This window comes from Excalfactoria chinensis, chromosome 21 (genome assembly GCF_039878825.1).
Source record: "Excalfactoria chinensis isolate bCotChi1 chromosome 21, bCotChi1.hap2, whole genome shotgun sequence".
Lineage (NCBI taxonomy): Eukaryota > Metazoa > Chordata > Aves > Galliformes > Phasianidae > Excalfactoria > Excalfactoria chinensis.
Window position 1 is genome coordinate 269,738 of NC_092845.1, and position 59,289 is coordinate 329,026.

Genomic DNA, 59,289 nt, shown 5'->3' on the forward strand with positions numbered 1-59,289 from the left:
TGGAGAAACTTTTCTATTGCTTGTGGAACACCCAGAAATCCTCAGAAAACACTGAAAGGCTCATGCAGTTAGATGTTTGCAAAACATTAGAGTAAATGAAGTTACACCAGTAAAGTATTTTTGAACACTGAGACAAGCTCTCCTGGGCACACCTGCCACTCAAGCTGTGAGCAAGAATGATGCCAGGTATGTTTCCCTACACAGCAAACTTACATGGCTTTCTTGAGCCAACACTTCCCTTGTCTCAGGTGCTCCAAACCAAAAAATACAGAGTGCTTATTCATGTTTTATTTGTTAGTAAATTTACTCAGCATAAATAAACAAGAGTGGCCACTGAGTACAGCTGGCAACTGATGGGAAGTGCTCTTGAATGGCCTTGGCATGACGTTATATAGCAGCCTACTTCCTCTGGGATCCTGCAATGGCAGGCTTCTCTTCACGGGTGATAGGAATACTGCGCTCAGGGACGTCGCTTTGTTTCCTCGGTGCGCTCACTGTCAGGACTCCATCCAGAGAGAGTGATGAGGTTATGGTCAGGGGATCCACTTCAGCTGGGATCCTGTATTTCCTGCTGAACTCCCTGGCAATAAAGCCATGCTCATCCTTCAAAAAGAGAAGAGAAGGAACAGCCCTGATTAGAAGTGTTCCCTCAGTTCCACCTAAACCGTGGGCCTTCAGCTTCAGAGAAAGCTTCAGCTCTCAAAAGAAAACTTTTCAGTAAGTTAAAAGAGTTTTTATTATGAGATTGCCTTTGTAAAAGTCTGAGAAGAGCTGAAGTGAGGGATTACCCTGCCCCTGCAGGTGGTGCAGGCACCCTTTGCAGGATGAGGCTTTCTCCTCCAGCTCTTGTGTCTGCCAGCTTCGTTTCACAGTGCTGTGCTGTCATGGCTGAGATGCAGGAGTTACAGCTACCTGCAGAACCAGCAGCTCCTCCTCCTGAAGGTCTCCAAGGCCCACAGAATACGCAGCTCCCCAGTGAGCTCATCTCAGCTCTAGCACTGGATTCATTTCTTAGCCAAAAAAAAACCAGCAAAAGCTATTTCGGAATTATAGGCTTCCAGTGTCTCTGAGTAGTGCTGCATTTGACTGACAGGCCTGGGCAGCCAGAAGCTTTTGGAGCTGATGGGTACAATGATACAGGTACTTTAGGATTTGTTTCCTTCTTGCAAGGGTAGGGGGATGGGCAATCCCTGTTATGTACAGCTTTGGACGTGGCTTTTGGCCTCTCTTTGACCACTTGCCACAGAACCAGCAAGCAGTGGGACTGCTGACAGCAGAGTACAACCTTTAAGGACTGTAAGTTGGTAAATGGGTATTTTTTCAAGAAGAGATAGCCTCTTGCTAATGGAACATGGCAATGCATTCATTCATTATGCGGTTTAATTATTACAGCTCATTGTTAACTTATTGAATGCTTCTCTGCATTCCTGTCCTCTTCCAGAAAGAGGGAGGCCCAGAAATGCTTACTTCAAAGTTGATTTTCCAGTTCAGTTCACAGTTCATGCAACACCAGCACTAAATCTCCACTTTGCTGCTGCCCAGTCTGGGATCAGCTGGGGGTTTGCATAGAGCATCTTCCATTAGGACTGGTTGATCAAAGACACTGGAAGTGTTCCAGAAGAGCACAGAAGAGGATTGTTCTGCAGCTTCCTTGTTTAACCATAGGTGAGGAAGCACACATTGGTTAACAGTGACACAGAAGTACCTGGCGCTCCTCGTGTTTCCCATGAATTTCTATCATGTCCCCAACCACCTTCACTTTTAACTCCTCGGGGGAGAAATGCTTCACATCAAGATTTACAGAAAATTTGTCCTTCTCCAGTCGCATCTGTAAAACAAGGAGACGACTTCAGGCAAAGGTTTCAGCTTCATCAGACTCTCAACATGCAGCAGGTCACGCTCACGCTGGGCTCTCCACACACACTGTCTGACCTCCTGCATTCAGTCCTGGGATACTCATCTGGCTCTTGCTAGCCTGTTCCATTCATGCCCACCACTTCAGCACATAAAACATGATGCTTTCCCTCAGGATAAACAGAGGTTAGATATTTTCTGGGAAATAAGAAAGAGACTTTCTCCATCTGAATTTGTTAAAACTGACTCCTATTTATTTTTTTCTGAGGTGTCTGGAGATTTCCAGTCTCTGCAGCTGGATTTTGCTAAGTCTTTCTGGAAAAAGAAACGGAGTGTGCAGCTGACTGCAGCTCATCTGTGTCACTTGCAGGCTTCCCCCTGCGTCGTCACTCTTTAAAAACAAAAATAGCGTGTCTGAGCTGAGCAGCACTACCAGCTCACCCCTCTTATCTGAGCAGCAGGGCTACTGCTGAAACTCTGAGTCACCTGCTGCTCATCTTGCATCCTTACCTTCCATTCTGCACTTTGTCATCTCCAGCAAATGCTGCTTTTTGCTGGCTCCTGAGGTTGAATTTGCATTTTCTGCCTGTCTTGGATAAGCCAGTGGGACATGGCAATGCAGGCTGGCTGTCTCTGCCTTCCTGCTGCAGTCACGGTCAGGGAACATGCGAGCCTCCTGCAGCTCTGTTTTGGGACATGGAGGCAGCTTCCATGCCAGTTCTAGCTTTCTGGTTATTGGTTTCCTCAGTTTTACCTGGAGGGCTTCCTGCTCCTTCTGCTAGATTATTGTGAAGATTTCTCCACTGAGAAAGTCAGATGTTGATGTTGTTACCTGTGGTGCTTATTATGGCTGCTTCAGCAGACGACCAGACCCAGGTGACTAAACCAAGGGAAACATTAAGCAAAGATTAAGAAAATACTTCCCTCTCACTCCACTGGCTTTGAGTAACTCTACAAGTTATTTGCAAATAGGCAGCTGACCTGCACACTGAGCAAGGTCATTTGAGCTGCATGTCTTAGCCCCCAAAGCAAGCAAATGGACATTTAAAGGTCCTCCCATCCCATATCTCTCTGAAAACACTGCTCTGCCTGGCCGAGATGCTTCAGCTTGGGCCATTCTACTCAGTATATGGGGGCTCCCATGCTGCCTGGCACGGGGTCCCACTGCCCCTCTGCTTCTCAGGAGGAAGCAGAATGTAAAATTTTTCAGGGCAGACAGAGAAATCAGGCTTCCTCCTTTCTCCTGCCAGCTTCTGCAGTCATTCACAGCACACACACAGCTCAGCTTGTCTCTGTGCCCATGGCTGTGGCAGTACTTGCTCTCAGTCACAAGTGATTAGCGGAGAGTGCAGAGGTCCTTACTTAACACCAAGGAGCAGAGGCAAGAACTCAGCACTCTTTTCCTCAGCCTTTTCCTATTAACTACCTACAAGCAGTGTCCCGGCTCTCCCGGGTCCCCAGCTCCAGACCCGTCAGGATGTGCACCTAGTGGTAACAAAAAACAGTAAGCAGGGAAGATTACCTCTGAGAGTCCCGTCTCCAGCCAACTGGGCATCCGAAAGAAGGGGGATCTCATCAGGAAGGGGCTGAGGCTGGGGGACGTAGGGAGCAGCTCTGACTCCTGCAGGTGCTCTCCAAATAGCTGGTCAAAGATACGGCTCGGTGTCAACCAAGAAAACAGAGGTCTGCGGATCAGGGGGTTGTGAATGGTGATATCCATCGGAGTGCGACAGAGGAGCCAAGCAAACAACTGCTGCGGTGCTGTGCCCAGCACAGGAGGCAGCTTTATACCCGTGCGGCTGGCGGGGCCTCTCCCCCCGAGGCCTCTCAAATAGTGGTGTCAGGGATTTTATTGTCCCAGTCCGGGACTGGTCCCTTCAGCAGTGCCCAGGAGCGTCCGGGGGTTTGAACAGACTGCTAAGGAGGAGGGGGAAGGGGAGAAGAAGGACACTAATGGGACAGCAAGAAGCCAAGCTGCCCAGCCACCCGCCCCACACCCCACGTGCTGTTTATCTGCTGAGTCCCAGGCAGGCTTGGCGGATGTTCCCAGCTGCTTTGGATGCCAGCAGGATCAATGCAGCTCCTATCTTTGGTTCACATGGAAAAGGACAAGGGACTGTTGTTCCCAGTGATGGCACCGAGGTTTCAGTTGCCCACTGCACCCACACGCCTAGGAAGGGCTCTGCCTTCCCTTAAAGTGAAGGAAGCCCCAGGACTTAATGGGAGGGCAACGTGGACCCCAAAGGGTCTGTGCTGAGGTACCCTGGTGTGAAGCTCTGCAACTTGGTGAGCACCATACCTGAGCACCTGCTGGTGTGCGCACACTAAGGATGGTTTCCACAGGGCATCAGCTGATACCTCTTGCCCTTTGCCTACTCGAGAAATCACTTTGCTGGAGAGGGCAAAAGAGCCCAGCACCCTGTGAGCAGAGATAAAGCAGGCACACAGCAGCCCTGCAGAGCTGCACCACTGCTTGCCTTCTCTGGGATGCAAACTGCCTTGACCTGCCTGCGCCCAGCAGCAGTCAGTTCAGATCATGAGGCTGGGTTCAGCCCAGCAGCTGTCTTTTAAGGACAAGAGTTCTGATTATCTGCTACTTAAATACAGACTTCTGGCTTAAGGGCACATGATTCTCACTGCTAGCACCACCAGTCCCCTGCAAAAGGGCCTGACCCTCTTCCTGTTCACTTGCCTGCAAGATTAGGGTGTAGAATTCACTCTGCAGAAGCCCCAGCCATAAATTTGTCCAGTTCCATATTGCATCAGCACTAGTGCACCTGCTCTCTCACACTGCAGAGACATGGAAATCTCTGGTTTCAAAGTACAGGGAGCTTAAATGGGTACTAACACCCAGTTCAGTAAAAGTGGATCTAGGCCAGTTTCAGACTCCAGTGAATGCACCACCTCCAGCACAGGCATTTCTCTGGTCCCCCTGAGCAGCACTGAAGCCCTGGCCAAGGCACAGCCTGGACAGCTGGCTCACAGTGGCACTGTTCTGGAGTGTCAGCACCAGGGTCTGCACCCTGCTCAGTGCCACTTAGAGGTCTGCAGCACCTTACCACTCCTAGGAACAAAAGAGTCCGCTTCTGGGGAAAACAGATCCCTTTCTGTGGGGTTGATATGAGCACGAAGCTCACAGCGATGACTTTGCATGACTGCACACAACCTGACCAAGCATTAGCCACCATTAGGCATAGCCCTGTCCCCTGCTGGGTTGGCAGTGGCAGTGCTGGGTTCCCAAGGTAGTGAGCCAGGGGGTGCAGATTGCACCCCGCCAGCAGTCAGAGCCTGCAGCTCTACAGGAATGCAATGAGGAGCTGCCCTCGTCACCCTGGCGAGGCGGCCCAGGGCCTGTGTGCACAGCTATTTTGGTCCGTCTTTTTATCACACACTCCTCCCTGTGGAATTCACCCAACTAAAACCTTGCAATCTGCAGCCTTCGCTCTCAGAGACAGTGAGCGCTTGGACAGGCCCATTCCTCAGCTTGCCATGGCCGCGCGGACGGTGCCCCACGCCTACCCCATGAGCTCAGAGTACGAGTTCGCCAACCCCAGCAAGATCTACGACCAGAACTTTGGAGAAGGTAAGCAGGGAGATGGGACCCCCAGCAGCTCTCTGTCTTCAGGTGCAGGGGGCTGATAGAGTCCCTCTGGGGAGGAGCTTCAGTAGCCAAGGAAGCCCAAGCATGGGATCTCAGGCAAAACCTGGAGGAAATAGCCAAGGCACAGTCAGGGACTCTCTGAGGAAGGTCCACCTCCTCCTTCCATGCCCAGTGCTGGCTCCTGTGTCCCTCCCCTGTGCCGCCAGTGGCCTGTTATTCATGCACATGCTCTGCAGCATGGAGCAAAGCACTGCTCCCTCATGCCCCCTGCCTCACACACACCTCACAGAGGCTGAGGCTGTGCAGGACATGTTCCAGTGCTCATCTCCTTTGCCAGTGGAGGCTACACCCTGCTCGTGGGAGAGGTGAGCCAGCAGCAGTCCCACTTTGCCCACAGTGGGACAGAAGGAGTTTAGAAAACTATTGCTGGGGAGGTGTGTGGGGGGGAGATTTTGTAGCCAGGGACCGTGGAGAAAAGCTGAGCTGGGGTGTTAAGCACAAAGCCCAGCAACGGCTGGCAGAGAGGAAGGAATGTGGGCAGCAGCAGAACCATTCAGCATCGGCACAACAGCGTGAAAAGGCAAAAAGATCCAAAGAAAGCCCTCCGGACAATGGCAAACAAAAGGCCTTTAGTTCTTCAGGGCGGTGTCTTCACCATCAGCATTTTCCATGCCCAGCCCCAGCCATGGGTTTTGCGTTGCTGAGCACCCAATGCACCCACCAGTCTCTCCCAGTCCACCCAGCAGATGCCCTAGCTGGATGTCAACCCTCAGCTTGCGGCAGATGGGCATCTGGCACTGAGTGTGCAATTTGGAGGAGCAAGGGTAGGAAATGGCAGAGTTTCTGTCCCACTGCAGAACTGATGCAGCAGCAAAATCAAGGTGTTTGCAGGACCCAGCCTCCCCACTCATCATCCTTCTCCACCCCTTTCCCTGGGAAACCTCACACTTCCCGCTGGGTCTTATTCCTAGGTGTGTCCCCATGCGAGATTTTAGCCCCTGCCCTGTACCATGGCTACTACATCAGGCCTCGGATCAACAAGCAGCTGGATCGAGGCACCTCGGAGGTCAGTCTCAATGACCACAAGTACCAGGTGTTCCTGGATGTCTGCCACTTCCTGCCCGATGAGCTGACAGTGCGCACTGTGGACAACCTGCTGGAGGTGGTGGGGCAGCACCCCCAGAGGGCTGACCGCCACGGCTTCATCTCCCGAGAGTTCACCAGGACCTATATCCTCCCGCTGGACGTCGACCCCTTGCTGATGAGAGCCACCCTGTCCCACGATGGCATTCTGAGCATCGTGGCACCCCGAACGGGAAAGGAGGTGAAGGCCAGGATCATCAAAGTGAAAATAATCCAGGAGCAGACAACGGGGCAGGAAGAACTGGCTGAGGAAGGAAAAGGGAGGGAAGAGTCCTAAAGGCCCCAAAGCTGGGCTTGAGCAGGGAAGGGGGGGAGGGCAGGGAGGGGAGTTACTGTGCCAGGCCCCTGTTCCTCACCATCAGCGTTTAGAAGGGCTGGGATACAGCTGTACATGTGCCAGACTTCTGCTTCTCAAGGCTGATGGTTGGAAGAAGGGGCTTGGAAATGAAAAAAGAGGGGGACTAAAATGTTCACAGGAGGGACTCTAATGCAAGTTTTTCTCCTGGGTGCCCATCGAGCACCATGCTCTTCTCTTGCCCCACATTGCAAGGGATGTTCTCACCCAATGCTCTGAGGCTCTGCACCTGCCCATGCGATCCCAGCACCTTGCTGGTGGCTGGCCTTTGTGGAGTTGCAATGCTGTTAAGTACCCACAGCTCTAGAATGGAAAGAGGAATAAATCTGCCTCCAAGCTTCTCTCATTTCCTTGGATTCACACTGTTCCTGGTCACAGTACTCGCAGCAGGAAGGATGGATGATGTCTTGGTGGCTTGGGATGCAAGGAGCAGAGCAGTGGAGAGTTCATGCTGAGCTCGTCTGGAGAAAAGTCCCATAAATGAGAGTTTTGCCCCTTTTGCAGACATGGTGATGCTACCAGCTACATGAGAAACGTCTTCACAGCCCTGTGACGTGGGGCCGGGGATCGGGTGTATTGCTGTCAGCGGCAGCTGCTGTCTGGCCGGCCCCAGGGTTCAGCAGGCGTCAGGCACAATCCTTGTCGGTGCCAATTAAAGCAGCCAGAATGCTGTGTCACCGGCCAAATATGGGGGCACTGGCACAGATCAGTGCAGCCCTCCTATGGGAGAGAGAAAAGCCTCTTCCTGCCAGAATGTGGCTGCAGTTTCTGCACTCCTCTCTGTGAGGAAGGAGGGCCAGTGAATAATTCAGATAATGCCAAAATAAAAATCACCTTTACAGCAGGTTTTGTCTAGGTTATTAGTAATAATTCCAGAGATAATCCCGCATTAGTGACTTCCAGTCACCTGCCTGTAAAGGCAAAAACTGAATGCTCCTTCCGGAGCAGACTGCCCCACTGCGTGCAGCCCCTAGTGCACCCCTTCCCACTCACAGCAACCACGCGAGCCCCTGGAGCAGTCATATGGCCTCAGCTGGGTCTATGCAGGGCATGGGTCCTAAGAGAAAAGGGCCTGCAGCAGTTCACAGTTCTCTCTGTGGTGATGCCAGCTTGCCTTGCACCCGTACCTATCGCAGTGCACCCCCAGTCTGTGACACGGTGCAGTGCAAACGCACAGCAATACAACCATTACACAGTTCTCATCCCTCTCTTATGAGCCCCATCCACGCTCTTCAGAAAGTTCATTCCCTACCGCTGGGCACTCGTAGGCTCGCGCTGTGCCAGGCTCGCAGCCTGTCACCCAGACACGCCGAGGGCAGCTGCTGGGGGGGGACGACAGGCACTGCCTGGTGCCACCCGGAGCTGTGCCCGATGCTCGCTGCTTGGCGCTGGAACCAGGCGGCTCCTGTCGTGCTGACAGGCTGCAGGGGAATGCAGAGCGGCAGCCAAGGGCTCCCCGGCTCTGCCAATGTTTTCAATACCTTTCTGTTTTTCCAGTGGAGCTCAAAGCAGCAGCTCCAGCATTTGTGTTTGGGACTGATGGGAAAAGGCTCCCAGCCTCTTTGTTTTTCCTCTCCACAAAGCAACGTAGTTATCCCAGAAATCAAAACAGCGGCTCACTGAATCAACAGCGTCTGTGGACAAATCCCGAGACAGAGAGTCTGTGGTTTCCCAAGGGTGCTCAGACTCCTGAGACCACCCGGGCTGTGCAGCAGCCCAAGAACTGGTCCTGCTGGGAGCAGGGCTGAAGCCAACCCGCCCACATTGGTCAGGCCCAGGCTGCAGGGCTCTGCTGGAGCCCAGCCGTGTAGGGCAGCAGATTCAGCTCAAGACCCAGTGCAGCTCCCCCAGGAAAGCAGCTGTGCCCCTGGCTGACCCACAGTAGAACTCTCCTCCTGCTGCTGCTGCTGGGAAGCCCCGGGCTTTGCTCTGTGCTCAGGCAGACAAGTGATGCTGGGCTGGAAGCAGGGCTGCCGCCCCTCAACCCACCAGAAAAGAGAATGGGAGCTCCCCCAGCTGTCAGCACATGCCTTGAGGTGTTCAGACACACACAGAGCTGCCAAATTGAGGGTGTGTGGCAGTTTCTGTTCCAGGGCAACTTCGACCCTGAATCTTTTGATATTGACTATCAGCTCAACAACCAGTTGTGTTCAGTGAAGCTACTCCCACGTCTGCTGGGCCACTGCCTCCCTTGCAGGAGATCCACTCCCTTCCCCATATGTTGCCACACATTTTCCAGACATTCCACTTGATACTCATGAATAGAACTGACAGCTCCTGTTCCCCGCCGAGCTCCCGCTTTAGAGCACCTCTTGCGCAGGAACACCTGAACCCCTCCTGCACCCCTTCTCTGTCGGCAGGCCGGGTCAGCGGAAGGCAGAATTCCAGCCCCAGGCCTAGGCCCGAGGGCCTGCAGCCGCCCCTCCCAGCCCCGGGCAGCCGGCGGCAGCCCCCCGGTAGATGGCACGCACGGGCCCGGCGCGGCGGCGAGAAATCTGATCCTGCAGACACTCCCTTGGAATAGCCAGGGGCCGAGCGGGGAACCAGGAAATAGAAGCCGTGCCCGTGCAGAGAACGCTACGGCTTCATGGAGGAAGGAGCGACATGGGCAACTGCTGCAGCTGCGGGCGCCCGCGGTGAGTACGGCGGCGGGGCGGCGGCACGAGCCAAACTCGGGCAGCGCACAGCGGTGGTACAGCGGGGCTGCGCCTCGCACCTGCCCGGGGCGGGCCGGGGGGCTCGGCTCATCGCTGCTATAGCTGGGTTCTGCGAGGATCGAGTTGAAATCCCTCTAAGTGCCTCAACGGAGGTAAAACCTCCAGGCTGCGGCACTTCCCCGAAGGGCAGCCGCTCCTCCAGCCCCTCCGCCCGGGCCGCGCCGTGCCGTTCAGATGCTGTCAGGCTCCCGAGAGGGAGGGGAGGCTGAGCTCCGCGTCTCACGCTATGCCGGTCCAGCGTACGGCGTGGGGCGCGGGGAGCATCGCACGGTGCCGGGTGGGAACACGGAGTGCTGAGGGCAGGGCGCGGGGAGAGCTGTGGGTGTCAGGTGAAGCGCAGGGAAAGTTCTTTCCAACACCGGGTTTGCTCAAGTAATAGAAAATCATCGGAGCTTTTTAATAATTAAGAGGCACAGCATCACCTAGTGGCTAGAGCCGAAGGGAGGGTGTGCGCCCATAGTCTGGGATTCAGGAATAGGAATTGCAGATGAAAGGGGGGAAGGTGGTTCTTGGCATCTCCTTGTCTTCCACTTCCTCTTCCCTACGGCAGGGGTTAAACAAGGTGCTCAGGGCACTCTCTTCATGGCTGCAGTGAACAAAAGAATACACGAGCACCATCAGCACAACTCGTGTGACACCCCCTGGTCTGAGCAATGCCAATCCATACACAAACACTTCTGTCTCCTAAAGAAGGTCTGAACCCAGGCTGGATGGTTACCTGCCCGGTCAGGGCTGAGCAGGGGAGCAGCTCTGCTCTGTGTGAGGAGCAGTGTAGTGGCAGCCTGGCTGTGACTGCCTCCTCAAGGTCAGTGCCAAGTTCTGCTGTCCCGAGGCTGCAGGACCAGGACTGCTGTGTCCTTCTGGGTGTTCTTCCCAAATGGAGAGTTAGAAGCTGGGTGGTGCTTCTGCTGGTGGTCATCCTGCTCCCCTCTGGCAGCAGAGGACAAAGCTCAGGCTCAGGAGCCTTTTGCCCCAACACCCCTGTGGGACTCACATGCTACTGGTGCCCCATGTAGGGACTGAAGCAGAGCTCTCCCAGGAGCTTCTCACTGCATCCTGCACATGAAAGCACCTGGGTGAGGAAGGGTCTCAGGCTTGCAGGCTTCCCTACGCCGCAAAGGCAGTGAACAGACAAGTGAGGAGAGTGGAAGGTAAATGAGTATGTGCTGGAGGTTATGTGGCTTATGGGACACCCACAGAGCACCATCACCAAGAGCAGACTGTGGTGCACTGAAGCCCTACTGAAGAGGTCTGAATGATTCATGGCTTTGCCTTGGTGACAGGTAAAAAAGATGCTGCTTAATTTTAGTTCAGGTGTTTCCAGGCACAAGTAATGCTTTTATTTCTGGGTATTTGCACAGCATCAGCAAAGAGCTGGGCTTCCTAACTAAAGCTGAGACTCACAAAAGGGGAGGTAGGTGCCTGCCTTTTGCATGGAAGGGAGGAGGTTCCTGAAGTCTTAAGAAAATCCATTTCAGTAAACTCCTTCAACAGAAGCTGTCAGTGAAGGAAAGTGTGGCCTGGGGTCTGGGTGCCTTTGCAAGTTCAGCCCTGGGCAGGATTCTCACCTCAATGTGCATGGGCAGCAAAGGATGCCAGAATTTGGGACCCAGCATGAAGCAGAAATTAAGTTGGTAATGACATGGAGAAAGGAGAAACAGTGATGCAGGAGCTGGGACACATGCTGTCCTGCAGAATACAACATGCATCCAGCAGGCTGTGAGTTAGTTACAGCTCATCTGACCTGATTTTGAGAAGAGCAGAGAGGTTTGCCTTACTTATTTCCCTTACATCCATTCTAATTACTGCAGATCTGAGGCAGAGAGATGCTGTCTCCTGCTTGGCTGTGATTAGCCTGCAGACAGCCTCAGAACAGCTCCAGACTACACACTGGCTGCTAATGCTCACTCTGCAAAGAAAGGCAATCAAAACAAGCCAAGGCAGCTGGGAAAGCTGGGGTTGGAACGTGCCTCCCAGCAAAGAGACTTTGGACCCTGCTGATCTTACTTCACACGGTGCTGCTTTAATTACAGCGCACAACCTGCCTGCAAAGATGCAAAGTGCTTCAGCACAAAGCTGGGCAGGGAGGGCCCTGGAGACCCTGCGGGCTTATAGCAACAGTGGAAGGGGATCTGCAGGTGCGAACCTCACCAGGACAAAGCCATAAGAAGCAGAGCTGGATCCTTTTGTACAGCCCTTACATTCTCCAGAGCAACCCTTGATTTCCCAGCTCCTGGTTAATCATTACCAGCTGTTTTGAAGCTCTCCTGGTTCTTTGCCATTCCTTTTCTCCTCTTGCCATTAGAACACCAAAGCCATTACCACACACTCAGCCCTGCTCTGTTGCTCCCAGAATTGCCTCTAAAAGCTGTGCCTGATGCACCTCTTTGCTCCTAACTGTGGCAGATCTGTCCAGCAAATGCAGGACGTGCTATGCACCTTGGGTGATCTCTGGGAGCTCTCCAGCCCCCTTCAGAGCACTGGCTGTTCACATTCAGCTGTGCTCTGTTAGGTGCATGTGTGTGCACAGCAGCAGCTGCACCGGGGCTGGCACCTGCTCCCTTCCAGCCATATGAGCATTCTGCAAGGATAACATTTGCTTCATGCTGCAAAGATAACATTTGTCACATGCATCTGACCTGGAATGTGACACGTCTCTGCTCTGGCCATGCTGCCTGGCCAGCACCAGCCTGTGGGAGTTCGGCTCTGCTGTTGCATCCAGAATGAATTTGGCTGACATTTGCTCCATGGCTGGGACATGGTTGTGTTTGGCTTGTCTCTCTGGTCACACAGGTACAGACAAGATTTGTGTTTGGCTTGGCTTATATAAAGTGTGCAGCTTGTTTGGTTTGGTTGTGTCTAAGTGGAAAACTGCGATCAGGAAAAACACTGAAAGATTAAACTAGCACGTTGGCTGTGCACAGCTGCTCTGTGGGCAAGGAAGCCAAAGCATGGGCACAGGGCTGTTGGAGTGTCTTGTTCTAAGAGAAACGTTTCATGCTAATGAAGATAATGCTCAGTACTCAGTAACTTTGATTGTACAGCTGTGGACACATAGTTGCAGTGAAATCTGTTCTCCTTCACACTGATTACTGTGCTTAATAAGACTGCCATACAGGGCTGAAAGGCAAGGAGCCTTGAGGGTGTCTGTGGTGCATAGGAGTCATAGAAGAGGAACCCCTAGACCTTCTCCCTGCAAAATTCACTCACATCCAGAAGGTGCCTCATTTCCTTACCAGGGCTGGAGTCTGCACAGTTGCTCACAAAGCTCTCAGTGGACCCTGGCAGTCCCAGACACCCAAACAAGGCTGGTTGGATTGGGGGAGGGGAGGGAGAGGCTCTTTTATCTTCCTGCACAAGTGCAGAACCCTGGGATGTGCTTCTGAGTTTGCATGTGATGAAAGCAGATGCTGAAGCTTCTCGAAGCTGACATCTCTCTCTGATTGCAGGAACTGTCCTTCACTTTTTAAAAGGAAGAAGGAAAAGCAAGGTAAGGATTTGTGAAGGTGCTGTAGAGTGCAAGAACAGTGGGAGCATCAGCTCCAGGATAGCTGGCATTCATCAGCACTGGCTGCAGATGGATCCCTTAGCTGGGGTCCTCTCCCAGACTCTTCCATACTTGAGCTTTCTTAAGAGAAGTCTGATAAAGGAAAAGGCAGAATTTCATTACAACTTAAAGGGGGTTGATATGCCATGGGACTTGGCAAGAAGGTGGGAAGAGGCTTCATTGGTATCTCTAAAATATCTGAGTTGTGCACCAAAAAGTAAGTACTCTGTCATGCAGCACAGCAGGAACTGAATCAAACTCCCATAAGAGCTGCAAACATTCTTCTGACATCAGTGCTTAGAATAAAACAGGGATGACCTAATAGCCCAGTTGTGTCTTGTGGCCTTTGGACCATGCTAAGCAAAATATGTTTGCAGGCAGCAGAGGAAATAGCAAAGTTAAATCTGAATGTGACTTCTCCAAGGCCTGACAAGGAGGCTCTCTGTGCTGTGTACATCCTTCTAGGCTCTGCCAAGAACATCGTGGTCCACAGCATGTTGTCATCCCAGGAAACCTTATTTTTTCCAAAGGAACAAGCCCAGGCTTTCTTCTTGGAGGTGGGCCTCAGAGACTGCATGAGGGCTGAGGATGTCAGATGGGGTGGAAATTTGATTTGTGTCCAGAGGAGAGAGCCCATGTGCCAGATGCTGCTTTTTTAGAACTCAAAGCTGGAACAATAAACAGCTATGTTAACCTGATCCACTGGTGTCTCTTTTTCAGGAGCCAGTGAGAGACATGAGAACCAACAGCACCAGCCTGGCGGGAAGGTAAACAGCTTCACGGGGTTGTTTTCTGACTGGATGTTTGCAGAACAGAGTTGACCATCGCTTCCTAGCCTAGACGGGTCAGGTGGATGTGGGCTGTTCATTCAGAGCTGTGATGGCTCATCCAGTGTAGGCTAGGAGGGCTGTGGCAGCAGTGTGTGTTGCTGCACATACTCTTTCACTGAAGTGCAAAAGAAGAAGTAGGATGATGCCTGTCCGTGAGCCTGAGGTGTCAGTGAGCCGGGTGGTGTGGGGGCAGCATATAGGACATACAGGTGCAGCTGACTCCGAGCTCTTTTTTTCCCAAAGGCTCCAGCGTACGAAAATGTCACAGAGTTTCCAGTCTATGCTACCATGAATAAACCCAAGAACACAAAGGAGGACGACAGCATTCATTATGCAGACATCCAGGTGTTCACCAAGGTGCGGGAGCGCTCTGCGGAAGAGGTGAAGAATTTGCAAATGCAGAATGCCACAGAGTATGCCACCCTCAACTTCCCCCGGCCCAGGCTGAAATACGACAGCAAGAATGGGACCTTGGTTTAAAAAGCTTGGTAGACCCTGCCTCCTTCAGCAGCTAAAGGATTCCACAGACATAGAGATGCTGCAGGCTCAGGCTAACCTCATGAACATGTTGAGCCTGCCTGCAGAGTAGAGTGGCCATGTATTCCACCTGCACGGGGACACAGATGCATTTACTCTCACATGAGGAGCCTCTGGTTCTGCTGGCCAAAAACCAACCCGTTCCCCTTGGCTCTGCACAGCTCTGTGTGGGAATGCAGCATACAAAGTTCTGTTCTGGGGAAAGGGAGATGTTGCCGCGGGATTTTATGTTGATATCAAGAACAGAATGTGGAGGAAATTGCAGTTCTTGCAGTAACTGCTGTATGGTCTTCCTCTGGTACCAGCTGCACACTGCAGTCATGCACGTAGTGCATCTCCTTTTCTCATAAAGCAGTGCACGACACACAGAGGCCAAGGCCCGAAATGCAGAATTAACTGAGGGGTACAGAACAATTCCTTCCATTGAAGGGCGGTACCAATACACATTCTTACCTTCACATTCACAGAAGTGAGCAATGAGCTCTTCTTTCTAAAAATGAAAGAAGGAAAACCTGCATCTTATCTGAAAGGCAGCCTATGTTTAGGGCAGTTACCCAGTCCTAGGGCTGCAGTAGCTGTTTGCATGCCTGAGACACTGTGAATGAATCCTGGACAATTTTAAAGAGGGCTTTGCACTTTTTCTCCATTAATTTTTTATTCTGTGTTGTAGCCTTAGTTATAAAACCCTGCAACATGGAGCACGTGCCACATATGGGTCTTCTGCTAAAGCTCCCGAAGACACTTTGGAGAATTTGCTTATGGGTTTAAAATAGTGTTAGCAATGCAGGACAGCAACTGTCCACAGTCTTCTGCCATGGGGCTGCATCTGACGGTGTTGGCATCTGAGAGGGCTCCCAAGCAGTGTCCTTGGGCCCTAAGTCAGTAGTTGTCACATTCTGTTCCTAAGTAATGGTCTACACAGCCAAACACAGGTTGTGGAGCGACCTCTTTATTGGCAGTGTTGAAAAATGGACATCCTGGTACCTTCTATAAATGTGCAAAGTTTTGCATATTGTGGCTCATCTAAATGTAAAAGGAAAACCATGAGGGAGTTCCTCCTTGTAACAAAAAATAAAGCTGGTACGGGAACTGTGTGCTAAGACCAAAGTGCTGCGAGGATCAATCATACAATCTTTCTATCTGAACAGGTCTTTTTGCTCGTGCTGTCCAGCAGACATCAGCAGGGCTATTATAAGGCCAGACTAAGGTTTACAAAAAGACCTTTTTAAATAATGATTGGAGACAGTCTATTTTTCTACCTGAACCAGATATTTTCTTTTTGCCTGCGCTATTGAAGTCAGCTCAGCTGGGCTATTGGAAGGCCTGCAGCATAAGGGTGCATTTAGGATGGAAAAGACCTCTGAGATCCCCAAGTCCAACGCCCTGAGCAGCCTGCTGAGGTACAGCGTGCCCTGCAGGTGACCCAGTGCCCAGCGCTGAGAACCGCGGTAATGATTCGGTTTTGATTGCCAGGCCCTGAACTGATAAGTAGCCAAAGTCAAGTTTTTTTCCAAAAAGTCTTTTTTTTGGCACTGATAACAGACTCCAACAGCCTTTCTCCTGTTTCCCAAGATTGGCCTGCGTAGGAGCTAAATGAGTGTTAATATATCGAACGCTCCTTGGACATTAAAGATAAGATTTTTGATTCGAGCCGATCAACTCGCCCCGTCTTCCCCCTCCCGGCCCTGACGGGATGACGCTCCTCACGCGTTCCCGCCTCCGCCCCCGCCCGCTTCCCGCCCTCCGGCGGCCGCTCCGCCCCGCTCCCATCCCGTCCCCATGGCAGCGGCGACGCGCGCGGACCGGGCGCAGGTATGGAGCGGGCTGGGGTCTCACCCGGAGCCCCGATCTCTCTGAGAATCCCCTCCCCGGGGCTCCGCAGCCCACGGGCCCCCTTCTGCCCTCCGGGGTTCCGCTCTTTCCCCGTACTCCGGCTGCCCGGCCTGTCAGTGCCCGGCACCTATCTGCCTTCCTGTTTTCAATTAGTAATTCCCACTGGCAGTGCTGATTTGGATTCCTCCTCCAGAAGTGGGGGAGATAGTTAGATCCCAAGCGTGCTATAAGCCGATGTCATCGGCAATCCTGTGTACATGTTCTGAAGGAATCCTGTTTTATCCTTTCTTTACATGTGGAAGCAAACAAAAGATGAGTAACTTTCCCTAAGTCCACAAACTTAAGTGTTGTTTTGTTGTTTTTGTTTTTTTTTTTGTTTTGTTTTGTTTTTTTCTACAGAAGGCAGCAACTTTCCCTCTCTGCCCTGCATGCACCCACTGCAGAGAGGGAAAGTTGCTGCCTTCTGTAGGATGGCATAGAAGGGTGTATACAGGCACTGCCCTGCTGAGCGCTCATTCCCTTTGTTTGCTGCCTTTGCTTCTCTCCATCAGGGCTGAGGACAGAAGGTGTGCTGTCCTGCTGGCACGTTCCTGCTGCGCTGAGCGAAGCTGTGACACCTGGCATGGGAACGCCGCTGGGTATGGGGCTCCATCACCCACTGCAGCCTGCTGCAGCGTCTGTGAGTGTGACCGCTCTGTGGGGCGCTTTGTGGGGAGGCTGGAAGGGGGAACTCTGTCAGCTGTGTTTCTGAATCACTGAATCACAGAATGGCTTGGGTTGGAAAGATCCTCTAAGATCATCTAGTCCCAACTCCCCCTCCATGGGGACATCAAGAACCAGCTCGTGCTGCCCAGGGCCTCATCCAGCCTGGCCTTGAATGGTGCACCCATAGCTCTCTGGGCAGCCTGTGCCAGCGCCTCACTGCCTCACTGTGAAAAACTTTCCCTGACATCTAATCTAAACCTCCCTCCTTTAGTTTAAAACATCTTTCTTGCCCTGTCACTGTCTACCCATGTAAAAAGTTGATTTCCCTCCTGTTTATGGTCTCTCTTTATATACTGGAAGGCCACAATGAGGCCTCCCCACAGCCTTCTCTTTTCCAGACTGAACAAGCCAAGCTCCCCTCAGCCCGTCTTCGTAGGGCAGGTGCTCCAGCCCTCTGATCATCCTCATGCCCTTTCCAAAAGCATCTACATCACTGGGGGCAGTATTCCAGATGGGGCTGTACAAGGGCAGAGTAGAGGGAAACAACTACCACTTTGCTCTGCTGGCCGTTCCTCTTTTAATGCAGCCCAGGATACTGTCAGTCTTCTAGGCTGCAAGCACACACTTGCTCGTTCATGTTAAGTTTTTCATCTTCCAGGATCCTCAAATCCTTCTGCACAGCGCTACTTTGAAGGAGTTTTCTTCTGGTCTGTATGTATATCTGGGATTGCACTGACCCAGGTGCAGCACTTCGTACTTGGCCTTGTTGAGCATGTTTAAGTTTACATGGGCCCACCTTTAAAGTCTGTCAGAGCCCCTCTGGATGGCATCCCTTCTTTCTATTGTATCAGATGCACCACTCAGCTTGGTGTGTTCCAACGTGCTTTGTCCTGCATCTTGCCCAGGATTCAACACGACGGTTACGCTAAAAGTGGCCAGGAGAGGGCAATGCTGCCAACCAAATCGGCACTGTGCGTTTGTTCAGAAGGTCCGCTATCAGGAGCAGCAGAGCCAAGACCCTTTTTGCATCACTGCCTCCCATTCCCTTCATTTTGGAATTGTTTTTTCAGGAATTTTAAAAGTCCTTCTTGAAAGTAAGAATTGCAACGAATTATTTTTAGTTGAGAGGAACTTTTTTTGTTGTTTTTTTCTTATTGCAAATAAAACATTCAAAGGGGTCTTTTCTGATGCTATAAAACTGAAAGAAAAATATGATTCCTGCTACAAGAGGCTTGATATTTAAGAGTGAAACGCAAAAAGGGAATTTAATATTTAGAACTTATTTTCAGCACATACACGTACCCAAATGCACATGTTATACCACAATAAACAGAAAAATGGCCCGGCATACTCTGCCACTCATTCTAGCCATCAGAAATGACCTAGTTTCTATTCTCTGTTATTTCTGTTGTCAGAGAGGCAGTTCTGTTTCAGAGATAAGGATCCCCATGTTGCAACAAAATCTTTTGATGACAAAATCTCTGATGGACTGTGAGAGTCCCTGGACCTGCCTTGAGTAAGGAGAACACCACCCCCTGCCATGTTCTAGGGGGTGGAAGCTCCTTGGTAGGGATATGAGATGGAAAGTGCCTGCCTGAATTTCAGACTTCAGTCCCAGCTTTTCTTTGTTGCTCCAAAAAGGAAGGTAGGGGAGGGTGTCCGACCTGAACATTGTCTCCAAACCAAACCAAATTATTCACTGCTCCCCCAGTATGTTCAGCTGACAATCTTTTGCATTTCTCAGGGATGGCATTACCATACTATGAGTGACACATCTAGCTTTAAGTCCTTTGTTTTGTGTCAGGAAATAGGGGAATGGGGAGTAGGGGTGAGAGAAATGCTTGCCAGGATAATAAAAAATGTTGTTTCTTAAGTCATTTCTACTAAATGCCACCCAGGTCCATAATCAGTGAACTCTTTTTGCAGTCTATCAGTTTACTATGATTTAAACAATACTATTTACACATTAAATTCTTTTTACACTTTTTGTTTCTCTGCTGTTTTCACAGATTATCTCTTTACTCCCATTTTGAAATCCTGAAAATTTGGGTCATGTCTCCCGTATAAAGTCTGTGGTGGGGGACTGCCTGCCTGTGGCTTATCTCCTCTTCAAAGGACAAGTGTATCTAGAGCTTGTAGGGATTGTGAGCACATAATTCTTAATCTGCCATCAAATTCATAAAACCAATTCCAAACAATCAGAGAACACCTCTCAGCCATCTGCCACCTCTCCATACAGCCAAAGTGTGTTTGGTTTCACTTTAGTACTTATGCAGTTTATTTGGCTTTTTTTTGTGTGTGTGTATGTGTGTGTATGTGTGTTTATTTCCAGAAATTGAAGGGGTGTAGGGAAGGAATGACCTCAGTACTCTGACCTGTAAATGTCTTCCATGAATATAAGTTACTGTGTAGCATAAAAAAAAAAATAATAAATATAACTTTTTCTTTGAGATTATTATGAAGTTCACAGAAAAGGCTCAAATTAGTTTTGTTTTTCAAACGAAGTCACCTGCTGATGGAGAACCCTTTCATTCAAGTTTTCCATGAAATGTAATTGAAATTGCAAGGCACAACCTACTTGTCTGCACTGTACAAAATGGGGATAAATATTTACTGTCATCTAGTAAATGGTATTATGAGTCATTTTGAGTCTCAAGAGCAAACTGGATCAAGGTGCTAACCACCAGCATTGCCTCCTTGCAAGATCTTTTGCAAAGATTCATGGTATTGTATTGCTTTGCTTAACAGATCTGACATAGCAATTAAAGAAAACAGAAGTCTCAGTTCCTACTGAATTTGGAAAAAATAAATAGGAAACGCAAACAAGAATATATTTAAAACTCATGTCACGAGTGGAAAGTGATTTGTTTTTTAATGAGTTGTCTTGTTTGTAGAAGGAAATCAGCTGTTGCTTGTCTTTCTGTATTTTACCTACATCTTCCATATCGGATGGAGAAAACACTAGCGTGGTAAAATGATGCAGTGACTTTTTCCTCCAGAGCCTTCAATACTTAGGCAGAAAAACATGTTTGTTTTTACCCTTAGATATGGCTGGCCAGGTATTCAGAGCTGTGAAGGCATGGTGTATTGCTGGGCCGTGTTTGATGTGCTGCCTAGCAGGACTGGCAGACAGCCCCTGGCAGGAGGGGTTCTCCATGGGTTCTTTCTTTTTTCAGGGCACTTCTTCTAATGTGAGATGAAGTTTGGGAGATTGCCTGAAGATATTTAATACTTTTTTTTTTTTTTTTTTTTCTGGAATGAATGTTGTTACTGTTGACTTAGAAACATTGCTGGGGATTGTATTTAATTCTAATTTAAAGTTTTCTTCCTTATTTCTTCTTTCATCTTCATTCCCACAGCAGCTAGAGTGGAGCTCAGCACTGTGCAAATGTTATTTGCTGTGTTGTGGCCTCGTTTGCAGCTTCCTGTCTCTACAGGGTTACTAAAAATGGTGCCATTTCTTTGGGGCTGTGGAGCAATTGCTGAGAGTTTAATTTGGCCAGCTCTTACAGTCTTTCGCTTTCTAGCTAAGCAAGACATCTGCTATTTGCTGACTCGCTCCCTGCCCCCACGCCAGACAGGGCTGGCTGTGTTTGGTGGGTTTGAAAACCTCTTTTCCGCAGCAGGTTTCATGTGAGTACTACTGCTGGAAATAGGTTTCAGATGTTTCCCTAACTCAGCGTTCGGGCTGCATCTTGTAAGCTGAGGCGTTTCTATAGGAACCGTATGACATCTCTCCACTGCTCCCCCAGCAGCTCTCTCATGAGCATGCCCAGTGCAAGCCTTGACTTCGGCTCAACTATCTGCGTGCACTAACGGGCTGCACATATGGGATATGAATGCGGTTCCTCATGAGCTCCAACTCTTTGTCTTTGGGAGGAGGAGGAAGAGGCTGTGCCCAGAGCTGGAGGATCTGCCATACGCCCTTTGAGACCCTCACCCCTCAGTGGGCTCGTGGAGGATGCTTGCCTGTTTGGCCAGGGGGAATTTACTGGATATTCTGCAGGAGGGCTTCACAGAGGTAAATGCATGCCCCCAAATCGCATGTGGACTTTTCCAGGGTGAGGCAGCGTGCTTTTCTGCAGCGTTTCTTAGGAACTGCTGTGTCTCCCAGTGCTTTGTGGAGACGAAAAGGAGAAAAATGAGCAAGATTCTGTGGCCAGGGAGCAGGGAAAGCTGTTTACTAACAGAAGGCAATATGGGGCAGCTCCGCAGGGGGGGCTGCAAACCAGCAGTAGTTCTAAAAAGTTTGTGTCTAGATTACAGCTGATGATTTTAACTTGAAGTTTTTATTTTCTCTATATAGCTTTCCATTTGTACAAGAAAATAATATAAATTTCAATGAGTTATGGAGAATGACTTATTTTATGGAATGGATTCCTTTCTTGAGTATGTGAGGTCTATGTATCTGACGGCTGTTAGAAAGCCTGTACACACACAGCTTTTGGGAGAAGCTGACAAAGAGCATGGTGTCTTTTTGTTACCCATCGTCTTCAGTAGGTTGAATTTCAGAGGGATCAAAATTCACCTGGCTCTGGAAAATGCTGTTTTTAAAGTGCTCTTTCTTTCCATTATTGTAGCACTGGGGGGACAGATAAATCATAAGGAGTGAGAACTAACAAGAAATTCCAGAGGTGGGAATCCTGTGACTGCAGCGGGAAGGAAGGTCACTGTTGAATTTCCAGTTCAGGGAGCACAAGAAGTTGGTTTGGTTGGGCTCTGTGTGCACTCAGTACAGAATGCCGGGGCAGCCGCTGCCTGGCTGCACTCATTATGCAGACTGTGCTGGAGCACCATTAGCTGCCAGTAGGCTCAGGAGGAAAGTCTATCATGAGGGCTCATGATGAAAGCAAACAGTGGCTGCTATGTCTGTTCTCACATGGTGGCAGGGATGGTCTCTTGGTGTGTTTTATTATTTCATGTTTTGTTTGTGTTTCCTGGTTCTTTTCATCCCTTCACGGCCCAGACACCACCCGTCTGTTCTACTCCTATGCTCCATTCTTTACAGAAAACGCACATCCGTCCTGGGCTTAACACCACCGGTCATTAAGGGGAAAGCAAACTGGGTATGAAATGTGAGCCTCACAGCTTCATACCAGCCACAGGTCTCCTCTGATTGCTTTGCTTGACCATATAAATATTCCGTCCCCTCCACCGCAGAGTATCTCAGTCTTGCTTTTAGCTAGTAATATATTGCTTTAGTTTAAGTTGTGGAGGCTTCCTGTTCTCAAGAGCGGCTGATCTTTCCCTGGTGTAAACTAATCGTAATCTGTATATTAATGAGAGCAACAACAACTTTATGTTCAGTGCTAGCCCCACTCAGAGCATCTGGTTCTACCCTTAGGCTGCTCAGCTGTGGAAAAAAATCCTTCTAGCCCTGTAAAAACTGACCTTCACTCTCCTGTCAGACTTCATTTCACACAATGAACTGAGGTATTGCAGGAACTGCTTTGCTAACCCAGGGCCTGCTGTTCTTTTGATAGAGCATCCTTTCTGCCCAGGTGACTCTTGGTGACTAGATACCTTGGAATACAAGGATGTATTTTCCAAATCTGTGCGGAGGAGATTAACATACACGAGTGTCATACTTCTTAGGCAGTGATTTTCAAGAGGAAAAAAAAAAAAAGAAAAGCATCTCCTGCTGGCTTTGAGAGAAACGTAGTTTTCTTTGCATTAAAGTTTTTATTGTCTACTTCTACAAAGGCCTCCCAAACAAAAGCAAAAGAAACCTCACACTTGAGGGGCACTGGGTGGCAAATTGCAGAGCTTATTTAATTAAGGTAATAGTGTCAGAAAGCATAGAAATTATACAAGGCCTTAAAATTACATCCTGATGCATTTAGTCTGTCCTTTGAACTCTGTTGTTGCTGACTTTTGGTTCAGTGCTCTAAACGGACAGGACACTAAATACCTTTTGTACTGAGACCATACTTGTAGCACAAGGCCTTTTATTTTTGACCTTGTTAGAGCTGGTGTTTGGGTAACATCCACCAGGCTATGAAGAAAAAAACAGAGTGAAGATTACAAGGCAGAATCCCTAAATCCAACAATAAGAAGATTCATTTTCATCAACTGTGTGTGTGCAGAAAAGATGACTTATCTTCTAGAAGCTGGGAGTCTAACATGACAGCAAGAATGTCAGGCCCTTTAAAAGCATCTACCAACTACAGAATGACTTTGCCAAGAAATATGTGGACAACTTCAAAAACTGCACTCCCCTAATCTCAGAGGAGGTGAAAATTTATCATGGCACAGTGCCACATAGATGGCACTGAAGGTAAAAGACAGAGTAGCATATCAAAGCACCGTGATCTACCTATATTTACTGTAGTGCAGACTGGGCTGATTCATGGTTGAAAGAAACATAAACCCTAAGCAGCAGGTGGTGAACTGCACTGCTTAAATAAGAACAGCATAGAGATCTAGAACTGGCAGATTTGAAGTAGAATTGCTGCTTTTCTTACACCTGTGGAAAATGTTAGCTAATGGCTTTTAATTGTAATTATCTGTACGGGCTCACAGAACATGAGATAAAGTGCTGACCCTGAAGACACCTTTATCATGGGCTGTGGAGAGAAAGCACAAAGTTGCTCCTCATCTCAGAAGTATGCTTTCCAATAAGCAGGAGGTCCAAGACCCTTCTTCAGAGTATGTGCTAGTAAAGTGCTGTAAAATGAAATCCTGCGCTGCAAAGTGTATTTACTAAAGAACCTGTAATTTGCTAACAGAAGTACCTTTATGTTGTTGAACTCCTTACAACTGTCGGTGGCCCTTAGTGCCCATCTTTCAAATCCTCTTCCTCTGTGAAAATTCTGTTAGGGCTTCCAGCGTCATTGAGATACAAGAACTCCACAATGATCTGTGTAGGAGCTAAGCAGTCTGGGCTCCAAGTTCCTGCAGGTAGGAGAGTTGCTCTTCCAGTTGCAGAGTGCAAGGAAACCTAGCCTTTTTTTGGAACGCAAAGCTCTGTTAATATAAATAGGATTAAGCCTAAGTCCACCGCAATCCTGATAACCTCTGCTGTGTATAGCAAACCTTAGGCTGCTTTGTTTTTCCTCTGAAAATGCTGTTTTTGAAAGAAATGTTGATGCAGGGCTTGAGCTTAGTGTCTTCTCCATTAAGTTCAGGATTTAGGTGAACAAAAGTTCAGACCAGCATATAAATAAGTAGCAGAAATCTCCTCAGTGGTAAATGGCTGAGCGAAGAGCTACTCAGGGAAAAGAAAAGGACAAGCTAGGACTAACCATTGCTGTTCCCTCTCTGATTGCTCTTGGATATAGCTGTCAGACAGGAGTTGTTTGAGGTAAATTGTGTGGAGCTGCTGTTCTCCTGGCAGCATAGTGTAGCAAATCTTGTTTTTTTGTTGGTATGTGCTGGAAGATGATACCTGGGCTATTTTTTGCTTTGCAGCAATTTAGGACGCTTGGTAAAGTCACTAGCTCTTTAGTTTTTGGATATAAATTCAGGAAATACTGATCACTCCAACCATTTGAGCTTACACAGGAAAATCTTTTGCTTTAGTGGAAAAAATATAAAAACCTGTAAGTCTGCTAATGAAATGTTAGTCTGCAGTGTTATAGCAGCTACTGCTATGAAATTGTCTCCTTTGTGGTGGTGACATCCATCTTCCATTGCCTTAGAAAACTTCTTTTAGCAGCGCTGTTAGAAGTGTAAGTGCACCAAGCTTTAGGAGAGAGCTTCTTTTTGTTCTAATAATAAAATTTTAATTCTTGTGTTTTTAAGACATGGAGACTAAAGGATTGCCGAAATGTTTTCTTATTGCATGAGGATGAGAGAAAATAAAGTCTTTTTTTTTCCATTGACTGGAAAAAGTATCTGAATGGAAGAGAAATGTAAACTCCGGTGTAAAATTGCAAGCTTTATGTGGACTGGAAGGGATTTTGCCTTTGTGGAATTAATATGAGATAACATTCCAGTTCAGAACTTTGTAAAATGATTTGAAAGATGACAGCAAGGCAGTCAACCCAGTTGTTACAAGGAGATTAGTTCCCCAAATTGCACAGACTTCAGGTACAATTTTCATGCAATCCTACTCAGTAGGTCTTTATTATTGAATCTGGATCATTCTATAATACTGTTGTGTTGCTTTAAACAAGCCTACCTCATTTCTACTGGTACTTGCTTGAATAAAGCTTTATTGAATATGAGTAATAGAAGGATTGTGCTCTCTCTAGCTCTGGAATCAGACTGTTGTGAGATTAGGGGCACTGAAATCCAGCATCAGTTAAAATACTGTTGCTAGACACAGAGCAGCTTCTTGCAGGCTGGCAAGACTTATTATTGCTGTTCTGAGAATCAACACAGAATTATTCACTTGTACAGGAGAGAGAAATTAGCACTTGTTGGTCCTTCACAGCCCCCGTTAGGTTGAAAATAGCCTCTGAAATGGCAGGCAAAACTGGCATGCTCTGTTGCCATTACAACAGAAGAAAAGTTTGCGGACTCAGTCCATATGACAAGGCCATGTCTGCACAGTTTTTCCAGTTCTGCTTGCTTTCTTTCCAAAAGCCAGCAGCAGTCCCTGAAGCTCACATCCTCTATCCTGCTCTCCATCTCTGCTGAGTAAGCAGCAACAGCCTTGTGGAGGTCCAAGCACCTTTCTGAGCCAGCAGACTGAGCCATGGTGTGGTTAATGTTGGATTTCCTATGTCAGGATAATTACAAGTGAAGCCGTGATCAGATTGTGACTTTGATGGGTTGTAAAAGCATAAACTCTGACATCGCTGAGATAATATGGAATGAAGTCTTAAAACCTGCTGCATGGGCAGAATAATGGGAAGCTTAGTGAAACAGGATGTAATCCCATAAATGGATCAGTTTGTTTACCCTCTGTGTGCTACACCGGCCCAACCCAAAGGGATTTCAGTGTCACCAGGGCTCGTGTTGGCTGTGGAAGTGCTGCAGGGGTGGGGTGGAAGGGAAGGCATAGAGGACCTGCAGGTTGCTGTCCCTGCACTTCTAACACTCACCTGTACCCCGAGTTTCTTCCCCTGCTGGCAACACTCACAGCTGAATGAAGCAGCACCCAGTGTGACCCACTGGAAAGGCAGTGCTTTTTGCTGTCAGGTCTTGTGGGTAGTTAAGTGCTGTGGCAAGCCAGTTTGCTGGTGTATAGGATCCTATGCAGACATGAACTTGGTCTATTAGAAATGCTGATGCAGTTCTATGGAATTGGTGTTGGGGGAAAAGCTATAGAACAGGGTACCCCTTCACTGCTGTGTGCACCCATGAGTGATCTGTGCTACAGGGGAAGGCTTCTTTATTTTCCAGGAAATACATCCTCGTTTATTTTAGTAGATGGCAGAGTTTAATGGGAAATAACACAGATTTTTCTTGATTCTGCATTGTGGGTTTTCTACTTTATAGATACCTGGAAAAAATGCAGTCGGGAGTGGGGACGTGACATGCAGTGAGCGAATCGGTTCTGGCACTGTCGTGCTGTCTGCTTGCTCTTCCTGTCCTGGCATGCAGCGAGCTGCGCCACAACGTGCCGTGATGTCAGGGTCGTGCTCAGCAGGCTTTGGGGTTCAGACAATTTGTTTTCCAAGTCAAAAGACAGAAAAGTAACAACTGTGCAACTCTGCTCTGAAATGGCAATGATGTACAAGCATTTTGTTTTCCATTTTCAGCAACAGCTACAGGCATATGTGGCCTGGGTAAATTCCCAGCTGAAGAAGAAGCCAACAATAAAGCCAGTCCAAGACCTGAGACGAGATCTCAGAGATGGAGTCATCCTTGCCTCACTTATCGAGATTGTAGGTCAGTAATGCCATATGGCACTATTTTTCATCTTGCAGTTTTAGTGCTCCAGTAAAATGGTCTGGCCTTGGCTCTGACATCTGTTGGGCAGACTGAAGAGCACTAATGATGGCAGCAGAGCTTGGGGGGAGGGTTACTTGGAAAGAAAACAATCATAAAGCAAATCATAAATACAGTTCCATTAAAGGCCATATGTGTTAGCAGACAGCTGCAACACAGCCAAATTGCAGACCTTATGAACTATCTATGTGGTCTCTCAGGTATCACGTGACAGACACATGGAATCCTGTCCAGGACCCAGTAACTCCCACAAGGCTGGAATGGAGTTATAGAAGGATTTATCTTATAAGGGAATGGTGTTAGTGTATGATATTGTTGGAAGAGTGATCTGCTTGCCAAAATTCTGGTATTTATAAGAAGAATCAGCTCTGAGGGATAATTCTGCCTGTCTCTCTGCAAAACACTGTAATATTTCCACTCATAAGGTTACAGTGGCTCAGGAGTAATCATGGCATAAGGAAGTACACTTAAAAATGCTCCTTTGCTAATAGTACATTCTAAAGTCTACCTAGTTATTCCTAGTATGAAGTGTAAGCAGGACAAGAAATGCATGTCTTCTTGCAGTCCATGACAAGACATAAAATCAGCCCCTACACCTACTATCAGTACTGGAAGTGACACTGTTACTTCACTGTTGTCTGCAATAATTTTTTTTGCTTCTTTAGCTGGTGAGAAGCTTAATGGTGTTCAGGTCAACCCTACCAGCCAGCAGGAGATGAGGGAAAATGTGGAGAAAGTCTTACAGTTTGTGGCGTCAAAAAAGATACGTATGCATCAGACATCAGCAAAAGGTATGAGCCCCTGGCAGTTGCCACAAGTGATTCTAAGTGTTGAAGGCCTAGTTCTACTTTTGTTTCATATGAAACAGACAATATGTTGATTTGAGGAGGAGGATTTTTCCCCTGTAGTTTATTAACAGAGGTGACAGTCTGTGTCTTTTTTTTTCTGCTGGTTCTGTTCTTCAGACACCAAAGCAAATAACCAGCCTTCATACTTCCAGTGCCTGTGATATTATTTTAAGGCTGTCTCTGAAATTTGGAAGTTTTGTCCCTTTTATGTTAATAGATTTTGAGTATCTCAATCAAACTAAGTTATTTTCAAAAAATCCTGAAAGAATTTTAAAAAGGCTGAAAATGCAGTGAACACAAGACAACATGCTTGAACCTGCTTGCTGGAGGAAATGCTTTGCATGAAATAACTAAATCTAATCATTTAATATTTGCAAGGTGCTACAAACAGTTTAAGGTACCTTATTGCTGAAGAAACATGTTGCTAATCTCTGGTCTTCAGTATTAAAGAAGTGTGCTTACTGAAGTGACTGCCACTACAGTGGTACTTTTCAGTAACTGCTATGCTCTTTCCAGGGAGCTTTCAAAAATTACAATATACTGTAATTTAACCTGCTGGACTGTTGGAAATGGCCACAGGGGGAGGAAGGCTTAAGACTGTCCAAAGCATTTAAACATGTAATCAGTAGGTGGCAGTCAGTTTGCTGTGAACAAAACAAGCAGAGCTAAGCATCAGTGCTATAATGCAGTTCTTCTTGTGTAGTCCTTATTCACTGGCGTGATCTCACTCAATTACATTCATGTTGTTGGTCAGATGCAGCTCCGATAGCATGTAATGTTAATGTTATTGTCCTTGGCTTTATTTGTATTTTGTAGATATTGTCGAAGGTAACTTAAAATCTATCATGAGGCTGATCCTCGCCTTAGCTGCTCACTTCAAACCAGGCTCTGGAAGAGCTGTGAATCACAGCCCTGCTGGCATGATGGGGAAGAGCTCAGCAGCATCATTTGTCAGTCATAGGCCCTGCTCAGCTGCTGCAGTGGCCCAAGGGGCGGTGGCTGCACTGGCAGATGTTCGTCAAGATGTATTGCAGTCTGGCCGGGATGTTTTCCGGCACAGACAGAGGTAATGATTTTTTCCTAGTTATGTGTGGTCAGACTGTGTTAGCAGGTGGACACAATTCATTTCAAAATAGATGCCTCTTTATCCTGACAATTCCTGACATAAGGCAGCTCTCAGATTGTGTCAAGATACAAGATACAACAAGATACAAACCACTGCTGTCTCACTAAAACCTGAACTGGTGGTGGCCTAACAAAGGGGACTGTTCATCTAGCCCAGATGCCTCATATTGAAAATTACAGGTATCCCAGGTCTTTTTTGGATTTTACAGCAAAACAACTGCTGAACTTGTGTTCACCGAAAAAGAACATGTCTTTATGGCCAAGACAAAGGGACCTCTGCTGCCACATCTTCCCCAGTTCAAGCGGAACACAGTGGCATCTTGGTGCTTTCTTCTTGCAGAAGTTCCCATTTCAAATGAAACAAAGCTAACATCTTATCTACACATACTGCTTACAGGTTTGCAAGCAGTTGTCAGAACTGTGGTCTTGGTCCTGTTGTACATATTCGTTCTGCATTCAACGTCACTGCTCTCCCCAGTGTTCCATTTACTGCTATGTCAGCAGATGCAGTGTTGTGTGTTGTTAATCAGATGACACATCCTACCATGTAAATGGAGGAGTTCTGGTGTTAATGAGGGGAAATTATCCATGTACAGAAGGAATGTGTAATTCTGAAGGCTCGTTTAACACTTGCAAAAGGTACCATGTGGATTATAATAGTAATGACATTTAAATGGAGGCCAGATGGCTGTCTTTTGAGGGTTTCATTTACACAGCTAAAGGTCATTTGCTCATTTTATATTGGCTTAAGGGTGTACCCATGAAGCAGTGTGGAAGTGAGGTTGAAATTGTTTTTTTGTTATTGATGGTGGTTTGTTGGTTTTTTTTTGTTTGTTTGGTTGGTTTTTGTTTGTTTTGTTGTTGTTTTTTGTTTTTGCTTTGCTTTGTTTTAATGAAATGCTAAAGATTTCTTTTCCAAAGATATTGGGTTAGGAGTTTGTCAGAGAAAAACACTCTTTATTCTGTTTGCAAATTTTGCTCTTTTCCTTGCCTTCACAGAGCTTTTCTGGTTCTCTAGTCACAAAATTAAGAATGAATGCAATGCCTTCTTTTTACATCAGTCTTTAATAGTTAGACCAGTTATCTGACCTGGATGTCTGGGGTGGGGAGCAGAATAAATCCCATCACAATTCAGGTAGAAACATTTAGAGAACTGCTATTCCACTTGGACTGTTAGAAGGTCACGGCACCAGGTGGGATCCACTCAGGGGTGCTGAGGGAGCTGACAGACATGTTTGCCAAGCTGCTTTCCAACATCTATTAGCAGTCCTAGTCATCTGGAGAGGTCCCAGATGCCTGGAATCTTACTAATGGGATGACCATCTATAAGGGTCATGAGGAGGATCTGGGGAACTACAGGCCTGTCAGCCTGACCTTGGTGCCAGGAAAGGTTATGCAAGGATCATCTTGAGTGCAGTTGCACAGCATATGCAGGACAACCCGGGGATCACACCCAGCCAGCATGGGTTCATGAAAGTCAGATCCTACCTGATCAGCCTCATCTCCTTCTATGAGCAGGTGACCCACCTGATGGATAAGGGAAGGGCTGTAGATGTAGTGTACTGTACTTCAGCAATGCCTTTGACAGTGTCTCCCACAGTATTCTCCTGGAGAAGCTGCAGCCCATGGCTTGGACAGGTGCACTCTTTGCTGGGTAAAGACTGGTTGGATGGCTGGGCCCAGAGTGTGCTGGTGAATGGAGTTACATCCAGCTGGTGACCAGTCACTGCAGGCTTGAGGCAGAGTGGCTGGAAGGCTGCGTGGAGGGAGAGGACCCGTGGGTGCTGGTGGTACAGCTGGACAGTTGGACTAGATGATCTTTATCCCTAATTATAGAATCAGAGAACTGAACCCTATTATAGAATCAGAGAACTAGTCAGGTTGGAAAAGACCTTCAAGATCATCAAGTTCAACCTCAACCTAACCATACTACCCTAACTCTAAAAACACACCTCTAAATCCTAACAATATTATGATTCTGTGAGTTTAAAAGGGAGGCTTCTGTTTGCCTTTGTTTCCCTCTCAGTAAGATGATGAAGTGAAGCTTCCTGTGGGAAAGCTTTTTTAGTGGAAAATTTTCTAGCTGTTCCCTCCCTCCTGACTTTAGCTTTCCTCCCTTCTTCCTTGAAGACCGAAAGAATTTCTGCCCCCTACTACATGAGGCATCACTCATTCTTTGATTGTTAATTCCAGAAACAGCAGTATGGATGAGGAGATTGAAACCCCCTGCTGGAGTGTTCGGGCACTGGTGCAGCAGTATGAAGGGCAGCGTAACATCCCCTTGGAGTCCCAGTCCTCCAGGTAAGGAACTTTATTGCCAAGTCATGACCCGTCACACTTATTTCTCAGGCACTGCCTAAAATGGTCTTTGTCATTGTAATGGAAAAAATGTGGAGGAAAGGAACTTAAATCACACAAACGTTGTTATCTGTGGAAATGGACGTGAGGGGCGTGTGGATTTGAACAGCAGTTAGAGGCACACACCATTCTTTAATCCAGTCTTGCAGTCCCTGGGTGATCTACAGCTGTCTTCATTGGCATCATGTCCTCATCCAGCAGCTTCAATTGTTTCTAGATTTACAGTTATGTCTATTATCCTTCCGTCCTCCAGGCTTTCACTTTCAATCTAAAATGCAACACTTAATTATTTGGCTGAAAAATCTCCTGCATGCTGCTTTGATGCTTCAAAAGTCAGAGTTCACTATGGTTTCCATTGGAGCTGGCTTTGCTCTTTCAAGTCAGACTTGGATGTTGTGAAGTACGTGTTCTGTGCTATAAACAGCCTTCAGTTTCTTGACTGTGCAAGTAAAGCAGGGACAAGCTGGGGGAAGTGGAAGGCCTTCTAAAAAACAGAATCTGTGGAAGCCAGGATTGGTTAAAATAGCAGCATGTAACACATTTCCAGTATGAGGTGGTATAACTTGCAGCTGTAAAGCTGGGGAGCATGTGCCAGTCACAACACATGCATCGGTGCCTTACAAGCTCTTCTCACTCCTCTTTGCTTTAGGGACTAACTCAGAACTCTTGCCCCCATTTACTTCAGCAGGCAGGGAGAACACGTGGCTACGTTGATTTTCATGGATATTAGAGAGACATTGTAGATAGAAGAAGAAAAACTGCATTATGGTGAGGGAGTTGATCTACTGTGGGTAGATTTCTGGTAAAGAACAGCCTTTCTCTTTTTCCCCCCGATAACAAGAAACCAGCTTGCACACTGACTGAACATACTAGGTTTCCCTCTGGGTATGATCCTTTGCTCCATTTACGCTCTTCAGGAGCTAAGACTCACTAAGAGCTGTGTAGGCATGGCTGCAGCTCTTTGATTCACACTTTCCTGTCCCCAGTGTAAGCCCTAACTTCATTTCATTGCCTTTCTGTCTTGCCAAGGCCACTCCCTGAGAGTGTCTCAGCTGGGCTCTCATGCAGAGTTGAGGAGGTTCATTTTCTTAAGGCTGATTGCTACTGACAGTTTCTTGGGACACAGGATTTCTCAGCTCCATACTATGAAGAGGCCTCTGAATACCTGAGCATTAGGATCACTTGTCCAAAAAAACAAAAAAAGGAACAACACAACCATTTGTACTTCTGCTCAAAATTTGTTGCGTGTAAATGTGAGGTCTGCTTTAAATACAGGCATAAATACTTGAATGGGTGTGGAAACTCCCTGTGAGCTAGTGCCTCCGCATCTCCGCATGAGGTCAGTAGAGAGTGTATTTTGAAGTTGTTCCAAGGAAAGGAAAAGAAATTCTGGTCCAGGACTCAGCCCTTTCGTGGTTAATGTCACAGGACTTTGGTGTTAATTCTTGAACTGAGATCTCAGCAGGATAATGACTGAGCTATGCTACCTCCCTGCACTCACTGTTCATTTTAAGGTAGCCATAGGTACTCTCCTGTCCTGTCAGGCAGGGGTTACAGGACAACAGCTGTTTGTGGCTGTATTTGCTCTTTAGTGAAACTGTACAAATCCTACATTGCTTTGTTTTTTCCCTGCTGTGCCAGTTCTCTTCCCATACGGAAATGGTGACACTGTTGCCAATAGGGCATAACATGGTGAAAGCCTTTATGTCATCACTGACTTCCAAAATTTACTGTGGGTTCAAAAAATATTCTGCCATGTAGGTGAAAATCTGAAATGAATTGTCTAGTTTTTTTAGTGAGAATTCTTGCTTTTTTTTTTAATTTTTTTTTTTTTTTTTAAAGTGTATTTCTGTTTGGAACTTTTAAACCTGTTTTGTTTTGTTTTGTTTTTCCAAGAGAAAAATAGCACATATCTACACTGGAGCACAGTGTGTCTTGTAGGCATTGTGAATGTGAGCTGATGTGGGTGGATAGAGGCCTGGGGCCAAAATAGTGAGGGCTGATGTGTTTGGCAAAGCTTTAATGCTGGAAACTGTGTGTGGTGCTTGGGAAGAAGGAAAAAAGCACAGAAACACTTTTTGCGTTGGCTAATTTCACTAATAGGAGCTGTTTATCTGGAGTTTAAGATCTTGAAACTCCTCAAAATTGTTCTCAGTGATCAATCTGTGCTCATTTATCTGTGCATAAGGAGCAGAAGGGGGGGCCTGAGCCTTTGCAGGCTGCCCAGTGTTTTTCTTATCCTACAGTTCTGCTAATCCTGTGCTATGGGATGCACAGAGAGCTACTGGCAGCTCAACAGGAAATGATCAGATTGGATCAAGCTGGGGCTAAAACAATTTTAATTAAAACTGGGAATATGCTGCAATATGTAATTAAATTTTAATCACAGTATCTAGAGAATAGGAATATTCCCTACCTATCATGGATTTTTGTTACCTCAGAGAAGAGGGTCAGAAGCTGTGCTGTGTTTATTAGCTAGGAGACAGGCTGGGAGAGACATGTGAGTGCTGGGGTCTCTCTGTCGCCAAAGGGCAAGACCGTAACTTTGAAGGCTGCTGACAGAGCAGGCAGAATGATGCCTTTTTTTTTGCATGCAAGACCCTAACTGAGGAATAGATCCAAGCTGCCAGACAGGAAAACTTTCTACTGTAGCCTCCAGTACTGCCAGTTACAGGACTTGTGTGTGAGCAAGGAGAGAGTAGATTAGGGCTCATCTGATGCTGTTAACCAGAGGCACAGCGATTTCAAACACATAGGTTGGCTGCTGAATTGCAGGAGGAACTGCCAAGTGGGGAAGGATCTATTTATATCAAGTCTTATGAAATCAGGAATATCTATATTGCCCGGTTACAGGGCACCAGTTATTGCCTGGTGCCTCAGAAATAAGACTCAGTAGCAGTGATACTCTGTAGTTTGTTTTGATGTGTTGATGCTTAAATGACAGTGCTTTCTTCTAGCTCTGGTCAGTGATGTGCCACAAAGAAAACAGGAGCAATGTGACCACCAGCTCCTGGCAGTGTCTTCTGCTGGCAGCGGGTTCTGTGGTGAAAATTAGATTCTCCTTTCTCTTCCTCTACGGAAAAATTTACAAGCTCAGCTTTGCGAAGTAGCTGAGAAACAAGCTATTGTATTAGTGAGATGAGGTCTGTACCAGCAGCCACCCCCTCCTAATAATTGTGTTGCTGCTGAGCCTGTCCCAGGGCAGCACTTCCTCTCCATATCAGCTATTTTCTGCATTAACTCTTCAGGGAGCTTGCAGCCTGAATATCAGAATTCCCAGAGACAAGATATCTAATAACCATATGTAATAGAAATGATTCATGGAAATTTTGCCGAAACCAGGCTGATTCTCAGGCCACAGAGCCCCTCGCGCATCCCTCCTCCCCTTCCTTCCCCTTCCACCAGCCCTCCCTCCCCCTCCCTGAGGCAGGCATCTCGGAGAAAGGCTCTGCCTCGCACAGCCGTGTGACAGCAGGAGGGAGAGGGAGCTGGAGCCAGCGAGGAGAAGGAGCCGTGCGCACGGCTGGGAAGGGCTGCATGCCGTCTTCTGATCCAACATCAGAGTCTGGAGGAGCAGGGAACCTACTGCCTGCGGGAGCACCTTCTCTTGGCTGTTTGCTGGCATCTGCAGCAGGTGCTTGGAGTCTGAAGAGGGCAGAATGGGATGAGAAACGCCACTGGCAATCCAGATCAGTCTTGTGATGCAAACAACTGGGTGTGCAGCTGACCAAAATGCAGCAGCAAGAGACAAATAACCCGGGAGGAAAATCAGCAAAAGCAAAACCCAGGCAGCAGAATTTCCTGACTCTGCAATCAAACCTGTGCACAGGGGCTGCTAATCTGCCATCAGGCGGTTTCTTGCAAAGACCTTGAGGGTTTGTTTTTTTTTTGGCTGTGAATATTCCAGCTAATGTGAAGCAGTCTGGCTTGCAAATGTTTCTCCAGTAGTTTGACAAGAGCTGGCATCTTCTGCACTGAATTCTGAGCATGTGAAGGAACGAGACATGTTTGTAGCCCAGATCCTGAGGCTTCCCAGGAAACGGATTCTGTGAGGCGAAAGGTTAAAGTGGGATCATGGGAGGGAAGCAGGTCAAATGGTGAGCGATTGTTGCCATTGTCATTTGAAACAGCGGGGGTGGAGTGTTTATTAAAATTGTGGGAGTTCATGTTTATCGCTGGGGTTGTTTCTCTGAAGCCTGGGCTGTGCAGACACTCTCTGGGACTCAGCTGAGCAAGGATATGTGGGTTAAGAATCCAAGAGGTGATATTTATTCCAAAAGGAATAAAGTGGAACAGTTTGCATTTAAAAAAAAAAAAAAAAAAATGGAAATAGCTTTAATTTCCCAGCGTGTATTTCTGCATGCTGTAATCATGAATTATGATATACTTTAAAGAGAAAATCACATAAGTGGATATTTTGTGCTGTGACTTGACAACTGATAGAAAAAGTGTAGCAGTGTTTTCAGCATTAACTCATTGATGGCATAATGAATGGAACCACATGATCCCTGATACTGCTTCATCAGGCATCTGCATGCATTTCAGTGTCACTTTCACTGTTTGACACAGTTTTAGAATTTGTTTCTGGTGCCATGTAAAACCTCTGGCCTCTTAAAATAAGGGAGCTGCCTAGACAGGGGACGATGGACATAGGAATGTGTGATTGTTTGTAATAGTGTATGGTGTGGAAACCTGTAGTGACAGTTCAGCCTATCCCTGCCCCAGCTGGGGGTCTTTGTATTTCTTTGGGCTGTGGATCCAGTTCTGAGAGGCGTAGATTTGGGGAGATAGGGAATGTTATTTCCATGTTCTGTATTCCCTTGTTTTTTATATCTTGCATGTTCTGTTCACTTTTCCTTCCAGTTCTCTGCTCATACCTCAGTTTAGCCACCTTATCATCCAATAGTTGCTAATGCTGTTTTTCTTGGATGTCTCTCATTCCTCTCACCTGGATGAGAACCAGCAGTGTGCTTCCTAGTGGCCATATCAGGATGATGGCACATTCAGAATCTCGGTGGGGAGAGGGGGGAAATGAAGATTTCTTGCTCATAGGAAAAAAATCTTTCAGATAATGGACATGTTAGATCAGCTGAGCTTTGTACTTGTGCTATTTGAAAGCTCCAGCTATGATCTTTATTATGTAATGCAAACCCCAGCTATATTAACTGGTCTCTCAAACAATTATTTTACGTTGTATGCTCATTCAATGACAAGCAGTAGCAAGCAAATGATATATATAAAATGTGCTTAATTAAGGACTGCTGTAATGCAGTTGGTCTTCCTGAAGGTAAATCCTTGGGCAAAGTCAGGTGGTCTGGAGTCCTTAAACAACCACACACACCCTGTTTGAGCAGGACAGAACAGGAACCAACTATTAGAGATCCCCATTAGAAGGTTATTATTTTTTCACTTATTAAGTCACCTTCATCTCTTTCTTTAATGTGGTGAAAGTCTAAAAAGACCAGACCTTTAAAACTAGGTTGTTTAAAAGTCTATAGTATAAATGAAAAATAAGCCAGCACTAACTCTGGGAATGGATGAGACAGAGCTGCTAGCAAGTAGTTTTCATCTATATTGCAAGGCTTTACTGATTCTGGGAGAGCCATGGAATGTGCAGTGCTGGGAAGATGCAGAAGACAAGCTGCTGGAGCATCTTATTTTTCTATTACTTCCACGTTGTTTCCCTTTTGTTCTCTGTGCTTTGTTTCTATGCTGTGGAGAATGATAAATTAACTCCTGCTTACACTTGCAAGGATTAGTTCCTGAGAACTGAGAGATATGTTGAATGGGTCAGTGAGCTTCAGCTACCTTTTGATGTCATCTGGATGATGCATTTCAGAAGGATTTCTGAGAAAAGGTTTAGTGTTTGGACCTCACAGTCAGCTGAGATGGCTCCAATGAAGCTATTTGGGTACTTTAAAGAACTTTAAACCCAACAACTCCTGGATGAGTGATATCTGACATTTACAGATATTTTGCCCTTAGAATTTCAAGTTTGTTTTCTGATTGCAGTGATGCTTTTAAAACCGATGAGGGAGACATGAAGAAAGCTAAGGCGGCTTTTTGTTTAGCTTGCAGTATGCAAGACTTGCTATGAATTGCTTCTGAGCAGACCTTTAGTAGAGTGTGGTGTTACCTCTATGTGAGTTATGTGCCTACTTTGATGATCAGCCTACTGCTGATGACTTCCAAGCCTGTTATGAAGAAAATTCTTTTAACAAGATTTCCTGCATCTTTGCTTTTAGCTTAGATGAGAGTGGTGTTGATCAGTGCACTGAAATAACTCTTGTTTCTCCTGCAGTCTCACATCACCCAGTCCTGTCCATAGCACAAAGAGTGAATCCACTGTAACCCAGACAGAGGAGAAAGCAGGATTTGTGATTATCCATGCTGAGGAAGCAGAAACTAAAACAGGTAGTTTGCTGATACTACTTAACAGCTCGCACTTTCATTGGGATTTATTTGCATTTGTTTACTAAAAAGTTCACCAGAGACTGAAATGAATGTAGAAAATGGGATACTGGGCAACTTCACATAAAGCAAGATCTCAAAACGTTTAACAGTACAGTGGTGCCATTAATATGGCAATGTTTGTGAGGGCTTGCTAACTGATGCGTGGAAAACAACATGCTCTGGAGGTTGAAGAATCACATATAATTTTCACTGTAGAGTGAATGCTTTAATCACGATGTCATTAAGCTGTGTTGAGAGAAAAAATGAAATTCCCAAAGACAAAGTCCATGTGAACCTGTAAAGCCCGTGATGCAGAACTTGACTTTTTGGAGGAGTCTGTGTTTACAGTGCATCTGTACATAGGTTGAGTGACTCTTTGAAAAGAGTTGAAGTATTGTTGTGGTGTTTGCATTGAAGTTATTGCTGTATTTCCACAAACGCCTTGTGATGTGATAAGTTTACACTTGAAATTTTCATGCAGATTGAAGAAATGTTTTCAAAGAAGTTCCTAAGGTGATTTTTTTATTATTATTATTTTTTCCCGTTTCCAGGAATGCAACTTAATAATAGCTCTTTCTGGTTAGCTTCTGTCCCAACAGCAAATGACAGAAGCTCTCCTAGAAAATGCTTTGCTTCCTCAGCCAGTATAGTCTGATTCAGTGCTCTTCCAAAAGTATTTGATGACTACCTCAGCAGGTGGCAGGCTCTTCCTTAAATTCTTAGCAGCACTCTCTATGTGCTTGCTGCCTGTTCAGTTGTGTACTACAGCTGTGTGTCTGTGGATGCACAGCAGCTTGAGCTGTCTGGTTTCATCTTTGGTCAACTAGTAGCAACTATAAGTAGCCATCAAACTTCACCAGATACAGCAAAGTTAATGAAGGGGGAGGATATTGGTCATCTTTGATGCAGGCATATTCAGGAAAGCTTACTTTGCATGAAGAATGAGAATTGAGAACTGAGAATCAGTTCATTACCAAGATGTCTCACCTGTAGCAACTTCCTTGATACCAGCTAGAACACATGCCAGTTTGTATGTGAGTGACATTATGGACAGAGGCAATTACAGTGTTGTGCGAGTCTTTTCTATCTCTCTGTATGTGATGGCCTCATTCAGTTGTTCTTTCTTCCAGAAGAGATAGAATCTCACTTCCAGCCTGAATGGCAAGCAGGGAACCTGGGGTCGTGTTTGGAGAATTCGTGGGAGGAGCAGCTATTGGAACAACAGGATCATTTGGAAAAGGAAATGGAGGAAGCAAAGAAGATGATTTCAGGTTTGCAGGTAATAGATATTCTTCTCAGCCAGCTTTTCCTTACACACTCATTTTCTTTCTACCAGCTGTAGCTGGTAAGTGAATTATCTTACAGCTGAGTCTGGAACTTGAGAGCTGAGCAAGAGTCCTGGCCCAGGGAGGTCTCCTGGGGTGATTGTCAAGAAGTCAGTTGCTTACTGGGGATGGTGGCTCTTCCCTGTGTTTCTGACCTATGTATATGCTATTGCCATGCAAAGCACATATGCTGCCATGCAGAATGGTAAAGATGCAGTAGTGTTTTCCCATGGATTGAAGTTCCAATTCTTCACCAGAGTACTTAGCAGCCTGCAGGTTTTGTTAGTGGTCTGGAAGAACAGAGCAGTCTTTCTGTGACGTGTGATCAGAAGTAATGCAGAGAGGCAAGAAATGTTGGGAAATCAATCAAGATTCACAGGGTGATCAAGGGTCACATTGGTGTGCATCAGTCTTTCGGTGAACTGGGCTGAACTATGATGCTTAACACACTCCTCTTCAGCCAATGACCATTTATTTGGGGGATCTTTTTCTCACTGCCCTGTTGCAGTCCCTCTCTGACCAAATGACCCTCAACCCAGTGTGTTTGTGTGATTCTGCATGGGGAATAAAGCCCCTGTTCCATATGGTAAAGACCCTGAACTCTCTCAGGAATATTCCTTTCTGTTTGTGCTGGGAACCATACTGGCTTTGAATTGTAAATATTTATGTGCCAGTAAACAAAGCAGAGATTGTCTGAGAAGCACCGGCAGCTGGGAGGGTGCTTTCCATGTGGACAATGGACAGGAAACAAAAGACTCCGAAAGAAAATAGAAAGAAAATAGATGCTCGTGTACTGGTAAAATCCGGTTGCATTATGTGCCTACTGGGAGCAGGGAGAGACAGCACAGGAAGGACTGGCATGTCCTGTTCTTCCATACCTTGGCCCCATGTCTCAGGAGTGAGGGTGAGCAGCTGGCATTGCTGCTCCCTTATCATGTAGGAGTAGGAAGAGGCAGCTGATATTGCTAGCCAAGAAATTGGATTTGATTAATTGATTATTCTCCAACCCCCTCTTGTTCAATATTTTACAGCCTCCAGTTCATTAGAGTTTGACTGGAATACCGGGGACCTGATGTATGTGTGCCCCATAAGGAGTAAAACCATGATAGCTTTTTATGTTCCTATGTGATTCTTGCTTGAGTGTCCTGCTGGGCAGACTTTGGGATGCACTCAGAGAACAGTTTCCCAGAGAGGTTTTGTATTAACTGAATGCAGGTTGCTGGCTGCTTGCTACTCAGCAGCAGTTGCAGCACTCTGGGGGGAAGATTCTGTCAGCAGGCAGAACCTGGCCTGACAGCCTTGAGTCTTCTGGAGCTGAACTGGTGTATTGCTGCAAATTATATTTGTAGCTATAGAGTTGAAATAGAAATAAAATAGAAAAATAATTTAAGAGAAAAAGAAACTTTAAATTGTTGACTGTGAAACATCCTGGGACATACCCGTATGTCTTTGAGTTCTAGAAGCTTGAGACAGAAAGGTCACTGTAAAAGCACCAGCTAGAGTAAATCAGTCCTACCAGTCACACTTTCTACAGTACAGGATTATCCATCTTTCAGGCTGGATTCAGTTTACTGTGGAGATTCTGACATACTCCCGCAGACATGGCCTACTTGAAGCTGCTGAAGGTGTTAACACCATGCTTCTAGAACCTGTTGATATGTCTGACCATTAGCCAGGTCTGTAGCTAGCCTGTTTTTCCTTTAAAACCTCTGAAGAATTTTTTTTTTTTCCTTCATCTTCTCAGGCTTTACTGCTCAATGGATCTTTACCTGAGGATGAGCAGGAAGGGTCCTTTGAACTTAGTGAACATGGAGCCTGCCCAGAAGAGCAGCTGGTAAGCACATTGTTGCATTTAGTTTTCTCTAACTGAGCAGACCTAGATAATGTTCTGCCACAGGTAGGTGTTTTACACAGTAATAATCATGGGTTTTTGTGTTCAGATTATAATCCGAAGTCGTCTGGACCAGAGTGTGGAAGAAAATCAAGACCTAAAGGTTAGAGGAATTCATTTACTTTTTTCTGTCATGCCTTTAATAACAGGGGCTTAAGGAGCTGCTTATTTGATGTGCCATGTGGGAAAAGGAGAACGTGGACTTGGGTTGCTTCTGAACAGATGAAAAAATGCAATTTAATCAAATTCTTTTGGATTTACAGAAGGAGCTGTTGAAGTACAAACAAGAAGCTCGAAACCTACAGGGGATAAAGGTAAGGAAAAGGACATTCCGTCAAATATAGACATTAAAGCTCTGGAGTTTGCTACAGCCCATAAGTAAGAGTAGGGCAATCAGCAGTCTTACACTTCTGTGAAATCCAAGAGATCGGAAGGAGCTGTAGTAGGGCAGTTGGAGGTAGGGTATTCTGTGCTCTGTTTCTGGTCCCTGGGAGAGACTACAGTTGAGACAGGCACTAGGAGTGAGAAGTCCTGGGTTCTGTTTCTGTCTGCAGGGTTGGGATAGGCACAGTAGAATTGGCCACACAAACTCTTGACAAGAGGTAAAACAGCATAGGAGGTATCCTTGTCCTTTTCAACTGCAGCATTTTTCACCTCTTTGTCTTGTTTTGCTCAGTTTCTCCCTTTTGAGTTACGAACACTCATAATCTGCTCCTGAGTGGAGATATTTTAGAGCTGCTTGTCAGGCTTCTGAGAAGGAAGACAGCAGCACCTGTCCAAGGTGGAGCTCTCAGTTTCTGAGTAATAGAGTTAGAAGTTACAGAATTAGACCTGTCTGTGGCCTCTTTGGAGAGGATTTCATCACACAATTAGATCATGCTGAGAATTTGTTTCCTTGTGTCCGTCCCTGACACTGGCCTCTTACTACCCTCTGGCTGCTGTGGATGTGTAGCTGGAGACATTAGCTGTAGGCTGCTGTAAAAACCCTGTAAAGACACTGCTGTTTTCTTCCATAAGGGAGAATTGTCAGGACACTTCTGAAGCAGAAAGTTCAGGAAGGAGGGAAATCATTCTGTTACAAACACCTAAAACATTAGCAGGGAAATTGTCACTGGGACAAAGTGCTGAAGGGCTGTGAGAGGCTGTTGGGGCAGATGTCTGTATGTCTCCTTTCATGCCTTTGACAACATTTGAGCTCTGGTGTGTAAGATCTAGATCACTTTCCATGGAAAAGTCTCTGCCTTTGTCTTGCACTTACCTATCATTGTCTTTTGCTAGGATGCTCTACAGCAGAGGCTGGCTCAACAGGATGCTTCAGTTCTTCAGCTAAAGCAGGAGCTGCTGAGAGCAAACATGGACAAGGAAGAGTTGCACAATCAGAATGTGAGTCACTATGCTGCTGCTGCTATTGTTTTAGAAAGAAAGAGCTTGGTGGCCTTGGGAATTCCAACAGCCAAAGGATGGTGTTTGTAGTTTTTGAGGTCATGGGATAGTGAAAGACCAGTCAAAGGTCTGTGCAGTAAACACTGCAGAATCTACTAGCCATCAGTGGAGTTTACCCCCCGCTTCCTGTACTCAAAGGCCTTCCACTGAAACAAGGAGAGGAGGAGATTCCCATTATGTTTTCAGTGCAGTTGCACTGTTCCTTCCTTATGCTGCTCCCTGCATTTGCAAGTAGCACGCTGACAGGTGGAGCTGCAACCTGGTGTTTGCCTGAAGTGCCCTGTTCAAAAGGTTGCTGCCTGGGAAAGTAGACCAGCTCCCTCAAACCCTGCCTTCTGTTAGCACAAGGCACAAAGAGGTTGTTGCTAACTCTTCAGGAATGTAGACTTCACACCTAATTGTTGTTTCTGCAGGTTGATCTTCAGAGGAAGGTTGAAGAGAGAAACAGGCTACTGGCAGAATACAAAGTAATGGAACCTCTCTCTCTACTGGGAGCTTTGCTGGGGACAGTAGCTGGTGGTTCTCCTGTGAATGTGACTGCTCTCTTCCTGGCATTCATTCATCTCTTGGAATGGCATTGTGGGCAGTGAATAAGTTGCAATAGCCCATGCATATTTGCTATGAGAAGGAGGGACCAGATAATTCTTGTGTTCTGTCCCAAACTCATTTTCATAGTGGATCTTTCATTGTCTTGCTTTTGGCTTGCTGGATGTCTAATGTGCAGAAGCCAGGTTACAGTCTGTCACTCAATTACCTACTGATCCCTCATCAATCTGTTTTTTCTGCATCAGTTGTCTGGCTTCAGTTGTGGGCCTTTACTGGCCAGGGAGGCTACAGGCAACAATATTTTGACTAACCTTTTCAAGCAAGGCTTTGATATTCAGATCTAACATCTAGCTAAACAGGTACAGACCATGCAGGTCAAACTGTAGATGAGCCTTGTCTTGGCAGACTACATATTCCCTTCTATAATGATGATTGTGAGCCTTACCATGCTTTGATTCCTTTTACAGAAGGAACTGGGCCAGAAGGATCGACATATACAACAGCATCAAACCAAACTGGATGAAATGCTTAGGCAACTTTCTGAGGCCAGTTACCAGCAGGTGTGGAACCAGGTGGGCTGCTGATGTCCTAGGAGCTGGCACTTACCCTTGGTGGCTCATTTTGTGCTGGTTCTTCTGTTCCTTTTACAGGTGGATTTGGAGCGGGAGCTGGAGCACAAAGAGGCCCTGCTAGCTCACTGCATGAAGAGAGAAGCTGAAGAGGTATGGGAAGCTGAAGCATTTGTCGACATATCACTCTGTTGGACTGGTGTTTCCATTCAGCACCCTCTAGCTGACTGTCTTTTAGAAATTATATCCATCCCAGAGAGGCCAAGCTCAGTGTAGTCTAATTGACCATGTCCTGAGCAAGGCAGGCTTATTCCACAAAGCATCCATCTTACCAGAGCTTTCAGCAGTTAGCTCACTTGCTTCTAGTGTCAAAATCATAAGGAATGAAACAGTAAGGAAAGCTCAGGATTAGGTGGATATCAGAGATTCCTGGATTCTAGCTTCAGGTCTAATGCAGGCTAGCAGCTAGGCCAGGACTTCTTATCTCCTCCTCTTCCTGGTGACTCAGCTATTGAGAACTTAGAACTGTTTTGGTAGAAAGAACACCATCCCCAGTATCTGTCAGTACCTGCACAGTGATCTCTAGAGTTTCTGATAGTCCTCTGTGGCAGTGGGAAGGCATTTCCTGTCTCTGCCTGTGTTTCTTCAGCCACATGTGAGAAACCTCATTTGTGCTCTGGCCTATAGGGCTGCCTGCATGCTCCTTAAGTGAATGTATTTACCTACCAGAAAGCATATGAATGTTTTTCATGCCCTCTCATCACACTTTGAAGTTGGCAAACTGAGATCTATAGGGAATTCCTAACGCTTATATTCCTGGCACCACATGCATCTTCCACTGAACAGGTGATGGCATATAGCAGTCACAGTGCTCAGAGTAATGGCTTCCTCCAGACAGCAGGAAAAGGAGCTGCTCCCACAGCCCACCGAGGGGTAAGTGTATGAAGGGATGTTTTCCCAGTCAGATTGAGGCGAGGGCTTCATGTGTCCTTGAAACTGTTAAGGGCTATTTCTCCTTTCTAAGGCCTGTGGCTTTAGATGGGAAGAAGGCAGCCTGGAGATAACCGATTAATTTTTGGTCTCTTGGCAAGACAAATGACTTGCAGCTTGTTCGTGATGCACTTCGTAGCCTGAGGAACAGTTTCAGTGGCCATGATCCACAGCACCACACTATTGACAGCCTGGAGCAGGGCATATCAAGTCTGATGGAACGGCTACACCGCATGGAGACACAGAAGAGGCAAGAGAGAAGGGTAAAGGTTTCCTAGTGCTCGCCTCTTAATTTCTGCCCTTCACACAGAACCTTGAACTGAACTACCACTTCCCAGCTGGGAAGTAATACTTCATTTTCATTCTTTTGGTTTCACATCCTAGATCCGGGGGAAATCACCAGCAAGCAGAGCAACGAATGAGTGTAGAGACTCCTGGCCTCCAAACTCCAGTAAGCGTCTTTCAGATCCTCTTCTTTCACTTCTGAATTAATTCCTCAGATTTTCTGGACAAAGTGTAGGATGCAGCATCTTCTTGGGAATCTGCCACCTGTTCTGCCCTTCACCTAAGTTTACTATCCTCACTTTGGTCACTTGGCGTCCAAGCAAAGGAAGGAGGTCAAAGATGGTCAGCTTGTTTGTAAAGTACTGTTATGCTGTGAAATGTCTGAACCATTTGGGTAGTACTGCAGTAGAAATTATTACCCATGGGATGAGTTGGAAACGTAATGTTATTTCATCTTTACTGCTGGTTTGCACCATCTAGTGGGCACGTAACTGTACAGATGCCTCTCCTCTTGCTTCCCTCATAGTGTCTGGCTCCTTTCACATATGCGGAACAGCACAATTTCAGGCATGATGTTTTGTGGCTTCAGCTGCAGCAGCTCCACATTTGCTTTTCATTGTAAAGGCTGTTTGTTTCAAGCTTTGGTTAAAAGTGTTTCCTGGGAGGTCTGTGAGGGAAGCTGTGGAGGTTTCCAGGTACTGAGGAAAGGCAAAGGCCACCTTTCAGCTGCATTGCAGCATCCAGCAGCAGGGTAGCCTGCATCATGTACAGGATGTGAAGGAAAGCAGGACAGATACTCAGAAGTCTGAAAGGGAGGCTGGGGAGGATTTGTTGGGTTCTCCCTCCTCTCCTATAAACTGCAGATTTTAGGGTCTCTACATGTATACTATACCTCTCCCTTTCTCATTAAGCCTTAGCAGGCTTTGTCACCTGTGGTGCTGCAGAAAAATTGAGTTTGGCAGCCATAAACCTAAAATCTTTCAGGTGTAAAAAGTTCTAAGAGGTGGCTCCAAAAGTTTGTTAGAAAACCTATAACTTGGTATCCGTACTGTTTTCTGCATGCTGAGAGTTAAAATTGTAGAGATCCTCAGTGTGAAGCTTCAGCTTTCAGCACAGCACATTGAAAGGGTAGGGGAAACTAGGCAGTATCCAGAGGGAGAGAAACACAACTTAGCAAAGAAAAATCTGCACAAACACTTATCCTGATGGAGCTGAGTGGGCAGATGGGGAGGAGATAGGTAACCTTTTGTCTTAATGATGGTGATTAATCAGACCATCCTGCTCTACCCATCTGCAAGTGAAGGCAAGTGGTATACTGTAGTTAGCCTAGACAGTAGGATGGATTATTCTTGAGTCACCTCTTCTAGAAGGGTTTTCCTGTCACTGCCCATGGAGTAGATGGTAAGCAACAAGCTGCTCAGTAGGTACCGAATAGGAATCCTAGAGGGCACTGGTAGGAAAATCTTACAAGCTAATACATTTGGATTTGTTGTTACCTTAAAATCTAAAGCTTTTCATTAAGCACAGGAATACCTGGTCCCTCCCAGGGATAGTGACCCTTGTAAGAATCTCATCCCATCTGGAGATTCTTTGTTCTTGATGGCAAGTTTGATGCTAAGAGCACCTCTTGTCTCCTGTTGTGGTGTGAGACAGTTTGTTCTCCAATTGTTGTGCTCTGGGCTCTTTCATTTGCAGAACTGCCTCATTCTCACAGCACACCTGTGATGAGTACCAGTGCCTGCACCAAAGTGTTGTACTTCACTGACCGATCCCTCACACCTTTCATGGTCAACATACCAAAGAGGTGAGATTTAGTTTTGCCTTGCTTCTGTTATTTGGGAGATACTTGTTACTGAAAATATTAGTCTGGGTATGGTCACCTCTAGCACAGGTTTGCTTTGCGTTAATTTAGGCACTAGATTTTATACCACTGAATGAGGAAAACTGCCTAAAGCAGTCTCCTAGCTGACACATTTTTATTTTATTTTTTTAGAGCTCTAGGAAATTTGTTCTTTTTAAACTAATTTCAAAGAGAAGGCATCCAAACAGTTCTATTCTGGCATGTAGCATGAAGTACAGGACTCCTGTGCCAAAAAACACATCAGTCAATGAAAATGGGAAAGAGAGAAAGGCTGTTTTGAGGTGGTTCCTAGAAAACTAGGAGGAAATTCTTCCTCTGAAAAAGACCTTGGGGTTGACAGGTGTGTTCCTGGAGAGGTTCAGTCTTCACATTCTTGTGGCTGATGTTCTGAGTGCTTAGCCTGACTTGTGCTTTGCCCCTGCATGTCATATGGTAACACTTGAGATAAAGCCTGTCCAGTGTACTATGAAATAATTTTGGACTCTTTTTGCAGGTTAGGGGAAGTGACACTGAAGGATTTTAAGGTAGCTATTGATCGTGAAGGAACACACCGGTACCACTTCAAAGCCCTGGATCCAGAGTTTGGCACAGTCAAAGAGGAGGTAGGTGTGGAATTCAACTGTTGGCCAGTGCTGGGTTTAGTATTGTGACACAGCCCTAGAGACCTTGAACACATCACCTCTAAACTAAAAAAATCTTTTAACGTGTCTTCAAACAGACTGCCAGTTTCACAATTGTAGGTTAAGCTTCTCTTCTAAGAAGCTAAAAATGGGATGGTTTCATCTGCAGCCAGAGCAAAGATTCTAACATGATGGTCTGGGGTTTCCAGAGCCCTGTAGGCAAAGGCTATTGGCAAAACACAGGCTACACTTCTGGCTCTTATAGTGGCTTTATGAAATCTGTTGCAACATTTATTTAAAAAAAACATCCTCCTACTTCATTTTAAAGGTCTTTCAGAGGTGGCTGTGTTTGTGGCATCTTTTCCTTTGTGTGCTGCATTGTACCACTGTTTGAGCTGAGGCTGCTGTTGGTATGGATTGGATTCATTAAAGGTTATTGAGGGTAGTTCCTGTTTCACAAATTGATGAAGACAAGTGCGAAGGGTTACCTTCCCTTGGGGACAGTCAGCTGACTAGTTAGCCATTCTGCAGAAACAGATGGGAATTGTATTCTGATGGATAAGCAGAGGCGTGTTTCCTGTGTTTATTTTATTCTGACAAAAAGAAATAATCATGACTGTTAAGGTTGAAGAAGGAGCCAGATCTAGTTTTCAACTTAAAATCTGAAAACACTGAGATGCGTATCAGTGTTGGGTGAGGTGTATGTTATGTGAGCTGTGTTGTAGAATTGTAACTAGGATCTCTGACTTGGTATCTGCCTCTAATGCTATTCACATGTGGGAGAGCAGTGTCCAGATTTCAGATGTGACTGGACTCTTTTTTCATAGGTATTCCATGATGATGACATCATTCCTGGTTGGGAGGGGAAAATTGTGGCCTGGGTAGAAGAAGACCATGGGGAGAATTAATCAAGCTTTTGGGTCTTGTCACTATGGAAACCTGTAACTGGCTGCTGAGCTCAGAGAATGACCAAAAAGCATGTGTGCTGGAAGGAGTCCAACTCAAGCTGCCAAGAGAAAGGGCTTCTCTGCAAACAACGGGTAGTGCATGTTGTGCGCATGGATGCCTGGCATGGACACCTGACCTTCTGTGGCCAAATACAGACAGCGTTGTGGGACTGAAACAAGTATCTGTGGGAAAGAAACACCTTGCTTTTTCCTGTCAACTAAACCCTAAAGGCCTTAATGATGCATCCTTTCCCCTTCTTCTCCATTCCTGCTGTATGTGCTGCAGTCCATGAGCTGAGCGTCTCACCTCTGGTTTGTTGTACAAAGTATTGCATAAATCTACACTGATGGCAAAAATATGAAGCTTTGCCTTTGTGAGTCAGAAGAAACGGCTAGATTATGTGAGCAGAAGGTTTGACCAGCTCTGGTCTTGAACTTGCATGTGTTGCAGGAGCAGAGTGAACTTTGTGGACAGTCCAGACTGAGCGGACCTGGGGAAGGAAGACAGTCTTCTGGAGGTTTTATGCATGGTCTGAAGCAAAGATCATCAGCTTGGCAAAGCTCCCTTTCTTCCAAATTCAGGCTTCTGGTTCCTAGCCCTGTTTCTCCCACCTGTCCCCCAAAGATGTACTTCTGAGGTCCTCTGTGTTTGTTTTGTTGCTGGGGGACTGTGGGATCTTGGTAATTGCTTTTCTGCTGAAAGTTTTCGTTTGGGGAGGCAGGAACTGGAATCAGCTGCTTCCCCAAGGTACTTTTGGCCCCTTCCCCCTCCTTGTTAAGTCTGTCTGCCTTCTCTCAGCACAGCAACTGATTGTCAACTCCTGTGCACAGGCATCACTGTGCTACTGTCTGCTGATTGCCAGAGCCACCAAACATAAATACACTTGTAGGATAAGTCCTATCAGTGGCACCATTTCCTTGCTATGCCTACTGCTGGGGCTTCTGAAAGAGCAGGAATTGGACGATTGAGAGGGTAGGAGCCCTGAGATCCCTAAAGCTTTTGTGGGGATTGTTTGTTTTGCCTTTTGTTTGTTCTGTTTTTCCCCTGCTTTGCCTCCCGCTGTCCTCCTGCTACCTGTCAGCTCTACTTGCACAGTGCTGGCTCCAGGCTGCAGCAGGCAATGTTGACTTAAAAGTTCAAACGGCAAGTCAAGGCTCTGCTCATTCTTGGTCTGTGTGGCCGTTTCATGGACTGCCCGCATGTCTGTACCGTGCATGAGGCTGGGAGAGGGTGAACCTGGTTTTACTGTTTTATATCAACATGTCCTTCTGTAAATATGTTACTGTTTGAAATGATTTTGTACCAGTTTACATTGTCTGATGACTGTGGATATTTTTATACCAGTGCAAGTGCTTTCTGTATATTTCTGCACGCATTATACAGTGTTTTACTCTCTAGTGGATCCCGAGATGTTTTGTATGGTCTTCTGTTCACACAGCACCGGGTCTGACTTTATTTTACTTTGGCAATCCAACTAGTTCCCATTGGATTTTATGTTTTGCCCACTTGTACGCGCAAGAAAGAGCTCAAGGATTTTACAGGGCCCTGTGCCAGCCTGGCAAAGGCCAGCACACCTGCTGCTCTGTATGATTTGTTGTGTTGACTTTCTTTACAGACAGGGGCCGATATCAGTAGAAAAGCTCATCAGTGGGTAAATTCATCAGCAGCTGCAGGGCAGGGGAACACATCTTGCTTGGAAAAGAAGGATTTTCGTCCTCCCTGGAAATAAGTTTTCTGATGCATGTGTTTTAGTGGGTTGTTAAATACAGCATGGGGTTGTTATATTGATGGGGTTGTTATATTGGAACCAATTGTTGTATTTCAATTGCAGTTTTGTTTTTTTTCTCGAGTGTTTCATCCAGTTTTGCTCATTGATTCTATTCCAGCAGGGGTCACACACCCAGGACAGGATTTTGTGGAGACCATTTTCAAGGCCTGTAGTTGCCAGTTCCAGTGTTGTTTGATTGCAGAGCTATTATCAGAGCTGCTAAGGGATACCTTGCCCAATTGGAATCCAGTTTCCAGTGGGGAAGAAGCTGTTGTGTCTGCATGAAGTCGTGCTGCCACTGCAGTCACTTCAGCGGGTTTGTTTTGGAAACATGCTCTTCATATTGCAGGACCTCCAATCCGCTGTTTGAAATCCGTACTTATTTCTGCCTGCTCCCATACTTTTAGGCTGACGCCGTACCACGTTATACGTTAAATCAGATTTTCATGGAAACTCGACCTGGCGCTCATGATTTTCCACGCCATCTCCCGCTCCCGCCCGCAGCCGGGCGCTGCCGCAGGGAGAGCGGCGGGACGCCACGCATGCGCACACGGCGTCACACCGCACCTCCCCCCCCATCTCCGTCCGCGCTTTACGGCAGCGCAGCAGTGTCGTGCGGGCCGTGCGGCGCCGCGCCCGGACGGAGGAGGTCACCGAGCGGCGGCGGCGCTGCGGCGGCGGCTCCGGCTCCAGCATGTGGCGGGTGTTGTGGCAGCGCGTAGCCCCGGGGGCCGCGGGGTTGGCGCGGGGTCGCCGAGCGCTCAGCGCCGCCGGGGCCGGCCGCGGGGCGGCGGGGGGCGCCGTGGCTCGGGGCCGCGGTCCGGCGCGAAGGCCCAACGAGCTGCTGCCGCCTCCCGCCTGGCCCCGCTTCGTGCCGTGCCGCCGCTGCAGCCTGCCGGCGCACCAGAAGGTGAGAGCTCCCTGCAGCCGGGAGCTGCGGGCCCGCGAGCCCTCCTGCCTGCGCTCCCCGAGCCCTCCTGCCTGCGCTCCCCGAGCCCTCCTGCCTGCGCTCCCCGAGCCCTCCTGCCTGCGCTCCGCGAGCCCTCCTGCCTGCGCTCCGCGAGCCCCGCTACCGCCCGCCGTTTCTCCGGCGCCCTTAAGCCCGTTATCCGCGGCTTTCCCGGTTAGCCCCGTCCCATCTTCCTGCCCCGCCGGGAGATGGCAGCCGGGCTCTTCCTGCCGTCCCGCCCCGCGCTCCGGCTTCGGGGGCTGCTCGGGCCGTGACGCTGCCCCTCCCCCCGCAGGTGGCACTGCCGGCGCTGTCCCCCACCATGCAGATGGGCACCATCGCGCGCTGGGAGAAGAAGGAGGGTGACAAGATCTGCGAAGGGGATCTCATCGCGGAGGTACGCCGAGGGCTGTCCGGGCTTTTACCGGGCTGCACGTTCGTTCTCGGCTCTGTCACTGCCCGCCCGATCCTGAGCACGTTTTCTGAAGATACCGCTGGAAATGAGTGACCTGCAGCCTGCCGGGACTGGCTGCTGGATTCGGGCTTTCTGGGCAGGACGGGCACTCACCCCTTCTGAGAGGCAGCGTCTCCCGAGCTGGTGGTTTGTGCCAGGGCTGTGTGCTCCCAGACCCCACGTTATTGTTATCATTATGGCACTGCAGGGCTCTGAGCTCACACCGGTATTCCCTTCCCATAACAGTGTCCTTTCTTCCGAAGGTGGAGACGGACAAAGCGACAGTTGGCTTTGAGAGTTTGGAGGAATGCTACTTGGCCAAAATCCTGGTACCGGAGGGAACAAGAGATGTTCCTATTGGGGCCATCATATGTATCACAGTAGAAAAGTATGTATTTTCCAAACCCTTTAGTTGAATTTTCTCTGTTGGGGCTTTGTGGGTGCCCTGTGCTAAAGGCTGTGACAGTGTCATTGGACTGATTTTTTGTTTGTTTTTAGGCCTGAACATGTTGATGCCTTTAAAAATTACACTCTGGATTCTGCAGCATCTGCTCCCCCTGCAGCCTCAGTGCCTCCCCCTCCAGCTGCAGCACCCCCACCCCCACCTCCGCCTTCTCCTCAGGCTCCTGGCAGCTCTTATCCTCCTCACATGCAGGTAAAACAGCATTATTAACCATCTGAGGTTTGTTGCACGCTTTTTCTTTTTTTGGCCTCATTTGATTTAGCACGTTTTGTCATAATACTGTCAGGAACGGGAGGTCATTAGCTATAACCACAGGAGCACATGGCTCTCAAAGTGTTGTGTGCTTAAAGCAGCTGTTTGGGGTGGTCCCAGAAGGTTTTCTTATTACAGTGATTTTTTTTATCCCAGCTGCTAGTAGGAGATAACTTGTTTCTCGTGGCTACTTGAGCAGACGAGAAAAAAAACTGCTGCATTCCCTTTGGTTTGGACAGCTCTGATATAAAAAGACCTTGTACTTAGTGTGAGTGTGGCCTGAGGGCCCTGCTCAGAACTCAGCAGAACCTGGAAGTCTGTGATACTCTGAATGTACCAGATGTGTTTGTGAGCAACTGAAAGTGAGCTGTATTTGTGGATAATCTGTTTGCTTAGACACTGAAGTGTGCATCCATTGTTCTGTCTGAGTACTTTATAGCAGGGTATTTCCTTGATGTTAATTTGAAACCTGAGATACAAAATACCTCCTTTCACAGTTAAGACATGTAGAAGCTGATTTGTCTGAGATGCTATGGAAAGTCAATACAAGAACTGGGTATTAATTCAGTGCTTCTTGATCTGACTTGCATTCAGTTACTTGATTAATTGCATTATCTGCCCAGTTCTGTTCTAAAGCTGTTATGTGTGCTGTGTTTGTTTTACACAGTATGTGTCTAAACCTACAGCACATTTAAGTGCTTAGTGGAAGACAAGTCTGTATAGCTGATACAGGAACCAGGCACATTTGTCAGAGACAAAGTAACTTGCTGTAGCCTTCCTTTGAGCCTTACAGACAGCAGCTGCAAGACTGTCCCCAGGGATGATGGTACTAATTGAGATCTAGATTTCTTCATTTTTGCTTTTGCTTGTTTTCTTGCCTTGACAAAAGAAGCCAAACTTGAGATACAGCACGAAACTGTGCTGTGCTGTAATGGAAGCAGATCTAAGAGTGTGTTAAACGTTTGCTGCTTCTTTATGTTGGCATCATTTAGTCAAGAGTTCTCGACTATGTCCCTGTTCCTTCTGAGTCTCCAAAATCTGATGCACTTGTATTCTGGCTTACAGGTTACTCTCCCTGCTCTGTCACCCACCATGACAATGGGTACAGTGCAGAGATGGGAAAAGAAGGTCGGGGAGAAACTGAACGAGGGAGACTTACTAGCAGAAATTGAGACAGATAAAGCCACAATAGGTGAGTCAACTTTAAAGCCAAGAACAGATGAGGGAGGATCTAGAGGAGCCTCTGTGCTGGCTGTTCCCCAGCTGCTCAGGACATGAAGATGTGGGGCAGTTAAAAAGTGTTTTGTTGCTCTCATGCTGCTGGAGAGAGAACCACTGGAGCTCCCAGAAATAACTGTTTGCCCATCGGTCCCTGGTAGGAATGTACAGTGCACAGAGATGTTTCCTACCTGTTACACTGAAAAAATAAAAAAAAGAATTGTCTACTAGATACAGACACAGCTTTAGTCACTGAAGTCTTTCAGAGTTACTGTTTGGTGCGACAGGCACCAAAACAATTTTGTTTCTTTCCCCTTCAGGCTTTGAAGTACAGGAGGAAGGCTACCTGGCAAAAATATTGGTGCCTGAAGGAACAAGAGATGTGCCATTAGGAACAACCCTATGCATCATTGTGGAGAAAGAGTCTGATATTCCTGCCTTTGCTGACTACCAAGAGACTGCAGTAACTGACATGAAGGCACAAGTTCCACCTCCTCCTCCACCTGTAAGGACCCTTCTTAGGCAGGGAGAAAAGTTACGGAGACAATTAAGAGTCCCTGGCTGGGTCTGAACTGTGGTGCTGGTTACACCGTGTGAAGCCCTGACTCCAGTAATGTTTATGATTCTGTGAGCGCAAGGCTAACTTGTGCATTCGTGATAGAGATCACTTCTTAGGTCAACTAGTTGGCCTTAGGAAAACTGGAACAACATTTGTTACGAGTGCTTCTTGACCTATTGCTACTACCAGTTCTGATGCTTCCCTGAAAACTGAGGGCATAAAATTCATTATTTCACTGTTTTGTTGTATAATTAAATAGGTCAGTTGACATCCTGCACTGGAAGTTTCTGATGTAATTTCCAGTGCAAGAAGCCTTTCTGAATCCTTTTAGATTACGGATTAGTTCTGTTACTCCCTTGACTGATAATGAAATGGTCTTGTTCTTTTATTACACTAAGTAAAACCTTCACGACTTTTGCAGAACAGTCATGAAGCTGATGGCTTTGTTTGTTCTATTAAGGTGGTGCCAACTCCTGCTGCTGCTCCTCCTCCTCCCCAGCCTGCTGCTCCTCCAACTCCAACAGTCCCCACAGCTGGGCTGCCTCCCCGGAAGGGAAGGATCCTGGTTAGTCCCTTAGCAAAGAAACTGGCAGCAGAAAAAGGAATTGATCTTGCACAAGTGAAAGGTAAGTTGCTCTCACTGTTGGGTGTTTGTTTGTCCCTCTAGCTACATACTTGCCTATTCTTTGCTTTCTTCCCTTCTGGGAACATTCTTGCTGTGCAGCTGTCCCCACCAATCTCTGTTAAATGAAACCTCCTTGAGAAGCAACGCCCTTTTGCAACTAATCCTCTTACATTTTTCTTTGACACCTTCAGGTACTGGACCAGATGGTAGAATCACAAAGAAAGATGTGGAGTCATTTGTGCCGCCAAAGGTTGCCCCAGTGAGTAGACTTAAAGTCGTTAACGATGGGTATGCAGAACATTCATCAGGCAGGATTTACCATTTTAGGAACTTCATAGCTGTGTATGTCAGTATCATGTTTCAAATTCACTCAAGTACTACACTTAATAATCAGTAGGGTTTGCCATGAATCTAGTTGTTGCCAGAGAGTAAATAAGTGTCTGTTGCTCTCAAGCAAGAGGCAGCATAGCCTCAGTGCTTGCCTCACATACTAGCCTACTCTGCAATTGATATTTGTATGGTCCTATGAACAGTGCTGTCCTTCTCTGGTTGCAGGCTCCAGCAGTAGAAGCAATACCTGCAGCAGCTGCAGTTGCAGCAGCACCAGCGGGGACCTTCACAGATATCCCTATCAGCAACATTCGGAGGGTGAGAATATTTTTGCCGTTCCTGGCACTGTGATTTGCAATCTAGAGTTTTCTAAATTTGTTTATTTTCACCTCCTCTGTCGTGTACTTACAGGTCATTGCTCAGCGGTTGATGCAGTCTAAACAAACAATACCTCACTACTATCTTTCTGTTGATGTAAACATGGGAGAAGTACTGGTGCTACGAAAAGAACTTAATCAGGTGAAGTATTTGGGGAGCTGTGGTGAAGCTGCGTTCTCTCACAGGTTTGCCCACCCTGTTTTTTGGTGATATGTCAGTTTGACTTGGAGAAAAATAGTCCTTTCGGTGTCTTACCTACGTGTTGTGGATCAGTTTTGGACTGTCAGTGATGGAGAACTTGTACCAAGGGGCAGCGCACTGACATCGAACTTCCCTAAGAGGGCCGCTCTGTACTGTGTGGTGGTGTTCTGTTCTTTCAGATGAAAAGTAGGGAAAAAGATTGACAAGGTGTGTAAGACAGGAAAGGGTAAAAACTTGAAGCAAAATATATTAATTATAAGCCACGACTGGGGAAAAATAGACACTAAAAAATTGTGCCCTAAATTATGAAGGTGGTGTATTCACCTTCTTCGTTATCTTGGCACTTCTGATATTAATGTTTACAGTTAGTGTGATTGTTTCCTTACGTTTTCTCTAAACAAGGCTCCATGGCAGCGACTATCCAAATTGTTTAATGTGTGAGGGACAAACTGACAGCTTGTATTTCTTCATTTACAGGCGGTCTCGGATAATGTTAAGCTTTCTGTCAACGACTTCATAATTAAAGCTTCTGCTCTGGCATGCTTGAAGGTGCCTGAGGCAAATTCTTCATGGATGGACACAGTTATTAGGCAGTAAGTTTATGGTACGGTCGAAGCCAGAAACTTTATTTGTTCAGTAGAGAGTTCATGGCACGATGGCAGATGATCTGGTGATGTTTCAAGGAGGGAGGGGAGCAGGTTTTGTACAAACGTCAAGGGGGTTCAATCCAATTGCTGCGAATCTTGTGTCTGAGGTTGGTGCACGAGGTGAAATAATTGTTGCAAAGTGAATATTAACTTAGAATTGTCTTAATGTCTTTGATTATCTTTTTTTCTTTTTGTCTTGCTTGAGTAACTGACATCTCTGTTGTGTCTTGCAGAAATCATGTAGTGGATGTTAGTGTTGCAGTGAGCACTCCTGCAGGGCTTATAACTCCTATTGTGTATAATGCACATATAAAGGGCCTGGCTTCTATCAGTAAGGATGTGGTCTCTTTGGCAGCGAAAGCCCGAGAAGGTAAACTTCAGCCACATGAATTCCAGGTGAGGAGTTCCTACATTTGCTATTACTGCTGCCATTGGCTTCTGTCTGTGTTCAGAATGAGCATATCCTGTCTTGTGATATTTCAGTCACAGTCATTCTATGTGAAACACCTCTTCTGACTTTTCTGTGAATGTCTTCTTGTAGGGTGGTACTTTCACAATTTCCAATTTAGGAATGTATGGGATTAAGAATTTCTCTGCCATAATCAATCCGCCTCAAGCCTGCATCCTTGCCGTTGGTTCCTCAGAGCAAAGGCTAGTGCCAGCTGACAATGAGAAAGGGTAAGCATTCATCTGGTTCTGCATTCGGCTTCTGGATTCAAACTCTGAATTAACAGCTATAAACACGGTTGTGTTTTTCCCTCGTAGAAAAGGAATTATTTTCCTTTTCTAGTGTGAACGTTTTGTTCAATGCCTTCAGGGAGACATATGTCTCCAAGCTCCGTTGTTGTCAGTTCTCTGATAAAAGCTGTTTGGCTTTGTTAGCGTTACCACCTTGACAGTGATTTGTAGACAATTCTGTTCATGTTTTTTTGTTTCTTTTTTTCTTTTCCAGATTTGATGTGGCCAGTATGATGTCCGTTACGCTGAGCTGTGACCATCGTGTTGTGGATGGAGCTGTTGGAGCACAGTGGCTTGCTGAATTCAAGAATTTCCTTGAAAAGCCAGTAACCATGCTGCTATAATTGAAACATGCAAAGCAAAATGTTCCTGGATCACACTGTTCTGTTTTAAACGAGCTATTTAGACTTTAGTATTCAGACTTATTAAAAGAGTTCCATTTTTTTTTTTTTATTTTAAATATGTATTATATTATCTGGTAATGTTCTTACCAGTCTGTACAGAGAAAAGGTTTGCAAAAATGCTTTTCAAGGCAATATTACAGCTATACTGTATGTTTATACAGTTGGTTAACTTGCAAACTCTTTCAAAACAGGTTAGCATCCCAGGTTGAAAAATGACCCAGGCAGTGTGTGTGCTGCCGTCCGTTTCTAAGCTAGGTTGGATGAGGTGGGGGTGCAAACCAGGTGATTTCACAACCTCTGTTCTCAGAAATTTGAATTGCAAACATCTCTTCACAGGAGTTCAGATGAGATGGTAACTGAAACACAGGAGCTGAATTCCCTTATTCTGTTCTCCTGCTGGGATGGGTGGCAATGGCAGATGCACTAAAGGGACTGAAGCCCCTGGGAATAATTTCTCAAAGGCCAAGTGTTAGCATTCCAAGTCTCTTTTGGAATTTAGCACTGGTTTGGAACTTCTCAGCTTTGGGATCCCTTCTGAGCACTTTAAAGGTGAAAGAACACCAATACCTGTGGTATCGCATCTCAGATACCACAGGGAACGTGCTGTCTTGTCATAGACTTTCACTTACGTGTGCTTCTCATATGAAGACTCTTTAATTGCTTTTCCTCTTGCTGAGTTAGTATCAGACTATGATGCCATGGAAGTAACTTTTGCAGAATTTTCAAGAGACTTTGTGTGTTGGAACCCATGTAGGCAAATGGCACATGCTCATAATCCCACCCGTGGGTGTTAATCATGTGGTGACACAAACATTTGACAGCTTTTTCAGGTATTCTAACATAGGAAGCTCTGCATTAGTCACTGGTACTGCAGTTCTTCCCTGAACTGTCTGTGTTGTCCCAGCCTCAGTGAACTGCAGAATGTGCTGTCCATGTATATATTGTATGTAAAATGTTGGAATTGCTTGTTGGACTTGAGTCCAGTTACCCCAGTCATTGTATCCTGAAAGGGGTGCAGTGCTGAACGTGCTTAAATTCCACTTTCCACATGGAAACATTCATGTAAAAAGGAGGGTTGTGTAGTAACTTCAGCGTGACCAGGAGAATTGAATAGGGGGGAGAAGTTAACCAAAAACTGAACCAAAAACCAAAAGATGAAGCTGATCTGTCGTTCTGTGTATCGCATTAAGTACAGTCCCCTGTAAAGTTCTGATACAAAACTCACTAAAGATATTGAAAGAAAATACTGTGGAAATTAAATATTTTTGTGGGAACTATTTAATGTCTGGTTGCTGTGATAGCTGGTTTTCATGCCTGGCTTAAGCAAAAAAAAAAGTGCATTATGTTTTTGGGTTCTTTTTTAATGTTCTAAAATATCTGGGTTCCAGACCTGCTCTTGTGAACCTATGTTCTATTAAATGTTTTGAATTGACAACTACTAAAGCATGTTGCAGTGCTTTTCTGTTGAGTCACGTGTGGCTGTTTGTACTGCTGTGGCACAAGCAGAGCTATTCAGCCTTTCCATCTAACAGTGACACTCACCCTAATAACCTTCAGCTGTAATCACAGATATCCCAAGATATCCCGTGCTTAATGACTATCACACAGAACCGAGCTTGAGTCTTCCTACCTTCCTTGCTGCACTTCTCAGTAGCAGCTCAAGTTCTGGCTTACTAAAGCTTTGGCTTTCTCTCTGCAGTAAGAACAGTCAATAGCATACCCTGCAGCTACGCCCCCCCCAAATGACTTTGGTATAGGATTTGTTAGCCTGCAGGTCTGTCCCTCATGTGTGTGCTTAGAGTGCTGGTGGTGACGTATGCTGCTGCTTGCAGCCTGCAGCAGGCCAGCTCTGATAGCTGCAGATCCCTGGGTACTTCTGTAAGGCCCTCTTAAGTTTCAAAGAAACAAAGGAAAACCTGGGACTTCATGGTCTTCCTGGAGTTTGCATTTTAAAGTTGCAGCTTTTGTCTTGATTCGTGATGTAACAATCATCACTACAATAATGTGATGTAGTGAGAGTTTGTCATGGGCACTAAGCTCCCTTTTGTTTTTCCCTTGGCAGTGACTAATTGTCCTTAG

At 46.5% G+C, this 59,289-nt stretch overlaps 5 protein-coding genes across 12 annotated transcripts; 4 read left to right on the forward strand and 1 right to left on the reverse strand.

The window, feature by feature from the left end:
• Window positions 1–276: 276 nt before the first annotated feature.
• Window positions 277–3,911, reverse strand: CRYAB (crystallin alpha B). The gene is made up of 3 exons (XM_072355079.1): window positions 3,377–3,911; window positions 1,706–1,828; window positions 277–603 (listed from the first exon to the last, which is right to left on the reverse strand). The coding sequence occupies exons 1-3, from the start codon at window positions 3,572–3,574 to the stop codon at window positions 400–402; spliced, it is 525 nt and encodes a 174-aa protein (XP_072211180.1). The 5' UTR covers window positions 3,575–3,911; the 3' UTR covers window positions 277–399.
• Window positions 3,912–5,306: 1,395 nt separating this feature from the next.
• HSPB2 (heat shock protein family B (small) member 2) lies at window positions 5,307–7,193 on the forward strand. Its single transcript, XM_072355063.1, has 2 exons — window positions 5,307–5,437; window positions 6,427–7,193. Exons 1-2 carry the CDS (start codon window positions 5,344–5,346, stop codon window positions 6,873–6,875), a joined length of 543 nt encoding a protein of 180 aa, XP_072211164.1. The 5' UTR covers window positions 5,307–5,343; the 3' UTR covers window positions 6,876–7,193.
• Window positions 7,194–9,189: 1,996 nt separating this feature from the next.
• On the forward strand, window positions 9,190–15,725 carry C21H11orf52 (chromosome 21 C11orf52 homolog). Its single transcript, XM_072354983.1, has 4 exons — window positions 9,190–9,589; window positions 13,120–13,160; window positions 13,938–13,984; window positions 14,291–15,725. The coding sequence occupies exons 1-4, from the start codon at window positions 9,558–9,560 to the stop codon at window positions 14,525–14,527; spliced, it is 357 nt and encodes a 118-aa protein (XP_072211084.1). The 5' UTR covers window positions 9,190–9,557; the 3' UTR covers window positions 14,528–15,725.
• Window positions 15,726–16,342: 617 nt separating this feature from the next.
• DIXDC1 (DIX domain containing 1) lies at window positions 16,343–49,632 on the forward strand. Of its 8 annotated transcripts, none has more exons than XM_072354765.1 (21): window positions 16,343–16,396; window positions 16,969–17,096; window positions 26,773–26,902; window positions 27,628–27,753; window positions 28,627–28,876; window positions 31,129–31,236; window positions 37,595–37,707; window positions 38,877–39,025; window positions 40,816–40,905; window positions 41,012–41,065; window positions 41,226–41,276; window positions 42,241–42,345; window positions 42,819–42,872; window positions 43,419–43,523; window positions 43,602–43,673; window positions 44,367–44,453; window positions 44,612–44,773; window positions 44,895–44,961; window positions 46,491–46,599; window positions 47,150–47,258; window positions 48,104–49,632. In XM_072354765.1, the coding sequence occupies exons 2-21, from the start codon at window positions 17,040–17,042 to the stop codon at window positions 48,182–48,184; spliced, it is 2,079 nt and encodes a 692-aa protein (XP_072210866.1). In that variant the 5' UTR covers window positions 16,343–16,396; window positions 16,969–17,039; the 3' UTR covers window positions 48,185–49,632. The 8 variants fall into 8 exon arrangements, with proteins under 8 accessions (XP_072210866.1, XP_072210870.1, XP_072210868.1 ...); XM_072354769.1 differs by having other exon boundaries at window positions 43,419–43,511; XM_072354767.1 differs by having other exon boundaries at window positions 38,880–39,025.
• A 980-nt stretch (window positions 49,633–50,612) lies between these two features.
• Window positions 50,613–57,658, forward strand: DLAT (dihydrolipoamide S-acetyltransferase). The gene is made up of 14 exons (XM_072354772.1): window positions 50,613–50,902; window positions 51,237–51,338; window positions 51,659–51,783; window positions 51,894–52,050; window positions 53,176–53,302; window positions 53,649–53,833; window positions 54,348–54,513; window positions 54,704–54,771; window positions 55,068–55,160; window positions 55,254–55,361; window positions 55,899–56,014; window positions 56,302–56,464; window positions 56,610–56,746; window positions 57,021–57,658. The coding sequence occupies exons 1-14, from the start codon at window positions 50,687–50,689 to the stop codon at window positions 57,148–57,150; spliced, it is 1,893 nt and encodes a 630-aa protein (XP_072210873.1). The 5' UTR covers window positions 50,613–50,686; the 3' UTR covers window positions 57,151–57,658.
• The last annotated feature ends 1,631 nt before the right edge of the window (window positions 57,659–59,289 follow it).

Coding starts and splice junctions, on each gene's coding strand:
- CRYAB (XM_072355079.1), bottom strand. CDS start 3,574: ATGGATATCACCATTCACAACCCCCTGATCCGCAGACCTCTGTTTTCT. Junction 1,829..3,376: donor TGGAGACGGGACTCTCAGAG/GTAATCTTCCCT, acceptor CTTGTTTTACAG/ATGCGACTGGAGAAGGACAA. Junction 604..1,705: donor GGAAACACGAGGAGCGCCAG/GTACTTCTGTGT, acceptor CTCTTTTTGAAG/GATGAGCATGGCTTTATTGC.
- HSPB2 (XM_072355063.1), top strand. CDS start 5,344: ATGGCCGCGCGGACGGTGCCCCACGCCTACCCCATGAGCTCAGAGTAC. Junction 5,438..6,426: donor CGACCAGAACTTTGGAGAAG/GTAAGCAGGGAG, acceptor TCTTATTCCTAG/GTGTGTCCCCATGCGAGATT.
- C21H11orf52 (XM_072354983.1), top strand. CDS start 9,558: ATGGGCAACTGCTGCAGCTGCGGGCGCCCGCG. Junction 9,590..13,119: donor TGCAGCTGCGGGCGCCCGCG/GTGAGTACGGCG, acceptor CTCTGATTGCAG/GAACTGTCCTTCACTTTTTA. Junction 13,985..14,290: donor AGCACCAGCCTGGCGGGAAG/GTAAACAGCTTC, acceptor TTTTTCCCAAAG/GCTCCAGCGTACGAAAATGT.
- DIXDC1 (XM_072354764.1), top strand. CDS start 21,084: ATGCTTGCCTGTTTGGCCAGGGGGAATTTACTGGATATTCTGCAGGAG. Junction 37,708..38,876: donor GGAAGCAGAAACTAAAACAG/GTAGTTTGCTGA, acceptor TCTTTCTTCCAG/AAGAGATAGAATCTCACTTC. Junction 42,346..42,818: donor AAGAGTTGCACAATCAGAAT/GTGAGTCACTAT, acceptor TTGTTTCTGCAG/GTTGATCTTCAGAGGAAGGT.
- DLAT (XM_072354772.1), top strand. CDS start 50,687: ATGTGGCGGGTGTTGTGGCAGCGCGTAGCCCCGGGGGCCGCGGGGTTG. Junction 50,903..51,236: donor GCCTGCCGGCGCACCAGAAG/GTGAGAGCTCCC, acceptor CTCCCCCCGCAG/GTGGCACTGCCGGCGCTGTC. Junction 53,303..53,648: donor GACAGATAAAGCCACAATAG/GTGAGTCAACTT, acceptor TTTCCCCTTCAG/GCTTTGAAGTACAGGAGGAA.